The sequence below is a fragment of the Chiroxiphia lanceolata genome, chromosome 4, assembly GCF_009829145.1.
Source record: "Chiroxiphia lanceolata isolate bChiLan1 chromosome 4, bChiLan1.pri, whole genome shotgun sequence".
Taxonomy (NCBI): Eukaryota; Metazoa; Chordata; class Aves; order Passeriformes; family Pipridae; genus Chiroxiphia; species Chiroxiphia lanceolata.
Genome location: NC_045640.1, coordinates 37,827,543 through 37,899,631, shown reverse-complemented (window position 1 = coordinate 37,899,631; position 72,089 = coordinate 37,827,543). Strand labels below are relative to the sequence as shown.

The 72,089-nt window shown below is 36.7% G+C and overlaps 2 protein-coding genes and 1 long non-coding RNA gene across 11 annotated transcripts in view; 2 read left to right on the top strand and 1 right to left on the bottom strand.

The window, feature by feature from the left end:
• Nucleotides 1-23,300: 23,300 nt before the first annotated feature.
• Nucleotides 23,301-39,448, bottom strand: FBXO8 (F-box protein 8). Of its 4 annotated transcripts, none has more exons than XM_032685034.1 (6): nt 39,232-39,448; nt 37,175-37,511; nt 35,018-35,144; nt 28,056-28,174; nt 26,256-26,452; nt 23,301-25,460 (listed from the first exon to the last, which is right to left on the bottom strand). In XM_032685034.1, exons 2-6 carry the CDS (start codon nt 37,498-37,500, stop codon nt 25,273-25,275), a joined length of 957 nt encoding a protein of 318 aa, XP_032540925.1. In that variant the 5' UTR covers nt 37,501-37,511; nt 39,232-39,448; the 3' UTR covers nt 23,301-25,272. The 4 variants fall into 4 exon arrangements, with proteins under 4 accessions (XP_032540925.1, XP_032540926.1, XP_032540928.1 ...); XM_032685035.1 differs by having other exon boundaries at nt 37,175-37,508; XM_032685037.1 differs by lacking the exon at nt 39,232-39,448 and adding an exon at nt 38,819-39,001.
• On the top strand, nt 39,362-53,474 carry CEP44 (centrosomal protein 44). Of its 6 annotated transcripts, XM_032685029.1 has the most exons (12): nt 39,363-39,601; nt 40,470-40,571; nt 42,537-42,680; nt 43,283-43,430; nt 44,424-44,570; nt 45,431-45,538; nt 46,994-47,125; nt 47,514-47,723; nt 50,354-50,423; nt 52,057-52,184; nt 52,443-52,480; nt 53,272-53,474. In XM_032685029.1, exons 3-12 carry the CDS (start codon nt 42,592-42,594, stop codon nt 53,378-53,380), a joined length of 1,179 nt encoding a protein of 392 aa, XP_032540920.1. In that variant the 5' UTR covers nt 39,363-39,601; nt 40,470-40,571; nt 42,537-42,591; the 3' UTR covers nt 53,381-53,474. The 6 variants fall into 6 exon arrangements, with proteins under 6 accessions (XP_032540921.1, XP_032540923.1, XP_032540920.1 ...); XM_032685030.1 differs by lacking the exon at nt 40,470-40,571 and having other exon boundaries at nt 39,362-39,601; nt 46,997-47,125; XM_032685027.1 differs by lacking the exon at nt 40,470-40,571 and having other exon boundaries at nt 39,364-39,601.
• A 9,400-nt stretch (nt 53,475-62,874) lies between these two features.
• LOC116786467 overlaps nt 62,875-72,089 on the top strand; it is a 20,728-nt gene continuing 11,513 nt past the window's right edge. The window contains exons 1-2 of the long non-coding RNA XR_004356949.1: nt 62,875-62,995; nt 67,097-67,162. This is a non-coding gene — a long non-coding RNA (uncharacterized LOC116786467). The remainder of the gene's footprint in view (nt 62,996-67,096; nt 67,163-72,089) is intronic.

Below are 72,089 nucleotides of genomic sequence, written 5' to 3'. Positions count from 1 at the left end.
CTTTCTCAAGGACACAACATAGAACAAGAGCAGCTCTTCATAATGAAGCGGGAAAGAGTCTGTTGTTTTGATTTCCCCATGCAGTGATGGATTATGAATGTAAACTGTTATGTAAGGTCATTTTGAACATTGCCCTGAAGGCAGTATGTCAAGGAAAGCACAGCAAACAAGTCAAAGATTCTCTTTCTTGGAATTGCAGTGGATTTAAATGAAGAAGGCTCTTTTCTGCCCTCGGATTCTAAGGGCACAATATGTGACTGGGAAAACACAGATCTATACCTAGAGCCCTAGAAGCTGCCTTGAGAAGAAGTTTAATTTTAGCTCTCCTACTTACTCCCTTGACTGTGGTAAATGGCAGACTCTCTGTGCTTTCAGGTTCACCTTTTGTAAAGCACAGGTGATAAATGACAGCTAGCATAGTACTAAATGTGTGAGGCTTGTGCTTTGTTTGGTTTGGGGCTGCTATGAATAAATGAATAGTAAAAAAACATGACAGAAAGTGTGCGCTATGGCAAAATGTAAAAGAGAGATCAAAACTCTCCCTTCAGATTTGTGCAGGGGTAAATTAACCCTGTCCCTGGTGATTCATGGTGTCTTTTAGTAGTGTGTGCATGCTGGAGTGCCTTATAATTTGTATACCCTGACAATTACTAAGGATCAAGTTGGCCGGCATGTTTGTCTTACTCACAACTCCTGTTGGCAAAAGAGGGGCTTGTCTGCAAACTTGCTTCCCATATACCTCAGCTGCCAGCACTCCAGAGTCAGCTTGCTAAGCCAGTGAACAAGGGAAAAGTGAGATACTGAAAATGTATTTGTTCTCTTTCTTCATCAGAGCAGCACAATGTTTCAGAAAAGCATAATGTTTCTCCCTGAAAAAAATAAAAAAGAGGGAAAGATACAGTAACTGGGCTCCTGTACAAATACATGTTCTATAGTTGCTTTGTTTTCTTAATATTTTAATAAGCCAAAACTTGTTGCTAGTGCAACATCAAATATTACAAATTTCTATGGATTTTCTAGCTTGATAGAAACTTAACAAACAGCAGATAAACAGATGCTTCTTTAACATGGAACCACTGAAGGAAGACTCAAGGGATACCTACATACTTCCATTTCATTGTCAGTTCAGTCATGAATTTGGTCATTGCTCTGATTTGGGTCTTTGAAGAATCTTTTTTGTCCTGAGACTTGAAAGAAAGCAAATATTTTTTTCCTTTTTCAGGGTCATAAAAGGGAATCAGAAAAGCATACACTTAATTTTCTATGTAAGTCTTCATGTTCTACATCTTTGTGTATGTATGTGCATCTGTCTAGGTGTTTGCATAAATGATTCAGATGATAACCTGAAAGCCATTCAGTGGAAGACTAACAGAAAAAAATTAAAGCCTTAAGTGGCACTTAAACTTTGTTCAAAATTCCCAGTGTGTCTGGATCTGCCCGAGACAAAGTCTGAAAAGGTCTTCAAGACCTGTTTTCTTCAATAAGCCAAACCCAAAACACCTTAAGTCAATAGGAGACTCTCCCTTTGCATTTGTCTGGTTTGGAATGGGCCCAATGGATCCAGCAGGTTGATGTAAGGAGAAGCTAAGTGATTGTATATGCAATAAATAAAATCCTACTGTCTTACATGTCTAAATTATGCTAATTTGAATCCCCAGAATGCATCTGAGTGCTCAACAGTTATTAATTCCTTTTCCACCATAATGAGCTTAAATTGTGAGCTGAGGTCCCTGGAAGATTTATGCAAGTTTCTTCTTTTCCTTAATTGGAAGAATTTGGCTTTTTTTTTAAGAGTAAAAATAAAACAAATCTTTCTGATTTAGTCATGATTTGTTTTCTTGTAGTTACATCCAAGATGTTAACACTAAAGTGTACAGCCCAGACACTGAAGTCTCATGAGGCAAATATGGTAATGGTTTATAGATTACAATAGTTATTACCCCATTTACTCTGGGAACAAGCTATGAGATCCAAAAAATGAACAACATAATGAATAAATATACTGTAACCTAGACCAAAAGTTGTTTTCTAAAGATGAAAAGTGGAAGGTCATGGGACTTCAGGCTGGCACTATTTTAATAATTTGTGATGACAATTGTGTCAGTTTGCTATAATCCTTAGACTATACTACACATTATCGTACAAATTGCTGTAAATTGAAATAAACAATGGTGCTCAGGGGGGCTGGCTCAGCCTACGCAGAGTAAAATAACCCACTGACAGTGCAAGAGAAGATCATAACTTTTTTCCTTCAGTTAAATGCTTTAAAGTGTGTGTATACTACTAAGTCTATGAAAAAAAATTGAAATGTATTCTCCATTGGATATATGGGTGCACACACAGAAATGGGATGGATAAATGCCCTCAAGCACTAAGACCAGAAATCCATGATTGTTGTGATTTTGAATGGTAAATGGTCCACTGCTATAATTCTAGGAGCTGAGAACCAACAGCATATTTAGAGAACGTTTACCAAGAAGTGACATTTCACTGCTTCTTTGATATTTGGAAGTCAGCAGGAGGGAGAAAATGCTACCTTGAGAGAAATTAAATCCTGCTCATCTGCAAGTTGGTGACATCTTTATTCCTTGAATCACAGGAACTCTTGAATCCTGGTTGGCTTATGATTTTAGTTTAAAAAATGTAATAAATACAACATTCAATACCACCCTTAAAAGCCAAAGCATTTTCATCCTGTGCACAGCACACAGCTGAAGCCAAGTGCCACCTCTGCTCGCCCTACTGTGTGCTCTAGCTGTAACACACGTTAGTCTGGCTCTGGGCTGCTACTTTGCTTTCGCAGGATTAGATTAAGTGTATGATTTAGAGGCTGATTTGCTTTGCCCTGCTATCTTACAAACTAAAACACTTTTTTTGGTGTACTGGCAAAATTCCTGATACAGGTATGTTATGGATACAAAGGAAAGCAAACTGTGAATAAAGATGTTTTGTTTTCAAAACAAAATAAAAATACGAATCTTGATGCTAGTGGTTTAGGGATGAGGATGTTTACAGGGTAATTTGAGTGGGGACTAAAACAAAAGGAATGTTTTCATCCTTTTTGATTAATAGATGTTTGTACAGCGCCATGAAGATGAGAGGCATGTTAAGTGTTATTAATTAATATTATTTCAGTATATTTATAAAATATTGATAATATTTATGTATTTATGACAACAAAAACGTTTCAATATCAAAGTGAATTATCCCAGAAAAAATGCCAAGCTTTTGATCTGCTTATACATCAGGTCACTGCAAACCTTTTCCTTTCAACCTAGAGTTACATTCAAAAGCAGAAAGATATACAGCTGACGTTTCAAACTGAACGACACTACGATAAACTAGGGTTTCTCTAGAAGATAAAATACATCATAAATCGGCGTAACACTTACCTCATTTTAAATATTACTGTCTCCTTTTATCAGGTAACACTATATAACCTCCCTTTACCTCCTTTCTTCCCATATTTTATTTGGTATATTAATTCTGAACGATGATCACAACCAGAATTTTTTTTTAATTAAAATCAAATATATGGCTTTGGAGGCTTAGGTTATCTGATAAAAATATTTTAATTAAAAAGATACCAATTCTTTTGGCTCCCTGATGAATTGATAATAATTGAAATGTACAGTGTTAATTTTAATCTGCAGCCAGTTGTTCAAAGAAATAATTCTTACCCTTTTTCAAAGTCAAAAATAAATAAGTAAAAAGAAATCCCTTAAGGGGAAGAGGAAACTCTTGGTCTTTTTATTGCAGATTGTCAAAAAATTACCCATCATTGGATAGAGCTTATTACATTTACTTATAAAGTTATTTTATTTTATTTTATTTTATTTAGTTATTTAGTTATTTATTTTATTTTTCTAAGGATAAAGAAATAGTTATCTGACTACAGTTACCGAGTTGTTTCTACTTTCATTTCACTCTACATCTAGAGGAGCTTTATATGTCTTGCAAATATACTTTCTTTACAAAATGATGATTCCATCATGATCAATTCATGATAGAAAGATACTTCACTGAAGTGAAAATTCACCCTTGGGCCTTGCCCCAAGGAGTATACATGTAGCAAGGACAAATTTCAAACTGAGAAAACTATCTGTATGTCAGGAACGCGGGCATTGTGTAGCAGCTCTGCAATATCCAATTAGAGAAATGTGCTTTGACGATAGGAAATAGCATTCTAACACTTAAAGAAAAAATCAAGGTCATATAAAAAACAAGACAGAGAAAGGAAATATTGATTTTAAAATATTTTTATTTATTTATTTATACTGTAAACTGCTATCAGAACAACTTTTTTCAGGTATTTTTGGGAACTTCTGGGTCAAAATTCCATATGAAAATTGATTATAGTACAAGCTTTTTAAGGTGGACCAGAAGTTTAGGGGTGGTTAATTATTATTTTAAATGGACATACAGTGCAACATGAATACGAAAGCTGGGACTAAAGCAAAAATATAGATCTTGATTGGCAGCTACTATATAAGAGTTTCTATATAAGAAAAGTTGGAAAGGACAGATACATGTGCATAAGTAGCTAAAGTTTTTTTTTCCTTTTGAGATTGTTGAACTTAATTAGATACTAATTCCAGGTGGGATGTTTTCTGGAATTCTTTCATTTACAATGATTGATTTTTAAGATCTAATCCATTTTTATAAATCACTGTATGAGCATGACTCCATTCAGAACAGTGATTTAATTCTGTTATGACTGTTCTGACCTTAAATATTAAGCTAATATGGGATAGTCAGTAAAAGCTATTATGAAATACTCTTTTAAATAAACAAATAAAATAATTTAAATTTTTACGGAAATTTTGAGTGTCTTTGTTTTCTAAGGCTGCTGCTGATTACTCAAAATCAACTAACCACAATCAAAGTCAACTGAATCCAAATAAGCTATCATGTTTAGTTTAGGTTTCTAATGTATCAACTTAGGTTGATGTACACATTAAAATGAAACAATAATAATAAAAGTCTCGGAAACAGAGAGAATCTGTGTATGCCACTCAATACCACAGAAGAATGAAAACTGTTATGGGGTTACCCACAGAAATAATAGCATCAACTATTCACAGTAGCAGACCAAGTACACTGAAAGTGTGTGTGCAAATATCAGGATATGGGGGGTTACTTTCTCCCTTTATTGTGCCTTCTGCCTAACCAAACACCTTATTTAGGCAGTTTAATAAGTATTGCAATTTTCAGAAGTGCGGGACACTTTCCACTAATATTAGTGGGAGTTGTTGACCAGACTTCATTAGGGGGCAAAATAAGATCCTGAGGATCCAATTGTGGGCATATATCTAACAATTTTTTTCTGCAGCTTTAACTTTTAAAATTTAGTCATCTCTGTGTAGTTGATTACTGTCATTCTTTCCAGGTCTTGCAAATATCCCTGGAGTCAAGCTTATTCATGTGAGTTCAGTAGATAGCAGTTAAATATTTTCTCATGTATCAGTTTTCACTTTGCACATGTTTTGCCATGATCCTGTAGTAGGGAAAGGAGGAAGATTTTTTTTATGCATTCTATGGCTTATTTATATGGTATTTCTGCAAAAGTTTCATATGTTTTAATAAGATTTGTAATTTTTTAATATTTCCTGAACATGTAAGAGTAGTGTATGAGAGAGGATGAAACTTGAGTTGGTAAATCAATGAAATCAGAAAAGAGAATTTTAAAAACAGGTAACTAACTGATTTTAATTCCTTGATATTAAACTAAAAACTCTAGGTTTCTGAAGTGGTTGTGTTGTTTTCTCATCATTTAATGCTACAGCTTGACACTTTTGCCTTCCTTACATATACCTAATTACTATTAGGTAACCATAATAATGGAATTAAGGAGGCATTCTGCATAGATCTTTTAAATCAACACTAATCCTTGGTGAATGGTATTCTTTCTTTGGGGTAAAATGCATTTGCTATCGGCTCTTCAAAAAGCATATTCAGTTGGTGCTTTTTAGTCCTTTTTAGCTCTGTAGTAGGAACAAATAAATGCAAATCAGTGTAGAAAGCTTGCCTCCGCTAGGTCAAAGGCATGATTTAGAAACAGGTTTGTGGTAACCAGATATCAAATGGCTTTTACTTGTTTTTCGTCTCATGTCTATACTGTTTCCTCCATAAGACAACAGTAACAGACAGTATGAAGAAACTTGGGCAGCTTAAATGTTATGTCAGCCTGTGCTTTTCTTGAGTAACTTAAAACAACATATTTTTTCTCTCCTCTGTTTCTTTTTTTTTTTCCTTTTTAAAGAATCAATCTTTTATTATCTTCCTTCACAGAAGGGTAACATTTGTTTCTTTATTTTTGTATATGAATTTACTACAACAGATAACAGGATATTGCAGTCTTTGTGATGATTTAGAAGCAAGGGGGGGGGTTCTTTCTTTTTCCTTTTTTTTATGTGCTGTTTCTTTACCTCCTTTGCTTTTGGTTTTGCTCATGTTGGGTTGACCTGCACATGTGCTGTAGACAGTCTTCTGGCTTGCATGCATGCACGCACATGTGGTGCATATACCAACAGGACCCACCATGAGAGTCTGCATGTATTCCTGCAATTATAACTGCTCTCTTTTGAAAAGAGGGCTTATTGACACGTGTCACTACAAACAAACAAAAAAACCACCAACCTCAAATTCAGCATATCCTGAGAGAGGAATGCTCAAAAGCGATGCTAATATCTGGGAGAGAGGTCTGGTTTTGTGACTGCTTTTCACTTCCTGTTTCTCTACAGGAGAAATCCTAGTACTGTGTGGGATAGTCTTTCAGCTTTGAAAAACACAGTGCTTGCACCCTGAATACGTGCTTACTGCATATTTTGATGATGATTCAATACGTGTTGTTAAGACCTTTTTTGGTTTTCCGATATAGAAGCAGAAATAACCATATGGATCAGAGAAAAACAAAATATTTCTAAAAATTTACATATTCACCAGTTAAAATGGCAGTGGAATAGTCTGCTAAATGAGTACATTGGACCGTTTCTTCTTAATTTCTGTAAATTCTTTTATTGTATTGGAAAAAAAGTCTTAAAAAATTTCAAAGGAAAATCATATGAATTTTTTTGAGATAACATTGATCTTATGTAGGTTATATGTAGAAAAAAATGAAAACTCATTAAGTTATGCCTGAGTAAATATTTTGTTCAGAAATTAGTTGAACTAATGAAATAGTCTTTTTCTTAAGCAGGAAAAAAAGAACTCTTAAATGCTACAAATATTGCCACCAAGCTTTGCATTCTATAAGTCTCTATCTTTCTTTACATAATTTTACTCCCTCATCAAAAAACAAAAAAAAGATCCACTTCTAACTGTGCTTTACTCCTAAAGGTATGAATTTTTTTAAAAAAAGAAGTATAGCATCAATTTACTGTTAAATATATTACAGAAGCAAAATGTTAAAATGATGCAATGGTATGTTGGAAGCATTTAATTTTGATGGGCATGATGTATAGCTAGGGAAGTAAATGTACTCAAATAATTATGTTGTCTTTGAAAGACTAGGTAATTTAAAAGTAGATTATCCAATGAGACTGAAGTAGTAGTTTTCAAATTTTCAGGAAGTAATTAAACAAGCAGAGGGTCTCTCTTTTTTACTGGCCGTTTCTGGATTACATAGGGATTATGAAGAGAGACAAGAAAAATGACAGAGCAGGCTAAATAGCACATCAAACTTCCCTTGAAGAAAGCTTTTTTTTTTTTCCCTTAGTGGCTTTCTGAATCACAAATAAGCTAGGTAATGCTTTGTGATATTTTTGATGCAGGTATCTGAGAAAACATGCCCTTTAGAAAAGCAGGAGACACCATAGGCAACTTACTTTTTTAATACCTCTCAGAGAAACATGTTACCTCAAAAGACTACTTCCCTGTTTAGAGTTTAGGCTTTTTTTTTTTTCCCCCTTTTTGTTGTTGTTGGTGGTGGTGGTTTGATTTGGTTTACTATAAGGTTTTTGTTAAGACCTCAGTTCCTCTGGTTGGCTGCCACCTGGCACTCTGCCTTTTCTTTCCAAAAGTAGGGCCATGATTGCTTCTCCAGGTGCTGTTGATGCTGCCTGAGACTTCAGACAGCTCCACACCCCTCACAGAGCACCTCAGTCTTTCTCTAATGAACCCCATTTCATAATGCTCTGTTTTTTTCAATTTGCATACTGCAACATGAAATAGCTACCTCTGAGTTTCTCAGCAAGATTATGTCAGGCAATGAGCTTGGGTCTCAGTTTCCCTGGCTAAGATATTTCAGTGTCTGCCTTTTGGAGCAGAAAGAAAGAGTCCAGAGTGGGGATGCAGTTAAATGACCAAAAAACACCCACGGGACAGTGGAAACAGGGAGGGCAGGGTTCTGTCTTTTTGTTTTGTAAATTCTTATGTAGCCATCTTAGGAATCAGCCCTCTAGTATCTAGGTAATAAGTGCTGTATCAAATCAAGAGGTTTTCTGACTTCAGGAAGATGAGAAAAATGAGTGTCCAACCATTAAAATGGCTTTCATGCTTATTCTCAAATTTTCTTCCGTCTTTATGTATTTCAGTAGAACAAATGCAAGAGGAGAAATCACAACAGTAGCATCCCAGAAGGTGAGGAAGTAGATCAGATCACTGCTGCAGGTTTCTTGGAGAAATAGGCAATAAAAACCACTCCTGCCTGACCTTGCATGAGACTTTGGGAAACCTCCCGTAGTGCCCTGTGTCCAGATTCACCATTGCACCACACAAAGCAGTAAGGGACCACCTGGGACCACTTGAGGTCAATCTGACTGGCTCTCAGAAAAATGGGAGAGAAATCTAAGTATTTTGCATAGCCAGACTGACACTACAATTGCCTACAAGTAGTCACTTCTCTCTTGACTTTTTCCTGAGGCATGAAATTTCTCCTGTGAGCGTTCTACTGACCTTGCCCTTTTCAGTTACCTAAAGAGTTAATTCGCATCCACACCAATCAGTGTTTCAGCCACTGTTTCCCCTAGTGCTAGGGCTAGTGTGGAAAATTTCCATATTGACAAGAGTCATAATGCAAGATTTCTCTCTAAGACATAAGGATTTATATGTGTTTACCTTCCCCGTTCACTGCTTTAAACTGCGGGATGTAGACTCCTGATTAATGTTGCTAATTACTGAACAACTGCTGCTGTGCTCCCTTAGGAGGACTGAAAGTCACTGTTGGGATCTATCAGAGTCTACAGTTGCCTGTGCAGCAAATAATCTGATAACATTTCCATAACTAAACTTTATAAGTTAACTGTAAATTAAATTTACACTTTCATTTTAAAAGTGGGAATTTGAGAAATTGAGTAAGAATAATATTTTTTCAGGTTTTTTTAACAGTCACCTTAAATATTTTTGGCTCCACACCTCATGAATGGTTACATTTTTATTTAAATTACCTTTTTATTATTATTTTATCAGCTTTGTATTTCTACATGAAAACCGCATTTTCGAAACACTCTATCTGGAGCTGGAAAATGGAGATAATAGGAAATTATGACAGTAGATGAATGTGATAGTTATTTTTCTTATGGCTCTACAGTCACAGATGCAATGGCCTGGAGTAATCTGAGAGGCCATTGCTTTTCTGCAGTTGCTCCGTCTGATTAGCAGGGTATGCATGACACTAAATAGTGTTGATGACACTAAACAGGGCCTTTTCAATCTCTCCATTCCTGGTAAAACCAGATATGCACCTGCACATCAAGAATATTGCACACCAGTTTTTAGACACTTCTGACTGCATCCATAATGTACAGGACAGATATTAGAAAAAGTACTGATATTTGGTAGATATGTGCATATATGTGCACATTAATTGAGTTTTAGGACAGATCTGTTATAACAGACTGCTTTTTTTTATTAACTGAAACAGTTGAATGGAAATGATTGTACTCTCTTTGGAGTTATCAGACAGATGGTTTTTGGGGAAATGATGCCGGAATCAGTGTCCGGTGAGAGGTTGACTTGTGAAGAGGCTGAATTGTTGCAAACGAGTTTGGGACCAGTGGGGAAAGTATCCTCTTGATATCCTGGAGAGGGGTACCTGAAAGGTCATGTTTGAAAAAAGAAACGGTTGAGAGTTGTTCTGCATATGGTAGTAACACTGAAAACTGCATACTGTAGATCATCAGTACACTTTCATGTGGAGAGCACTATAAGACATTAAATTGAAGTTGTTAATCGCAGTTGTTATTAATTACTGTGGGTGAACAAAGAATAAGGTTGATTTGCAGTCTGAAAGCATGTGTCCAGAGTGTCCTTCGGTACTATGCACCTTCTCAACTAAAAAAGACCTAAATTCTTCAAACAAGTGCAGTGTGAGTAAGTTCACAGTTCCAAGATGCATTATCCTCTACATTTGGGGAATTATTGGGCACGATTATAAAGGCAGGGAAAAAAGTTTGCGGGTGTATGTGAGACACCAAAAAGCCTTCTCTTGAGATTTGTTTTCAGTTCATTCTCATAGTAGGTCAGAATCACAAAGAATCAGATTTGTCCCCAAATAATTAAATATAACTGATTTTGGAGACTCCATTCGATCCTTTGGCTTCTAGGCAGAGAAACGTGTACGAATACTCTTGCCAAGTCACTTAGTTTAACAAAAAAAAAATCCAAAACGCAAAACCCCGTCAAACCATTTTTTTAGCCCGCTAAAAAGCTGTATTCCTTCGTTAGTCCCGTTACATTCCTGGAGCAGCACAGACTATTTGCAGATGGGAGGGGGCGTCGAAAAGTGTTATTTCTTTTCATTGTGTTTTATTTGCACCTTTCCAGCCTTGTTGCCCGTTTGCCACTGGTGCTGCAGGAGTGGCCCGCTCCCAAGCCTCCTCACCGCCACAGGTAATCCCCAACTTCACTCCCCGCAGCGGGGACAACTCTCCGTGTCGCTCAGCTTGTCGCCCCTGTTACTGGGCTTCTCTCTTTTTTTTTTTTCTTTTTTTTTTCCCCAGAGGAGACGGCCGGGTAAAGGTAAATCTCCCGTCACCAGCAGGGGCAAGAGGAGCCCCTGAGCTCCCCCCGTGTTCTGGCTTTCCTCTCCGTGAAGCCCTGTGTACACAAAGGGTTCGCTTCTGCCTTTCAATTAGGTAACCGAGATTTATTTACTTTTACTCTTTCTCCCATCCCTACATGTATTTAGTGTCTGTAACTCCTGTCAGCTTCAGGATTGGGTGTTCTTTTAAATTTTTTTCCCCTCCTCCCGATTAAGTTATTTATTTGCATTTCCCCGGAGGCAGATTTAAATCAAACGTCCGTGTGAGGGAGGACTCCATCCAGCCTGAATCCTACAACCAGGAGACAGACGGGGTCGGCCGCAGTGTGCGGGCGGCGGGCAGCTGAGCGCTCCGGCTGAGCGCCTCATCTCGCCTCACGGGGCTGGGGCTCCCGCGGCTCTGGAGGTTCCCGAGGAGCCCCAGCTGGGTGGGAGGCTTCTTCTCAGCACGTCTGAGGGGCTCGCTGAGATCAACCTCAGCGCATACCCTCAGGGAAAAAAAAACAACAACCAAAAAACCCCAACACCACAGAACACAAAAACCCACTAGGGTGTTGCTGGAGAAGGAGGGTTTCCCCGTGCTTAAGGACGAAACCGGCCGGGACATCGCTTGGCACTGGCGGGTCCTGCGGAGTTTTCCCGAAGCGCCTTATATGGCGGGGGGAGGGGGGCGCCCCGGGCACGGCTGCGAGCGCCGATCCCAAACCCAGGGGAGCGTATGCGTGGGGGGTCGCTTTGTGTTACACACGCTTGTGTCATTCTAGGGAACAGAGGGAGAGGCCGCCGGAGAAGACGGGGGATCTCCCAGGATAGACAGTCCCGCCAGAAGGAAGAGCGATAGCATCCTTCCCGGCCACAACAGGTAAATCGTATTTGGCCACTACAGGCTGAAGTTGTGTTGTTTGAGCTTTTTGTTTGGATTTATGGTTTGAGCTTTTTGTTTGGATTTATGGTTTGTTTTGGGGTGGGGTTTTTTTGTGTCTTTGTGGGAGGTTTTAGTACAATTTTTTTTCATTCTCCCTCTTTTTCCCTCCTCTCGGCGTTTTCTGAATGGCATGGACCTGACCAAGGGGAGGCGGCTATTGGCAGCCCGGGGAGCGCCGCCGCCCTGTCCCCAAGCCAGCTGTCTGTCCCACAACGGGGGGACGGAGATAACCCGGAGACGCGGAGTGCGCGTCCCGCCCGCTGCCCCTCCCTCGTCCTTCGCGCAGCTCTGCCGCAGCCCCGCGGAACTCTGCGGGCCCTTCGCTGCCAGCCACCGCGGGAAATGCCACGGGAGAAGACACTTCCCCTCTGAAGCTCTATGCGCGACTTCCATGAAGAAATGGAAGGGAGTAAAGCCGAGGGTTTGTCTATTTGGCATTAAAACGGGGGAAAAAAACCCGCGCGGTTCGGTCACCTGCTCCGCGCCCGGACCGCATGAGAGCTGAGCCCGGCCCGGCCCTGGGGCGCGGTGGAGCGGCCCCGAGCGAGGCCTGCGGGAGCTTTTATTGCTCATAAAGGGTACTGGGGGAACGGCCAGTAATGCGATCAGGAAGGGAGGTATTAGGCAGAACGGCGCTCAGGCACTAAAAGCGCCCAGAAGCGTGCTCTCAAAGGACACTTCGGGCCGAGCAGCAGTAAAGGTTTTATTGGTAACTGAGAAGCGCCTCGCAGCCGCAGGTCTGCCATTAATGACCGCTTCGGTGGGTAAGAATTACACTGCCGGGCTGATGGCGAGACCCAGCGGGCAAAGGGCACTACGCGGTAATAGCAAGTATTTACTAAAGGAGTTACTGCCAAATGAATGCCGGGATTCAGGCTTCGATTTGCCGGATAAACTTTTTAGTAACTATGAAAGCAGGCCAATAACATTTATAAGGGAAAGAAAAATATTTGAAGTCAGAAACTTCTCTAGTAGCTGAAAATTAACTTCCGACAACAAGCTGGATTCCCCTCCTCGTTAAATCTAAGAAACTCTATCCTTAAATTTCTTCCTAAAAGATCTACTATTTTAAAAATAACAGCACCCCGCAAGGCAATTTTCCAGCTGTAGAAGAACTTTTAAAACCAAACCAAGTATTGCCTGTGGGCAGACGTGTACACTTAGAGCAGTGAGAGCCGAGCACCCACAATATTTTTGTTAGGATTTTCAGGTATGCAGGGAGCACACAAATGTTATATTTTCTTTTTGATCTGCTTGTTGTCAAGTAATTAGTAAAAGGAATTACCCGCTCTGGCGCTGTGCCTTCGGGTAGTAAAGGCATTAAAATTTTATACTTCGCATTTTCTGAAAGTCTCTGGCTAGACTGCCTCCTCCCTCAGCACCAGTCCTTTCAGGGGGGGTTAAAATTTTAATTCAGTTCGTTGTGGTTATGAAGGGGTGGGTTATGTCGCCGTCTCTGCCCATTTGAAATTAATAGACTGATTCCAGTGACTTTGCTTCTCCGGGCAAAGGCGGGGGGGTCTTTGTGGAGAAGTGCCTGCTCTGCCCCCTCAGCTGCCTCCTGGCCAACTCTGCGGCAGTGCTGGCACGCATCGCGACACAGGTAGATAAATCAGATGGGGCGACAATCAGCGCAGCTTCCACTGTCTTTGGGAAGGCTCTCTTCTTTTGTCTTCGAAAATCTGCCACGCGAACTTCCCCAGTGGACTCCTGTATTTTAATACGCTCTGTAATGTTAACCCTACCTTAAAAAAAAAAAAACCAAACAACAAAAACACCAAAAAACCAACCCAAAACAAACAAAAAACAAAGGGAGAAAGAAGACGGCGAAGGCGCTTGAAATTAACTAATCCTTTTACCTTTTCTCAAACACGGATTTAAGCTGTAAATTTTATCCGTGCAAACTAAAACAGTAAATATTGAGGTACAGGTTCATAAAGATACCTAAATGAACACATAGCTTTAGTGTGTGTGCATATGTATATAAGCAATTTTGTAATTTGTTCAGTGCACTTTCATTGAAAAAGAAGAGAGGCTGATGAAATGATTATCCTTTCATCAGATTAAAGTCCGTCCGTTATTTTTAAGCCTTTAAATCCTTTCGTCAGGACTATGGCTTTATTCGAAATTATGAAATAGAGGATTTTTGCTTGTAACAGGAAAAAAAACAAACAAAGAAACAAACTACCCCATCCCCAAAAGATTTTCTCCACCTTCCCACCTCCAAAACAACAACAAAACACCAGAGCATCCGAGAATTTTTTAGTTTTATTTTGCTTGTATATTCAACGCAGAGACTTAACAATTACAGGTTAGAAAACCCATTTGAAAACAGTAGGGCCACGTTACGACAAAGGTCTGGCCAGCATTAATTTAGTGTTTGGAAAACAGTTGACAGCTGCGAAGGTTTTCCCCTTTCCCTCCTTTCCTTTAAAAATAAACTCCTTCAAATCCCAGACCCCATCTCGTTTTCTCTGGGTAGAGTCCCTTCTCTCTCTTTCCAGTTGCATGAAGGGGTGAATTGAAAAATCATTTAATTATTTTCATTCTAATCGCCTTAATCCCCCTTATACTAGGAGCAAATGATGATAATGGGATCCACATGGAAAAAACCCTCGGGAGAGGGGGATTAGCGCAGAATATTCTCCTGGCCCTGCACCCCGGCAGGTGGAGACCGGCGGGGCGGGGCTCGCTTCGGCACGGCACGGCACGGCACGGCACGGCACGGCACGGCACGGCACGGCACGGCACGGCACGGCACAGCTCAGCTCGGCTCTGCTCGACTCCGGCGGGGTTGGGGGTTTTAACATGCAAAAAAATATTGGAGTAAGCCTCCTCAATCTGTGGGTAGCTTGTTTTTTATTATTTCATTTTTGCTCCAGGTGACGTAGCTGTAAAGTGACCCGGTTGTCATCCTGGGGGGACAGGGGACTCTCCTGAAACAGGGGAAAAAAACCCAAGACACCGCTCCTCCCCCCCTCCCGCGATCCCCCCGCCTCTTCGGAGCCTGAGCAACGACAAGCTGATTAATCTTCCCGGGTCGCCCTCCCAATCCCCGAGGGCCGCTCCGTTTAGCCGGTCCGCGAACGTGCAAATCCCCCGGCTGCGGGGGCTCCGCTGTAGCCCGGGGAGGAGGAGGAAGGGCAGCTCGCCGGCGGCACTATTTAGAACCACCGCCGCAACACTACTCCCATTTGAGGCTGCAGGAACAGAGCCAAGAGGGAGATCACCGGGCGCTTGGTTTTCTTTGGGTGTTTTCAGATCTGTACAAACACTGGGCCTGCCGGTTTTTATAAACAACTTTTGGGACGCAGTCAATCAATCATACTGGCAAGCAAACAGACCAGGAGCCTAGGATATATACGAGGCATAAACATATACATATAAACTTTGTCTTCTTTGGAGTAGTTAGATTTTTTTTTCTATAAGCCTTTCTAAGAGAAACCCTACCTATAAAGATTCTGACCAAGTCAGGAAATCACAGGGAAAAACTAGGAGGTATTGTTAGGCAGTTATGTTACATTGTATGCTTTAATACCAGCAAGGAAAATATTGAAAAAGAGAAAGAAAAAAGCATCTAACCAACTTGAAAACTTAAAAAAAAAATATTATGCTTACAGTCAGAGAGACAATATCAAGAGTATGTGGCTGAAAAACATGAAACGTGGTCATTTTAAAATACAACGCAATAGATATATCTGGAAAAGACATGAGTTTACCAGATTTGCTAGTCAGCAAAGTATTCTTTATGTTGCAGTCATTTCTAGCCTTACTTTTTAATTTGAAACATATTTGTATCCAGGGATAGGTCCTTGGGAATGCACTGTGTTGTTTTGGTTTGGTTTTTTAAATGATCTTTTGATAATAAGAGCCCTGCACAGCATGCAGTTTGTGCCCTCTCTTTCTGACACCGAGTCTTTCACTTGCAAAAGGATACGAGCGAATGAGGAGTCCACAACACAAAGAGTGCAACAGATCTGAACATCCCAGTAATGCAGAAAGAATAGTTAGGGTAGGAAAAGCTGATCAAGTGTCAGGAGTTAAAAGAGAAGAGCTTATTCTGTGCTGGTGTAAATTAGGAGATTCACAGATATAGAGGACTGGTTGGTGCTGCAGAAACGGTGTGTTGTTCTTAATCTGCCCTGCCATGATCTGAAACTGTGGCCCTTTCTGGATAGTGAGATTGAGGAAAGCCTGGGGAATGATGGTCAGAGAGGAGAAGCTGTGCTCTGGCAGAGAGCATCAAGAGAAGCTTCTCCCAACTGGTGAAACCTTCCAAACAAGCTTGTATAATTGAGGATCAGTGTTGGATTTGCTCAGGAACAACCTTGTTACTGCATTGCTTCTATGGAACCATTGAAAAGAATAATTTTCTCTTTTTGAACTTATTGCATTTGTTGTGCAGGTTTTCCTACCAAGAATAAACTTGGTATTTGGTAATTTCACTCCATGGTTGTCATCTGTTAAAACAAATCCTTTAAGGAGCCTAAGCCAAATACTACTCATGTCAGGAAAGTGGGTTTTGGTGCTGCCCTTCCAAGCTGACTGGGTCTTAGAGACATAAATAGTAGGGAAGTTGTTTCATTGGCTTCTCAGAAAGATGTGTATGGTCAGCAAAATAGGGACTGGGCTTACATCTAAGACCCCCCTTTTAAGGACCTGTTTCTAAAACGGATTGGATTACTTGCTTGCTTAAAGGCAGTTCCATTTTCATATAATAATTTATACTTATCATCATGTAAGTGAAAGCTTTAGCAATCAAAGCTTTATTCTTGCGGACCTGAGGTATCATTTTCCACAGAAATGTATTATGGAGTCCTTTGACAGAAACTCGCCTTGATTTCTGATGTATAAGACTGACACAATGAGTGATAAATGTATTAAATGACAATTTCCAGTTAAAATAGTACATGAAGTACATAGTCATTAAAATAGTATCTGAAGACTCTGCAAATACCTAATAATTTTGATGTAAGTGATTTTAATGTTATGGAAAAACTGTGAAAGCTCACATACTTTTTTATCCTTGAAGATTCAGTCTTTCCCCCTCTTCCCCCAAGAGAAATTATTATTAAGACTGATATAAGCAAGCTTTTCTGGAAAGAAAGAAAATGAAAAAGGAGGAAAGGGGAGAGAATGATACAATACACATACCTAACAGTATAAACAACTTCACCCCTCATCCTCCAACCCGGCTTTCTTCAGCCTTTTGAGCATTTTTTTCTAAAATTTGTGATATGGCAAGTGACAACTGTCTTTCTGGAAGATCTGACAATGCTACTGACTCACCAAAGACTGTTTGTGAGAAGTGCTGGCCAGAGCAGACAGGTTACTATTCATCAGCCTCTTAAAACACAAGTTCTTCTTTGTTACATTATGTGGTACATCTATACACTGAAAACTGGCTATGAAGGGAGTGAAACGGACACTTCAATCATTGCTTGAGAAGATTAGATGTTACTGAGACACCTTTTCTTTTACATCAATATTATGCCATACCTGTACAGGTGGGACTCTGTTTTTTGTTTCACAGATCTCCTATGCATCACGGGCATTGAATTTTACAATTTCTCTTTTCTCCGAGGTTAAATGCTTTCTGGTACTACTTGTATTAAGCATGACTTACACTACTTGTAGTAAGCATAAAGACTCCAAAGAGTCAACCTGCTTTTGCTTCTCTTCTTTATTGAGAATAGATTATCCTAAAAGATTTGAGAATACTGCTATGTTTCAATTGATAACACAGTGACATTTATCAGCTTAAACAGTGTGTTGAGACAATGGATCTGTGAGGTGAGGTATTAAAGATACTTCTAAGCTTTTGCTTCTTCCAAATCTCAACAACATCCTGACTCTACTCCTTTGAGTTACTGATTTGCTTTTGACAGCAGTGGGACAACAATTTTACTAGGGTGTAACTTGTTAGCTGTCTTGTAAGGATAATGCAGATAAGCTTCTCCAAGTATTATCTCATATTCTGTATAAAATTCTTCTTAGTTCAAGTATGTAGTGAACAACTTCTAAAATAGACTAAAGATCATCAATCAGCATTCATTAAATTAATTTGAGGATGATTGTGGAATGGATTGACATAAAACTGTATGATTGGCAACATGGGCTTCCTTTTCTGTTCCTTTAGTATAACAGAACAACTGTCTGTTCTTAGAAAATATTGATACTGAGAGTACATTTTAACTGCTAATTTCTCTTTTATCCGTTATTTAACCACTGTTAAGGAATTACAGAGAACACTTTACATTTTAAAAATAACAAAACTACATGCAGTCTATTTACTAATTTGGTGGAAGAGTAGACTGCAATGGAAGACTGCTCAGCCTCCCTGTGGACAGCTGTGGAGAGGTGCAGAGGTGTTGGGCAGGGCAGGAAGGCTGTTATGTTACTGCAGGAAAGAGGGAGGATGAGGTCTGAACAAGTCTGGGACCAGGTATCCTCTTACAAACCCCACTAATATCACCTCTTTAAAACGTCTGTCTTCATCTGCATTAAAACCAACAAAATTTTAGTTTTAATGAAAAATCTTATCAAAGAACATTTCTTCCCTTGGCTCTTTCTGTTTTACTAACTTCAGTCTTCAGACTCAGATCATAAATCTTGATTTATGTTCGACAATTTATAATTTTAAATTAAATCTATCTTATATAGGAAATCAGAATGTCAGTCTATGTACCATTTAAAACTCCAAATTAGGCTTGTAAGTGCTGTGATTTTCAGTATATGTCATGCAGCACCATGTACACTGTGAACACTTAATAGCAAGAAAAGGAAATCATATACTAATATATTTACTTTTAAAAAGTTGAAAAAGAATTTAACAAAAGCTGATTACTAATCATGTGACTTCCATATTTTATTACATACCTAAACCTTATACATAGGGAAAAAAGATTCAAGCATTTTTTATTATATTTTTGCAGTGATAAATGAATGTTGAGCATTTATTCTAAATTTCTCTGCTATGCCAAGGGAAAAACCAAACCAAATCAAAAAAAGTCCAGCTTTTGCTAGTATAAAATCAGAAATGGCACTGTCAGACTTGACAGCATGGAGCAGTAGCAAATACATTTATTGATATAAATTCCTAAGTGGAATATAGAAACAAGAATTACACTTAATGTAAAAAAATACATCATCTTGGTTTTGACTAAGAAGCACACTGAGAGATGCACTTCTCCAGCACTGCTAATGCAGTTCTGTGATTTTCTTGCTTGTTTTGTTATGCAGGTGATTTATGCTGCCTGAAGGCAAGTAAACTTCAGAAGTTCTCCAGTTATAAAAATATATTTCAATTCAATTGTGTTGCATGTAATGAAGACAATTAGTCTGAATTCTGGATAGGAAGATGGAGAAACTGCAGTTGTGAAAATAGTTTTTTTAACACGCAAGAAATAGCTAAGATAAAAGTCATGCAAAGAATAAGTGTGCCATTGTGGCTCATAAGGAGTATGTTCTGCCTAGTGTAGTAGAGCAGTACTAAGTCTTTTTCACCATCTACATCACTTTGAAGCCTCACAGGATTTTTGGCCTGCTGAGTTAATTGATAGAACTGGTGTATAAAGAGGTCCACAGGAGTGAATGCAAGGTCAGTTTGTTGATACAGCGTTATGTGACTGCAGAAAGACTTTTGCAGCACAGGCAGGAATGTGTTTCCTTGGAAGGGGAAGGCTGCTTTTGAAATTAAAATAGTCTTTTCAGTTTTTGTGTATTTCATGTGTTAAGGAGAACATAATGCTCAAGCTGTAGACCAACAGAACAAATTTCCACAAGGAAAGCAAAAAAGGCAAATTGTAAATAATTTTCAATATCTACTTTACATTTCAAAAGAATTACTCATTTTCTCATGTTACGGTCCTGTATGAAAAGTATTGTGAACTTTTCAGATTCTGGCACACATGTGAACACAAATGCATTTGCCTTGAGTCCAACAGAGCATTCCTAGCAACCTATTGGCGTGTGTAGCGCTCAAAGGATGAGATCCTCCTAACGAAATGTAGATGGTCTTTCTCCAGAAAAACTTCGCTGAACAAGTTTTGATATATATTTTTCCCTGTTAAAGAATTTCTCCTCTGCATGGATTATAGTATTTTCCATAAGATTAATAATAAAGGCTGTGCTTGCTCTGAAAACTTCAGTTTACACTGGTATCCACTGTCAAAAACAGACTATTGAAGTAAGGAATGAGGTTCACTTCCTCAGAATGTGTAAATGTCCCAACTTACAGTTAAACTTTCAACAGCTGAAAGACAATACCATTGACATGTATCTGGCACTAGTTACTCAGGTTTATTTTTTCCTGGAAAGCAGTTTAGGGCGACAGAGTGGCGTCCGGGTTTCCCAGGTTGTTGTGCTGACAAACTGCAGTGGTGGTAAAGGCAGGGAGTCTGACAAAATCTCATTAATCATTTTAAATTAAATCCAACATTCCTCTCTAACACTGCCAAGAAGAAAGCTAACTTTTACAAATGAATACTCTCTCTGAAAAGAACTGTTATCCTGACCATGTTGCTTTCACATAAATAAGCTTGATTTTTTTTTAGGTACACACTCTATTAATAAGCAGCATTTTTAAGCTTAAAAATAATGCATTTGTTGCATTATTAGGAACGTGAAAAATATTTTTTGCTCATTTTCTGTATTAGATACTATGAGTGAACCACATAGCTGAAAATTAGAGCCTCTTCCTTCTTTTAATGAATTGCAGTTTTTTGCTTTTGTAAAATTGTAAATACAGAAAGTTCCTTTTTAATTTAAGTAAATTTCACATATGAAACAGAAATATTCTGTGTAAAGATTTTCTAATCCATCTTTTCTCTAAGCCTATTTATATGAATAAGAAAGGAAAACTGCAAATCTACTAACATTATGCCAGAAAAAACAGAGGTGATGAAGGAGCAATGTGATCTCTTTAAAGTTTTTTACATACACATTTCTGAAACCAGTCCTAGCTATTTGGGTATGATTTAATTGTGCATATTGTATTGCAAGTCTGAACTTTAACATCTGATAAAAAATATCAGAATATCATCTAAAACTTTATCCTATTAAAATCATTATTACATGTAGATTATAAAAGTTTGGATATTATTTCTCTTTAAGGCAAAATGAAACCATAACGTGCCTATGGGAGACACAGGAAATACTTTAAGTCTGTTCTTTTTCCATTTTAATAGTGCTTTTGAGCTTTGTTACTCAAAAGGGCAGATCTTACAATGGCAGAGAACAAGTCATCAGCCTTAATGTTTATGAGATCTGATACAACCATGAAATATTTGAAAAAAATCCCCATCCAATAGAAGTCAAGTAAATTCGACTTTTCTAAATACTTATTGTTATTTTGACATTTTAACATGATCAAGTAGGTATACCTCAATTTTGTTTAAGTACTTAAAATAATTTAATACTTGTTTTCCAAAAACAGAAATATAAACAAATAGTGAACAATGACATCTTTACACAGAGAACAAAATTATTACCACTTCAAAAAAGAGCAATTCCTGTTGGCAATTTTTATCTAAAGAACATTAATAAACTGCAGAATATTGAAGAGGAAACAGTAACATTTATTTGCCCAGTTAGTCAGTTTATTTTCCTAAAGCTGTATTTTTGAACTGTTTATAGTTTTTCTTTTTCCAGTGTGGGGGGTGAAAGGGAAAGGTTGAACAGAACAAACTGAAACTTTTTTCCTGAATGCGATATTCTTACTCACTTCAAAATTGACAAACATATCTCTAACTTACATTTGTTTGGGCTTTTGTATGTTGAAGTTTAAATTTAATTTAAATTTTAAAAAGTCAAAGCTGTATAAATATGTTGTTTAGAACTTGAATGGAAAGTATTCTAGACCCAAATAGAGTCTGAGAAAATGTATATCAGATACTGCCTATAACTACCATATGAATATGCAATATATGCCATACTGCTTCAATAAATGCAATGAGAGTCTGAGAATTTAATACATTCAACAGTGAGCTCTATTTGTGTGACACTTTACATGGACACAAGTAGACACATTTCCCCTACATGAACACAGAACAGTTGTCCTTCTGTCACATCTGTATATACTGAAGTTAGTAAAATTTCAGAAATGGTTATTCAGAACCATTCCAGTGTCTTTTAGGACCAGAATAGCCAGTGTTTGGAGGGCAATGGGCTGCAGGCTCATTTCTTCCTTCGGTGCTGTGTACAGTCTGTACACTCAGCGTTAAGGCAACACCACATGGTCAAAGTTTAAAGGACATGCAGTGGTGGAATCACAATAGCTTGGGAATCACTTTGCAGTTATAGGCTGATCGTGCTCATGTAATCAGGCTTGGAATCCTCTACCTAAGTCTTCTGAAGTGCTTGATCAAGGAGCTATTTCCACATCAAATCATTTAGTGACACCTGGATCAATTAAGTATCTATCATTTTCTTTTGCAATGTGCATTGAAGAAGACACTGCCCAAAACTCAAGTTTTGTAAAGGGTTTTTGGAGGATGACTAAGAGAATTTTTCTCACTTTGCAAGAGTACTATTACACCTGCTTATGACTATTTTTTCCTTTTAAGACAGAAAATTCCCTAATTTCACATAAGGTCCAGATTATTAAAATGCAAAAAATTACTTCTCAGCTGCTCCGGAAAAAAACTCGAACTGGAAAGAAAAAAAAAAAAGGACAGAAGAAATATCTGTATTCATTCTTTGTTTCTTGGTTGCCTCTGAGGGAATTCACACTTGGTATGTTGTTTGCTACTTCCTGTTCAGCTCTGAGCTAGAAACATAATGTACAACATGAGTTGGGCACTAATCATCTAACACTGTTCAAAATCCTATTGGGAAGATAGATGTGGTTATCTGTATGCCATTATGGTTTTGTTTCTTTTCCCTTGGACTTGTCCTATGGAAATTTTAATCATATCATCCTGTTTCTAATTTATCTTCTTGGCTGCTACACTGGCCTTGAAGCTTTCTAAACCTTGCTAATAGACGCATTCATCTACTCCAGAAAAAAAACATGTTCTGTCTACCTGGAGGCTTTGTTTTGTATCAGGGAAAATGGAAATTAAGAGAAATGCAGACTAACAATTCATGCTCTCTTATCAGTGCAAAATCAAAACCAGTATCACTAATGCCAACTTAAATACAAATCAGAAGAGAATTAAGCCTTCCTCTGCATTTATGGTTTGAGAAGAAAACATTTCCTAATAAGAATAGTTCTAACTTCAAAATTCACTGCATTCTTCTTATTACATGTATAACTTCTGAGGAGTGTTTTCTAGAAAACTGTATTCTGCAGTGTCCACTTAAGATCACTTTAACGAGCCCAGGAGACACTTGTCCTTTATTGTTAGCTTTACAGGTTATGTTAAAAGTTTTCCCACTTGTTTAGTTTTTTTAAATTTATTTTTCTAATACAGGAGCAGAAACCCATGCCTTAAACAAAGCTCCCCACCATACCACACACTCTTTATTTGTGTTTAAGATTAATTGACTGACCACTGCAGAACACATCCTTGGACTTTTTGAAATACATGAAAAAAACCAGGGTGAAGAGTAGTTATCCTGAGAGAGGCAAGTGATACTGTAAACCTGTCTGGAAGACAGCTGCTATACTGCTGGCTCCTGGCTTTGTGTGTGTATGCTACATAAATACAAATGGCATTTACACTTGATTAAAGGTAATATAATAAAAAAGTACAACATTTTCTGTGTGCATTTTTATATGTGGACCAGAGTTATAAACAAAATGTACCAAACACTTGAAATAGCAGCAATAGCTACATTTTTTCTTCCTGTCATTTAGGCAGCCCTTATGTGGACTGTCATGATTATTCTCACTTCTAAATAAAATATAACACTCCCTAGGTACCAAATGGAAAGCAGCAGCGTAGGCAAAGTGTGTGCCTATGAGGAGTATGACCTGCATTCAGTTCCTGGCTCTGCCATGGGCTTTCTACATAGAAGATCAGATTAATCTGAGTAATTAATTAACTAAGAATGCCTTCCCACCTCACCTCATGGTGTGGTAGGGAAAAAGAATAAATGTACTTGTTGCCATGATGAATCCAGATGCTACTGATAGCTGAATATTATGTAAACAAACCTAATAAAGAACAGCTCTTATTTTAACTATGTTATGTCAATTTAAGAAAAGCATTGCTCTGTGAGTTGTCTGAACAAACACCAGGCAAAACCTCATTCAATTCCTGCACATGCACAGCAGTTGCATTGCTAATATTCTACATACTTCAGACACAACCTGACCTAAGCAATTTTTGAAGTATTTCCATAAATCTAGAACTGTTTAAAAAGCTGGCTATATGACTGATTTTGAAAGTAACTCAGTATCTGACTCTGAAACGGCTCTCGAATCCTGCACAGTCACTGCTCTAATCTTGCACAGTCAGTTTTTAACAGCTTTAGCAATGAGTCATCTGGTATGTATTTGCCCAGGCATTTCCATCATTGACACTTCTAGACTGAGGGAACCAGCCGAAAGCCGCAACACGTTAGTAGCCCCCACTACTTTCCCTGTTTGGATTTTTCCTTGCTTACTGTGCTGAATAAGTGATTGTAGTTGCCCTGTTTCCCAAAAACTAGTGTCTGCAAAATAGGTTATATATGTAAATTATGTAAAACTCTCTGTACACTGCATTTATTTCCCTTGGCTATCCCCGTATGACATCAGGGTTCATCTAAAATAGAGCCTGTAATCTTTAAAACTGAGTGAATAGCAGATTGGCAATATGCTAATTCAAGTTAGTAAATATAGTATAAAATACCAGCCTAGATATTTTACAAGTGTTGTCATCTCCCAGAATAAACTTTATTGTAGTACTCAGACTAATGTTTCTCTAAGTTATGCATCTGAGGTAGTCAGCATTGTAAAAAAAATGCAAACAAAAGTACAACACTATTTTAAGAGATAAGAGGAGAAATTTTAGTTAAAATATTTCACAATAAAATAATTATGATTATAAATCTCTTCAGTTAAATATATACACATTACACAGTATTCTAAAAAGAATGAACTTATTAAAGTTTCAAGCAGATCTAACGCACAAATTCACCACTTTGTCAGCTTAGACTGTAATGTCAGTTTAACATTCGTAAATGGCTGTGTCAGACTAATGGCATTGTTTTGTGCAAAACTGAAAAAAATTATGAAAACCAAGTCCTTCCATTCCCATAGTAAATAGATAGAAAAGGTAGTTTACACATACACACACTTACGCACACAAACTTTGATTGCATACAGAGGTTAGAATGACCAGCACTAAAATAACCCCCATCTCTACAAAATAATTAATGTCTTGAATTGACGTAATATTTGAAAATTACAAATTTTAAGTGCTAGCAAATTGTGCTTTTAGGCAGCCACATGGCCAATAAGGTAGATGTTGTCATAAAGGTGCCCTACAAAATCTTCACTAATATTCTGTGCAGCTCGGCGCGTATTTCGGATGAATTCCCTCTTTGACATTTTGTTCTTCACGTGAGGGCTTGTTAGATCAATTGAAAGTAGAATCAAAGAGTAACACAGTACATAAACTGCATCTGGACAAGAGAGAATAAATAAAAAAAAGTTTAAAGAAGAAATTGTGATCATTAAAAATATTGTTCCCTCTCTAAGAACCTTATGGTCTTCATCACCTGGGCTCATAATTTTGTTTACATATATGTATGTATATATATATACATATATAACAACTCAAAGGGGTATCCCAGTGAAATGAAATTGAATACAGAAACTTTCAAAGTAATAATGCCAGCAGGTTGTCAAATGAGAATTCACAAATCTCTTAATATTTCTACATAATCCAAAAGTCACTAAGGGCTTTATGCATGTTCATTTAAACAGCTTCTTGAAGATTTTGTGAACTAAAGCCAATATCCTGCAAAAGCTTATCTTTAAAAAAGTAAGCAGTTCCACTGCTGAAAACTGCTTCCCCCCAACAAATTAGAAATGCTTGTTAACTTCGATGAGGCCCTTTCATTTCTGTGAGACTATCCACAAGGTAAAATGCTACGTGTGTAAGACTTTGCAAGAGGAAATTCAGAGACAGTAAAAAACTCAATTAAAAAGCTGAAGCACAGACAAAAGTGAAGGAAATAAACATGGAAATAAACTCTATTAATCAGCTAAAAAAAGAATCTGTATATTTGGGGTTTATTGTTTTTTGGTTTTTTTTTTTTTTTCTTAAACCCAACTGGAATTATAACTGTATACTGAACCATGTTTGTACTTTTAGAAATAGGTGTTTAGGTGCCGACTTTAAAGCTATCAGAAACAGTAGCATCATCCAGAAACAAAAAGACTAATCCACAAAATCAAAGCTCATTTTTGCTTACCAGGACTAAGGCCAAGTTCTCTCATCAAATCAGGATTACAAGCACAGAATCTGTGAGAGAATTTTGTTATGAGAGTTTCAAGGTACTCCCCACGCTCCTCAGGAGCATGAATGTGTCTGAAGAACTCTCTCAGTGCATTTGGCAAGAACTGATTTCTGAAGTTGTGCAGCGTCACAAGGTCGTCCAAAACATCTCGCCTGGTAGAATGAAAACTCACATTATTAGAGAAGTTTCTTTTAACTGTTGAAATATGAAAATGTAGGTTTTAAAAATAAAACTGAAAGCTTTAGAACAGTAGGATCTTTGTTTTCTGCTGAAAGGCAAAATGATCACTAACAGCACAAAGATAATATCAACACATGTTTTTCACTTATATAGTGGCCAAATACTATAAAAATACACATTAATCAGAATTCAAAGTTTCTTTATATGTATATTCAATCAGTCTACATGGAGGCTTTGCTTCCTTTAAACTGTGACAAAGCCATTAAAAAAAGACAGTAAAGGGAATAAATTCACGTGTCACACATTTGGATGCCTAAGTAGAAGCTGCTATAGGAGTGTCTTGTTAAAACCAGGCTTCAGCTAGACAAAATTTGTTCACTTAAGTCCATCAGGGTATGATGCTCTCAAGTATTTTCCACTGATCACAGAAACTAAACGAATCTAAAGGATTCATACCAGCCTACAGATGTGCAAAAGACATCTGAAGAATATATGGAAGCAAATTTGAAGTGAACCAAAGAATATTCTGCCATGTTTAACTTAACTTTTACCTTTCAGTACTAAGATGGGAGTTTCAACATTAGAAAACTGGTTTTTATTTTTAGTGTCTGAATACACTGTTTATGAAGGGAAGATGAATGGCAGTAGGGGTTGCTAATAATAACTTGCAACCTCATCCACTAAATGGGTTTGTGTATTTTCTATTGACTAAAAGATTGATAATCTGAAGTTTTACAGCACATGACTGTCAGCGGTGATAACAATGACATACAGAATGACTCCTTCTATTCCTTTAGTAGTACAAGTTGAAGAGGATGGCAAGCAGGAGGGGATTCCTGCTAGGAAGAACAGAAGGACAGCAGCATTTCTATTTAGGTGCCTTTATTGTTCTCCTTCTCTTTCAACTTCTGTTGAAAGTGCTGGTGCTCCTCTTTCCTCATACCGTCCCACCCCAACCTGATGGCATAAGAAAGCACTGCAGAGACAGAAGAGCACACTACAGCAGGGAGACTGTTCCTTACTGCAACTCATGATGCCTCTAAGAGGATGCACCATTGCATCTTAGGAGGTGTTTGCGACTTGCAGTTGAGAAATATCAGACAATCAAATAATGGTTAGGGGATTCAAAATTAGTTAAAAATCCATCAACCCTTGGTAAAGCGATAACTAATTTTTCTGATTAATATCCATACTAGATAGGGAAAAACCCCCTCAAGTCAAAAAAAGCAGCAAAATATCTATAAAATCTGAATGTTAAACAGTGCAAAGACTATCCTGCGCAGTTTAAATGCTCACCATAACTTCAAAACAATTTATGCCCAGAACTACAAAAATGCAGGAAAATCCCAGGATGTGAGACTAATTGTTATAGGTGGTATTTTTGAGGGTTCTTATAACATGTTACAGTCATATAAATACTTAAACTGAATAACTGTTCAGATTTAGCAGCATCATTTAGTTGCATCTTCTTGCCTTTTTACACCTTTAAAATTGCATCACTACAAACAAAATATTGTTGAATGGTGCTATACATTGAAAATTCATAGAAAATGTTTTAAGAGAAATTCAAATTACCTTTCATCAAGGTAGATTCTCAGCTTCTTCCAATTTAGTGTTCTCGTGCAAAAGATAAACTTAGCTATTTCTTTTGGTGAATCGTCTAATATGCCTTTGGACATAAAGTAGTTGACTCCCTGAGATAAAATACATGTACATATAAATTTGTTTAATCTTCATAATGTATTTGGGAACAAGTATTGTACTTCACAATGCAGGAATGTCATCCTACTAATTAGTTGGGTTGTTTTTCAGAATGATCCCTCCTCCTCTAAATCACATTTCAACATGCACAATACACTCTAAAATTATAAATCAAATGCAAAGAAACAATTTATTGTTATGGTTGAGATTTTACATTCAGTCTCAGTAGGAAATTTTAAATTATGAACCCTATAATGAGTATGATAGTTCTTTAATAATTTCTTTACAGTGTAGATGAGTATTTTTATTTTCATACTTTGTAATAGTGTTTAAAATGCTGCAGGGACCATAACTGTTAGTTTCATAACTTTTGTAAATAAGAAAATCTTAGCCATAATGTGTTTAGTCTTTAATATCTTTCATTAAAACAATAATGTTCTCACATGTATACAATGTATCACATTCAAATAGATGCATTAAATGCATTTGTTTAAATGTGTAATAATGCAAATAAACACAAGCACGCTGATTTCAAAGCATAGGTAAATATCAACATATATAAATATGCATACACATAAATAAGAACACTATGCCTAACATAAAAATAGTTTAAAAACACAGAATTGTTTATACTTCATATTCATATTATGATTTCCACAATTTTACACTTTTACAAGCACACATTTCTTGCAGAATAAACATGCCAAATTTAATTTTAAAGTATTTCAGTGATATTCAGGACTCTTTCTGGTCATTGAAATATCCCAAAACATAAAAATATTTCCCTTATGATCTCAGAAACCAAAACCCAATTAATGGATTTAAAAAACGTTCACATTTTTCAATAACAAAAATCTAAACCTGAGAACAACTAACCAACTTGTTCCAATTCAGTTTGGTAGGGGCTGAGAGTGGTTCTGAGCATTTGTTACAAGACTTAAGTACAATATATCTTGACTGTAGAATAACATTGAAATGCAGAACATGTAGGACAGCGCATTTCTGCACAGAACAATGTACCAAGGGCACAACCTAAATCACCTTTAAAATACTTCTGAAATATTTTTTCATAAATCCGCTGATATCAGGCTTCCAAATGCTTTGCAAGTTTGCCCTTTTAGTTTACATTACATCTATAAAGACATAGGGGCAACCTGTCATTCAGCGCGTAAGCTAAACTTCCCAGTACTCTTCAATTTTGTGTGAAAAAGAAATAAAGGACTGAGTGCAGGTTTGGAGCATTTTAAGAAGCAGATTAGTAAAGCAAAGCCTCAGTTGCATCAAGCAAAAAAAAAAAAAAGGTAATTAGAAAATATGTTTAAGAACAAAAGTGAAAAGCCAAGAAACACCTGTAATATTAACTAGCTATTTTTACCAGTCCATAATTTTTGCTTATATATTTATAGAAAATATCTCTTAATCAGTACATATTTATTTCATTTAAAAAATGGTTTCTAAAAATAAATCTTGCAATGTTAGGACCCAATTTTAAAAGAATCTGTATTTAGGACTGTAATGAAGCCTGTATTTCGCCATAAATTCACATTTCAGTCCAAATTAGATCATATTAGATCACATGTTTCTCTGTGACAGTAAATGCTGTAACTTCTTTCTTGTGCACTAGATTGCAACTCAACATCCAATCTTCACCTGATAGGCTACAAGGTGTTTGCACAGCATTTTTATTCCCTGTCTCTAATTCCCTCTTTCTCCCCCCACCATACTTAATTCTTGATAATATCTTTCTCTGTGAATGCAGTCTCATTCATTTTCCTCAACTCCTTCACAAGTAAACAGAGTATAAATGATATTTACCACATGCCATCATTTTTAGTTGCTTTTTATTTCATTCTAAGCTATCAAAACCACTTTGCAACAGCAGAAACCTGATTTCTCTGTTAAGTTCTTAAATTTTGTCTCCCAGCAAATGAATTTCATTTACAAGATTTACAGTATGTCATCAAATCTGCTTTTTGTAGCACTGTAAATACTGCCTGGAAACTCTCTCAGAAATCACGTTTCAAACAGATCTCTTTTGGTAGCTATGGTGGTCACTTGTGGCACACATACTAGCTGAAATAAGTAGTTCTACACACTATTAAAACCTACGCTAAGATTATTTATCAGTCAGCTGGTGATTCCCTTAGGAAACATTTGACTGCAGTCAGGTAGGCAGATCTGTGCCACTCTCTGCCAGGTCTGAAGAGGCCTTTTTAACACTTGGGAGACATTGAGGGATGAGCACATACAGTATGTTCTTTTAATTCTGATTCAGAGCACTATAATGTTCTTAGCATTAGAGAATTAGGAGAGATGCCTCAAGGATACCTTGCCTCTGGGGCAAGAATATTATCACTGAATTTCAGACAGCTCTGGATAAAATATCAACCTATGGAAGTGTTGATTTAAATTACATGTGCAAATAACAATCATAACTATAGACCAATAGTAACAACAAAAGCCATTTGTTCTATTTCAGTATGTTATTTTTTACAGTTGCTCCTTTTTTTCCATGCACACAATGCTTGTTTTCCCAACCTATCCTACTACAGCACTGACTCTCCTTGCTTGCTTTTCTGCCTGTTTCCAAGAGCCTTTGCATTCGTTTATATCCATACAGGATACCTAAAATGGAAAACTTTTATTTTTCAGTATTGGTTTTATTTCTGCATTTATTTTCTTCACTGCTAGGAGTACTTTCAGAACACTTCAATACAGCAGTCAACATTAAAACTTCTGTAGTTGCTTTTGACGCCTCTGTTTACATATGCATACAAAACAAACCAGACATATTCTAAGTTAATGGCACAGGAATTTTGGAATCAGTGTTTTTCTACATATATAAATAATTTCTCCTTTTCATATTCAAATGGAATTGTTTGCAAAGTCAGAGTCGGGAAACAATGAAGCTTTTTATCTAATGCCTACTTAAAGGTAGTGCAGGAAAATATATGACAAATACATTTGTCAATAAAGACAAATTTCACTTAATATTTCAAATTTCACATAAATGGCTTTACACATGCTGTATTTGTTTAGCTTAAGAGTTTTTAAAGGTGACTAAAGAAAACACTAGTAGTATCTTTACATAAACATTTTTAGATGATTTATATTACTGCAAGTTATAAGTTTTTACATTTTGGTAGGATTACAGAAGTATCAACAAAGTGCTCATTTCTTTCTAGTGTGTACTGTATTTAAAAAAGGTGATTTTGATCACCAACAAAATTAAAACATTTTTAAAGAAAAGCTGACAAAATATATGAATTCAAGTTTAAATAATAGCTTAATTATTTAGTTAAATTCTTTGGAGATAGTGACTGTCATTTTATTCTGTATATAGAGTATCTAGCTAGCATAGTAGGGTGCCAATTTCTTATTGGGGATTCTAGGTAACACTAACATTATTAGCAAATAATAATTAGACATGTATGGTATTATTGCTCCCATTCTTTATATAGTTCATGGTGCATCTTCTAGAAAAAATGCACAGTACAGATGAGATATTTTCTACTAGAAATTTTTAAGATTCTTTTACTAAGTAATGAATCAAGTAATTTGGTGACAAATGTGGACACAATATATAACATACATTTAGTGTCACTTTCACTGTACCTCTTTAAAATACAGTTTCAGTGATACAAACTTATGATGGCAGAAATTGCAAGTAGAACACAGAAATATTTTCCACATTACACAGAATCCATAACTAATAATTTACAAGATTAAACCCCTCTGACGTTAATGTAGAGTTTTCAAAAGGTTTGAGCTGTATGTTACTTTCCAACTTTTTTGATAAATCACACAAAAGAACTTCTTCCCCCTATAGCATACACATAATTCTGGTAGTCTTCAGACAGATAAATCAATGCATCTAAAAATTGGCTTGCTTAGTAAATGATAATGAAATAGGATAAGTTTCAAAAAAAACTGCTTAGAAATATACAGCATTGTAAACATTCCACCATCTACACACTATCTAAAATTAAAGTCAGGTAAGGCAGCTGACTTTATACACAAGTGGCAAATCATTTAAAATCAGGAAAAGGTCAGAAAAAACTGACTTCCCTGACAAAAACTAAGGGCACTTGATAGTGAAGAAGACAATCAGAAGAGTGGAAAGCCAGGCTTAGTATAAGCACTGTCTTACTGAACTTTATTATTATGCTATATAAAGGAAATCACAACCTCATTAAAGACTGACAGGATGAAAAAAAAAATACATCTTTCCTGATCAAAAGATTTTATTTTGTACCTTCAGTTTCAATCTTAACTACCTAGCATAGCTCCACATACTAAACTTGACAATATATTTTGTAGGGAGTTAGAAACTGGATACAAAACAGTGGGAAATAACTTCTGGTTGCTTACAAATTCTGAGTCATAAGCACATGAGATGAAATGAGCACTGCATGAGAAATATTTCACATACACCATACAATCCCCTTAAAATAAAATACAGCAGAGATCATGTAGGCAGATTAAACAACATAATATTCATACTCATGTGTTAATACTGACACTAAATTCCCCCCTCTCCAAAGAAACAATAAAAAAACAGGTTCCAAAATCTTGGCTACAATGGTGGCGCCATATGAAAAAAACCCCAACAAAACCAATCAACCAAACAACCAAAAAAAAAACCCCAACCCAAACATGCACTGGAGGGGTTTTTTATGTGTAATGTGATTAGGCACATCCTTTCAGCTGAATGTGAGCACTTGCTATGAATTATGCAAGCTCATGCACACAATCAACACACTAAATTACAGCAGATATCACAACACCATGCACACAACAATGGCTAACCAGAGAATCCTACCACAAAGTGTGTAGATGCTCTTCCCTACCCCGTGAGCCACCGCTAGCTCTGGAGCTGTTGCTGTGGAGCCTGGTTACCCACTTTCATGACATGGGCGGTGTCCTTTGGAGAATCTTGCTCCTGTGGCTGTAAGTATTCCTATTTTTATAGTAATTTGATCAGGTCTGTTATCAAATGTAAAGCAGAGTTTGGCAGGAAATTGGGAGACACAATTTGTAATAGTGGAACCTCATATCATATAGTCCAGTCACAGTGTCCTCATAATAATAATTCTGCCAATATCACAGTTGTAAACAATAAAAGCAATTGTTGAAACTCAGGCCCTGAATGATTCCTACCAGGCTATGGTGCTCCACAGGGAGAGAGGAACAGAGCCCTTAGGAGATACCCCGAGGTTCTCATCTCTCATTGAAGCAGACTGTTTGTACTACTATTGTACAATAAAACCATAATGAACCCATAAGAAGCAAGAGGAGCATAATAAAGTTAATACCTAACTTAGGTATACTATAAATTAGCTCTAATCTGCAGATCTTAATTTCCTTTAAAAATAATGGATTTTTTTATTAAGTGCCTTTTGTGAAGGCTCCAAATGCTTTAAACATATGAAGATTACTTTATATAGGGTTGAAATATAACAACACATTATAAACTCACATAGTTAAGTGAAAAATTGTGTTAAACTGAAATACAAAGAAAAATTTGGATGGGCAAAGTTGCTACCAATTAAAACTTGATATATTATTGAAAACATTTAAGTCACCTAAATACTGCATTTCATTTGAAAACCTTTATATTTTTTACTAAATTTATGAAAATTCTGCTGAAAATCAATATTAATCACTCAAGTGGCAAGGTGCTGATATCTCAACACTGTGTATCAGAATTCAAGGCAGAGTTCTACGATAGAAATTACAAAATACTCCAATTTTTGATAAAAGTAGTGGCCTCTTGATCAAGTAGAATATGAGATAAAGCAAGAACTTAAGCAAAATCACATTATTGTAATGATTTATACCACTGCTTTATTTATTTCACCCTGTGGTAACAAGTTCACGTTTTCTGTATCATATCTGCAGAGTGCAATTTGCTTCTAGAAGTATATCTTTTCATATCTCTTAGTCCTTTTCCTACTTTGGATTTATTCAATTACCACTTCCTTGAGTATGCATAATTATATGCAGGAAGTTAATGCTACTTTTGTTCAGTATTGCATTGTGTACACTCCATTCCTACAAAACATTAAGCAGGAGTCTGGCTTTGTCACTTGGGCACTAATTGCATATCTTCCAGGCAAAAGTTGTCTACTTTCATACTCTTTTCTTCTTTGAAAGGTGACGGACTGAAAGAAGAAACTGACTGTTCCAGCTAGTTACATGAATTAATAAATGCAAACCTTTCAATTTGACATGGGGTATGTTTTTTGAAGATAAATTTATGTTTTTCTATACTATAAAGATTATGCAATACAAACATCCACAGAAATCAAATCAAACTGAACTTCAGAATAGTTCAGCAGTATATCTTTCCCATAATACTTCAAGATTTGCCCCTTGATAGTGGAAATTAAGTAAAAGTCGCTTACAACAAAACATAATTGTCATAGAAGTAGTCAGACTTAATACCTCATTCTACTTTACCTGAAGTGGAACCAAACTCATACTCTGTAGAAGCATTTTAGTATTTTAATTTATGGAAGTGTATTATTATCCTTTAAAAATTCACTGCTGTCTCTTCAGTTAGGATATGTGCCTCGTTCCTAAGTCAATACGTGGTTATGGATTTCTGGCATCCATAGGTCAGACTGGTGTACAGAGTACTTAAGAGGCAAGTCATGTAAGTGGTGTGCACAGCTACAATACTCAAAAAAAGACCAGAATAAGGCTGTAGATTACTATTAAACCACCCCTACAGTAAAACAAACACTTATTAAAACTTTTTATATAGCTATAGTTATAAAACAACAATCACAATTATTTTAACTGTGTATTACTGTCATCAACAGTTCACTTACCTCATCAGGGTTGGCATTAAAGGTGAGACTTCCCTCATCTAGCTGCATATACAATTTTCTAAAAGAAAATCCTAGAGGTGGATTCTTATTGTATATAGAACAGTGACCCCAAGTGGATTTGCACAACCTACGAAAACAGAATTAGTCTATTATAAAAATTCTTTTCTGAATTTCATATATTTTACAGAAGCAAAATGTAATCAACGCTGCAAAGCTAAATACTCAAACTATAGGAAAAGTTAGAAATAGGTTATTAATTCTTTCAGTTATTAATTCTTTTGCATGTGTGTTGCTACAATCTTCAATTATATGATCATTGTTTTCTTCTCACAGGGGTTTTGGTGTATTTGAGTGCAAACTCGAAACATATCCCAGTAGGTGGCATCATAACAAAATCCACACAGTGGAGACCTCTGGCCCTGGCAGTATCTGATGAGAACTGTGAGGAGTTGTTATGACAAATAAAACACTGTGTTTCTTTTCTTGTGCAGTGAATGGGACACCACATCTGCACAAAATGATGCCATTAACTCACCACTTTCCCCACCTTTTCCACCAGAATCTTCTTTTTCATGTCTTGGCCAGTCCTAATTACTAGATCTAGCCCCATCCGTCCGTATCTTCTATAACTTCTCAGTTTCTTTCCCTTCCATCCCAGCTTGACTCTGTATCTCAGTTTCATTGGTTTCTGTCCTTCATCTCAGTCTCCTTGATGACACCATCTGAAACTCCCTTTAACTTTCATTTTCTATGCTCTCTAGATTCCTTATTGAACTGGTAGTTTTGCTTCAACACACCTGCTTTGTAACTAATTAGGCACAATGTTTAGGACCAGCAAGGAGGACATGGTACAGACTTTGTTTTCAGTTCAGACCTGGGACTTATTTGGACTGAGTTTGGAACCGCAGCCACAGGACTTGCCAAAGCTTAAATGCATCCAATACATGTGGAACGCTGAAGATCTGTAGATGTCTACAGAGATTATGCAAATTGAGATTCTTATTAATCTGCTAAATCAGGGCACATTTTCATTACCAAAGTGCATACTTTGAATGTGACCATTATTTGGAAAGATTTCACTAGAAATGATCAAACTATTTCCCAGAATGAACTTTGAGGAAAATACATTGGAGTTTTTTTTGCCCCTGTACGTTAAGAATATATACTGCATACAACAAAGAAGCTCTAGTATCTTCAAGCTTTAGCCTAGGGAATTTATCTGTATTTAGGGTGGGTTCGGTACCAAGAAGTGAGCACAGTACAATGTGTACTGATAAACTTAGAAGGTTACTGGTATCCTTCATTGGAATTTCTATTTCCTGTCAATACAACAATCCCCAATGGCAGAACAATTGTGACTAAGAAGTTATATTGCATTATCCTAATGAAAGCAAAAGAAACAACCTGAACAAACCCCTAACTATTACAGACATAGTACCGTTGGTTAAGGGGTAAGAAAATGGGAAAGAAGTTACAAGTTTTGCTAACCATCGACTCTGAAGATAAGTATGACTTCATGAGTCTTTCCTAGTGTTGTAAAACATAAAATACCAAAGAAAATATTGTTAATTACATTTTGATATTACAGTATTTTGTATGAAAGAATGTTCCTAGACATACAAGCTCTGCACATGTTTTACATAAGACATTTCACTTGAGAAAAACCAGCCTTTTTTTTTCCCACCTCCATAACTGTCTTCTAAAAAAACATACACCTAAGTTGCTCTAAGACAAATATAGTAGATGAGTTATCCTGTCTTTTCATTTGGAAGTTTATCTGAACAGCATTCCTTGCTCAAGCTAGACACTGGTTTGAAGTTCAGAGAAATAATACAAACATTTGAGATGTGCTTTGAGCTAATATCAAAGTGAAAACAAGTCCCGTTTTTTTTCCCCATAATATGCCAAACAATAGGTGTGTAATAATACAGTTGTGCCAAATACACTTTTGTATGTAGTAATCTCCAATAATACCCAATAGTAATTAGAAATCCAGAATAACACATTTTTAAACTATATATGCTTCCTCTATGTCAAAACTCATTTAACTTAAGAATCCTTTGCTAAGGTCAGAGTGCCAAAAAGCACTTACTGAGACAAATTTAAAATCTAATTATTTTTATAATGTCCAGGTCACACTTTTTTGTTCATGCTTACCCTTGCCAGAGGAGCTCATCATTAGCAAGATCCTGCCAGACACATGAAGCTAGACAGAGGTCAGTTGCATTCAGGTATGACAAAATGGTAAAACTAAGCTCTGGTGGCAGCATTTCCAGGTTAATGAATCCTTCTTGTTCTTTAGATTTTCTTGTCTTCAACAGGTGGTAGATGTCAATGCCTCCTTGGGCTTGTTTGCGATGACTTGTATTGGAAACGTTAGCAGCTACCCTCCTACCATGCTCTCTGGTAAGATAGCCTGGTCCACTGTATCCTTGCTGTTGCAATTGCTGGTTCCTAGCAACTCTCCAGAGTCCCTGACCCATCTGCGAGCCTGCTGGACATAAAATCCAAATTAAATGTTGACGGCTATTAATAAACATTTGTAAGACAGACTCAGCACACACTGCAAAATAAAACTGTAGGACTGATCTGAATAGATAAGAAGTGAGTTTTGTCAAAATTATGGTGACCATGTCACCTGTCTTCATAAAACAATCGAAAAAATACTGCAAACAAAACCCATAAGACAGCCTAGATTTTTTCGAAAATTTCCATGCTTGAAGAGTTACAAAATTAACAATAAGCTTCTGCAAAGAGTACCAAATATTATCTATATCCTATTCAAGTTAAGAAGCCTCAAGCTTTAGAACATTTGGAATCTTTAGACTTCCTTTAAAATTTAATAAAAATATCCCATTTAGCGTCAGTGAAGCACTATAAAATACAAAGAAAAACAAAAATGCCCTGAGTATTGGGTAGCACACAAGATGAGGTTGTGACTGACACTGAAACAAAGTTTCATGACTTCAACGATAATGCAGTAAGGATTTTGGGCGCTTAGAAACAAGAGAATGAGTATCTTTACAAGCTTGCTTGCCTAGTGTCCTAACATAAATCCTTCAGAATAATGTACTCACATACTTAAAAAGAGGACATCACTGCAGAAATAGTATAAAACCCCTTTTCGTAACAAAAAAAAGGACTAAAAAATACATTCGCTACTTTAAGGACCAACTGAAGAAATTTTAGAGAAGAAACAAAGTGAGACACAATTTAAACCATTCTAGAACCAGCTGCTGGAAATCCACAAGGCTCCAATATCCGTGTAGCTATTCAGCAGCTTATATGCTAGTTGTTAGAACACAAATCTTCCTCATCATGTAATTACTTTCAGCTTTGTAGTAATTCAGGAAAAACGCTTTCAGAACTCACTCGTAACACAAGATGAGCAATTCCATTGTTATAATAAAGTCTTTTAAGTAATGGTATCCAGAAATACATTTTTAAATTATTTTGAACATACACTTTCAATCTCAAGATTCAACAGGCCACTCAAATGTATGTTTTCAAACTTCCAATAATGTAACTTTATCTCGGAATTGAAACCTTGATAGCATGGCTGTAAAAACTATCACAGTAAAAATACCCAAGCTTGTTTCTAAATTGCTGATCTTTTCCGGCTCTGTCTGGTATCTGTCAAAGGCTGATTTAAATTCTAATTGCGTCTTTTTCATGTTACTTTGCTACTACATAATAAATTCTTTAGCAGTGTTGACAAGCACGATAGGATACTAAAAGCAATCTTGATTAATGATGCATTAGCACCGGTTTCTACTTCGTTAAATAAAAAGCAACACGCACTCTTGATCTAAATGCTCTCCGCTTTATGGCAACCGAGCCCTGTGGCTGCCGTTTTGCAGCCACAATCATCCCCACAGGAGAACGTTCCTTCCTTCGTAACCGCGGCCCGTAACCGTGCGAGTCCTTCAATCCTAAAGGGCTTCAGACTGACTCCGGGCAACCAGGCTGGCGGGCGGAGGCACCGCCCGTCCCGCAGGCCCAAAGCCGCTCCGCGTCTCGAGGAGCTCCGCAGCCGCGCCCCTCCCCACACAGGGGCTCCGGGAGCCCGGCCGGGCAGGGCAGGGCGGGCAGGCAAAGGCCGCTCCGCTCCCGGCGATGCCGCGCCCGGGCCCCATTGGGCCGCTCCCAAGGCCCCGCTCCCCATTGGCCAGGTCGCCCTCCCGCCCGCCCTCCCGGGGCACCGCGGGCCGTACCTGAGCCAGCCCGGGTCCCACCGCCGCCGCGACGAGCCCGGCCCGCGTCCGTGCGAGAGCCGCGCCGGGCGGGAAGGGGCTGCGCGGCCCCGGGGAAAGTCGGGGGCAGCCGGAGGGACGCAGGGAGGGAGCCTGGGCTGGGAGGGAGCCTCGGTAGGAGGACGCGCCCGCCGCCCCGCGTCCCCACTGGGCCGCTCTGACGGCTGCTGTTGTTGCTGGAAGTGACGTTACCGCGGAGGGCGCGGGAAGCGGAAGTGGCCGTTGGGCTCGCGGCGGCAGATTCAGAGTGTGCCCGGCTCGGCTCCCAGGGGGAACAGCGGCGCTCCCGGCGGGAACTGCGGGGTTCCCGCGGGGGGTGCGCCTGGCGCGGGTGAGCGTCAGGATCCCTCGCGGGGAAGGGGTTTGTCCCAGCCGTGCGGGCCGGCTCCAAGCGCAGGGTTCTGCCTCTCCCCGGGGCCGGCGAGCCCCAGGCGGGGAAGGCCCGGCCTCCGGCCTGTCCAAGAGTGAGGGAGGGCGGATGTGGAGCCGGCCCCAGTCCCACTCTGGCGAGTTCGCCTTGCCGTGACCTGGTGGGGACACGCGTTTTTCCCGCTGGAGTTGCAGTGGCGCCCAGGGCAGCCAGCCAGTGACACGCAATTCCTTGTGCGGTTCGCTCCTGTGCGAGTTGCCTGTGTGCTCCAAGTGCGACGGTGGTGTCTGGCACGATAGCGAAATCCACTGTTTGTCGGTGACGTTTTTGCGTCTCTGCGTAATGGTGCTATTTCCCCTCAGTTCCCCATCCCTTGCAAGAGGACCGTCTAGATACAATTAGAAGAAATCAGAAACCTATTTTGTTAGGCATTTCAGAGACAATGCTTACAGTGTTCAGATACTTGGTAACCTTCATGGGGTAGCTATTTTTGGTTTTTTTGGGGGGATTTGGTGGGGTTTTTTTGTTTGTTTGTTTGTTTTTTGTTTTGTTTTACATTAATTCTTTGAATACCATGCGCAGTTTTCAAGAATTGTTGTTTGATCCACTTGCAGTTCTGTGTTATCATATCTTAAAACTTTGTTGTACCGATTTTATTCTGGACAGCCAATGTTATGTAGATGTTCTGTCATGAGTTTCTACAGGCATAAGCTATGTGCCACTTTTTACTGTGTCGAAAGATTTTCTACCAACTTCACTGTTATTTTCATGACCTCAAGATATTTTGTTTTGTAGTAGTAATAGTAGTTTTTTTGTTTTATCGTAACAGTAGTTGCTGGTTTTACATCCAGAGGTCCAGTGTAAAAAGGATTGTAAATACTTTTGGGAAATGGCCTGTATGATTAGACAAATTCCTGTGAGAGTATCTTCTGTGAGTATTTGCATTGCAGGTTAGAGCTCCATTTTTATATCAGACTCTTTGAGACTTGTCTTAAGATGTAGTTAAACTGTCAAAACCATAGAATGGATCACTTTGTAAGGTAATGCAGGAAGAATAGCTGCCTCAGTTTCCAAACAAATTGGTTAAATTGTCCCAAACGTTCAGCAGCAAGTGTTGTGTACTTACATTTAGCACAACTAATAACTGAGAACCTAATGATTAAATTGAAGGAACCCCATAATTAAATAGGAAGAAAATACTTTAAGAAGGGAAGAACACATGCAAAGAGCTTGATCTAGAGGATTGCTGATTAAACACCATAGAAGCCCAAGAAGAAAAACACCCTCAACAAACCCAGACCATTAATACAAGCCTTAACTGTCTCTTGAGACCTTTGCTTCGTTTACAGGTTGTCTGTCAGTGGCCCTTCACTGCTTGGACTGGTGGTCAATGGCCCTTCACTGCTTCAAAGTACTTGTTTTCTGGCAAGAAAAGAAATTCAGTGGAGACAGTGGCAAGCAATTATCTCCCAGGTTCTAGCAGGAAGTTGAACAGTGATTTTCTATTCTAAGGTTCTAAGGCTTAATAACTGAAGTCATTACTCTTTAACTGAGGCTTTTGTGGCAAGTACTGTAGGGGATTAAGCCAGTCACAAGCAGATCTTGAGGATGTGAGGAAGAATGTTCTTTGAGAGGTGTCAGCTTTCCAATTTCAAATTTTAGGCTTTTTTTGATCTCTAAAGGATTCAAAAAACACTGACTTTGATAGTTTGCTGATAGACTTTCTCAAGTTCTGTCAGTCTGTCCAGGTTGTTAAGATGCAAGCATTTGTTTTCAGCTGTGACCTTAGAGCTGGGCTATGATCCAGTCTGTGCTCTTAAAGTTTTGTATTGGAGAAGAGCTAATATTGGTTACATAAAAACAAATGGTTGCAAGGTACAGTACTTTTAGACTGTCTCTAAATATAAATTTATTTTCAAGGATAATTATTAGTACTGATATTTCAAGGTACTGCTTCAGGTGTTTCATTTTACTATCTGCCAGCCAGGCAGAATTGCCAGTACTTTTAGATCTCTTATGGCAATTTTTAATTTCTTTTTTTTTTTTCTTGTTTTCTCCCCAGTCTTCTCTTCTTTCATTTGACAGTTTACTAATCAGTTCTGTTTGGTACATACTAAAAGTGGATGCTTCCTGTATTTAATTATGCCTTTGATAGATCTAAAAACTGATTTGGATGTTGATGGTTTCACGCTTTGCTGATTCTCTTTTTTATTTTTTTTTTTCAGTCTTCAGTTTCCTTGTGGGATAGTTCTCCAGGAAGAGAGCTTTTTGTAGTTAAAAGTGGATTCTTAAATTGTACATTACAATGTAGAAGTTAAACAAGGACTTTTTGGTTATTATCCCAATAAACTGTTTTTCCTAAATATCTAAGCACTCTGTTACCCCCTGCCCCTTAACAATTTTAAGTGTATTTAATGAATTGTCTAAATAGAGAAGTATTATCTGTGATGAGTTGCTAGTCCTGTCTTCTGATGTCTACAAAGCCAAACATTGCTCTTTTGGCCAGTGAGCTTAGGGCCAGGTGAAGAAAAGAAGCATTCTAAACTGAAGAATGCAGAAGCTTTTCACTACTTGTGGAACTTCTGCTCCTTTGAAACAGCCAAGAAACTTGTTTTCATTCAGTTTTAGTGGATTTAACCAACACAAAATTCTTTATTCTTATATTTTCAGATATCTTTAAAACTCTTTGGTAGTTGATCACACTGAGGATTACTGCTTGATCCTCTTTCAAATGAATGAAGATGATGCCTGGTATTAATTGGTATTGAGCTGTAGTTCTGTGCTGTATTGTAATGCTTTGGAAATAGTAGTGTTTAGAAATGGGAGCAAAACTCTTTGAATTTCAGTGGTAATTCTATTGCATTTTGTAATTTTTGTGTATATAATTTTTTTAAAGGGGATGTACTTTTTTACATTTATTCCATACTGAAAGAAGAATAGCATTCAGAATAATGGCAACAGGAGACCTAAATGGAAGTTTAAGAAAACTAGAACAAGGACTTCGCTTGTTAAGTTATCCCAGAGATGTGGATTATACAGTGTAAGTGGCAGTGTGAAAATTTGAGCTAATACACGATGACAGTAAGATGTGTAAACAAGCTATGTATAAATATTAGCATTACACATAGTGATGAGTAAGCAGAGCAAATGTCTGCGGGAAGCTGGGGTTTGGTGAATGAGAAGTGCAAAGTACAAAAGGGTGCAATTTTCCTCCTCTGAGCAATCCTTAGAATAATCCTAAGTATATTACTGTCTTGCTCTTCTCCTGTTCTCTTTTCTTCAGTTAATCTCTGACCTTTGTAATTTCTTTGTAAGTGCTTGCAAAACTTCATTCAGGAAGTTTCATCCTGTAAAGATTAAAAAAAGGTGTTGAATGTTGAGCTGAAAATGCTGGTGGGCTTTAGACCTGTCAATGTTTAAATTATATGAAGATCACAAGAACTTTTTTTTTTTTGGGCATTATACAGATAACAGTAAAAACTGCTGAATGAGATATGCCTGAACAAAAATCCTTAAAATGAAAGAGATACTTGGATATAACTTGCTGGCTATATTAATGCCTTTAAAGTGAAATGTTTGAATTCATGTAATGAAAGGCTTTTGTTATCTTCTGCTGTGTAAAATACTTTTGTTTCTTAATAGGTTAGTAAAGGGTGATCCAGCTGCATTTTTACCTATCATCAACTATTGTTTTACTTCTTTTTCAACCTGCATAGCAGAGCTTTTGGTAAAGTGTGATGTGGAACTGACAGCAAAGAGTGACTTGCGTTTTATTGAAGCTGTTTATAAGGTATCTGTCTTTGTGTTCTTTGCAGAAGAAGCACAGTTTTGAGTATAGCCTCACAAAAATTAAACATCTACTATGAGTTTTATTAGTGAAAATGTTTGGCAACAAACGTGAACTGTAGCTCTGTTAGGATTTAATATGAGTAATAAGTCACTGTGTGGCAAGGGTTTAGGTTTTCATGAAAATAAGGATGGGTGGTGTTAGCCAGTGGTCTCTCTATTTTGAGATAGTTGCAGAAACAGTAATATGGTTTTTTGTTTTAAAGAATACCAACATATTTATTACCTAACAAAGTTTATAGAAGTGACCTTGGAAGAAATCATACCACCAAAAAAACCCCCACATAAAACTTAAAAAATTGTAATGAAAGCACAATTAAGAAATATGGCTATTTTAAAACGCTCTGCCATTTTAATCTATGAACTCGAATACTTAACACTGTATAAGTTGGAATCAAGTTCTTAACTGATTGCAAATAACTTTAAACTATCCTTAAAATATCCATAAGCATGTTTTTAGAAAAGGTGGCTTGATGTATTAACAAATGCTGGCTAATTCAGACTAGTTTTCCATCTGAGGAGGACAGAGACTGCTTTACAGAAAGGTTCTGGGGCAGCTTTACGTAGCCCTCTGATGCATTTGCTGAGATTGAAACAACTTTTTGTTGCACATTCACTTTGGAAAATCTTTGTTTTAAATTTTTTAGTATTAATTACTACAGTCACTTATTTCATGAATCTTAAGACTGTGGGTTAAACTTTAGAAGAGTGATGCAAATGAAATGTTTCTGGAAGAGGAGGTATGTTTAAAGCCTAGTTAAAAGAAACAGCTATATATGCATTTATATATTTATAAATAATGGAATGAGAAAAGGTTTAACTGTTGAAGTGCAGAATGAAAGAAAAGATTGTAGTAAAACAAGAATATGACCATGCCAGTTCTACAGCAAATCGTGTGGTGATTTTGAAAGTGAAGTAAACTCCTGTTTTGTTGCAGTTTCTTCGAGATCAGTTTCAGTATAAACCAATTTTAACAAAAGAGCAATTTCTTCAGTTTGGCTTTGCGGAAAGAAAAATGCAAATTGTTTGTGACATTATCAACTCTGTGGTGAAAAAACATAAGGAATTGAGTAACTCTAATAAGGTACTGATTAAAAGGTTACCTTTATTATAAGTTTCTTTTGACATGCTTGATGTTGCAGGTAGAAGCCGAAGACCAGTTTATTTAAGATGCAGCATCGCTGATGGACAAAACAATGGATAATTAGTATGAATTTCCATTGTTAGATGCTTGAATGCTATCATTCAAGACATGAAGCTGCCAATTCTTTGAAGTATAAATAGAAAAAATATTAGAATGAAGATATATCTAGTACTTGGTGTCTTTACGGTGATATATTTTCCTTTGCACTTCTTGACATCGTGAACATGTGAATCATTAAACTTTGCACATGGATATAAAGGCAAAGTAAAACCATCTGATATACTGAAGTTCTGTAACACTTGTATTCACTTCTCAAATCTGAGTATTTTCATCAATGATACTTGTTTACATTGTTAAGGCATTATTTTTATCAGTGTGTTGTCTATCAGTCTGTGCTTTAATGTAAAGAATTTTCAGTCTTCCTATTTTACAGGATTTTGTTTCCTTTGAGTTTATAACAGTCTTCAGGGCTTCTGTATACTTAATTTGCTACTTTTGGGAACATTTTATATTTGTTCGCATTTCAACTCTGGTGCAAGTTGTCTTTTCTATTTTACAACCTCCTTTGATGCAACTTTGCATAGACATTAATGAGCATATAAATATGGCATGCACTTGTGCATCTGTGTTCTCTGTAAATTTGGATAATTTTTTTTTTTTAGACATTATTGTACTAGAGAGGTTTAAATGTGTTTGTGTGTGTGCGCCATGAAATATTTCTGACTATTAGTGATGGTAAAAAGTGGGGTGTGTAATCCTGGAAAATTTTCCTATCTTATTTTCTTCTGTTCACTTTGGAGGTTAAATCCCAAACAAGGAAAAAACTCAGACCTTTTAAATATGAAATATGGTCAAATTGTGGTAAAGGCCTTGCTGATCCTAGTGGCAGCGCTCCGAATTCCAAACAGGTATGAAAATAACTTTTATGTTTTATGTCTAAAGGTTAATCTCATTTGTAACATTTCACACTCTTGATGGAATTTGTGCTTTTATTTAGATTTTAACACTTAATCAAACCAGTTTTGAGGTGGCCTGGAGTTTGTTTGTTTGTTTTTCCCCGAAGTGTGGTTGACTGAAATAATGGCTGAAATACAGAGGATGTTGCCTCTTTTCCTGAGTAGCTGATCTCAAAGTCTTGGTGGTAATAAAATAGTGCTGTTGTTTGTCATTTGAATTGTATCAAATGGAGGGACAGCAATGAAAAAAAGGTAAAATCAGAAAAAGAAGCTACATTGTGTTTGGAGAATGAAGTGTACTTGGCCTAATGCATGTGTTGTCAACTCAGCTTTCAGACCACTTTTTGCTTTTTGTTTTAATCTGTTCAGCAAAGATTTCTTAATGTCTCCTGGCTTTGGTTTTACAAGAGTAAAATGATAATGCTTTGAGTAAAAATGATTCTGCATTATGCTGCTCTTGACACGTGGAGGAGGCAACTTTCTTAATATTTTCTGCTAAAGGGGTGCAAAATAAAGTTTTACAAAACTTTTAGGACTATGACTGCCCAAAGTTGGTGATTTCTATTTAGAAGGAAAATACTGCTTTTTTTATCAGTGTGGAAAACTTCACAAAGAAAGTATTTGAAATGGTTTGTCTTCTCTTCTGGTTGTTTAATGGTAGAAATGAATGGGGATATATAGTGCTTATTAAGAATTCCCTAGAAGAGGAGCGTTTCAGCTTCACTAAAACATCTAGGAATCTGTATGTGTGAAGATGCTGCACAAAACTAGTACTTGTGCATTCTTAATGATTAAGAATTTTATTTTGTTTTGTGGCAGGATCAAAGGACTTAATCCACCTAGAAGGAATTGCAAAATGTTTCTCTTACTTTGTTTTCTCTAAGGGAAGCCTTCAAAGGAAACTAAATTTGTAGCTTATAGGGCTATTTTGGTGACAGTTGTCAAGAAAGAGAGAATTCTGAGCTTCCTAGTTAAACTTTTGTTTTTTCTGAATCTTTTAGTCCTGGTTTTGATGTTGGAACTGTCTATGAATCTCGCTAGATGTATTAACATACCTCCCAATCCACACTTAGAAATCTAACAACCCTTACATTATGAAAGGAGATTGCATTTCATTCATTACTGTTTGTGGAAGGGAAACAAGGTACACAGTACATATGATAAAGTGTGTGCATATTTGTTTTACAATTCTTTCAAGTCTGTATGATTTTTTTTAAATCAAACTGCTTGCTCTTGCTTTCTGTATTTTGTAACCTGTTGGGAGAAGATTGCTATATTTAAATAAATACTAAAATGATAGATCTTATGTGTCATTAGTTGGCTAATAAATTGAAATGTTCTTGTAATGAATAATGCCAGCAGTTTGTTGGGGTTTTTTCTTTGTTTGTTTTTTAACATACTCAAAAGAAGCCTCTAGTAGAGCGACACTCAGGAAATGAAGTTAGTGGTGACGTTCATCCGCTACCCCTTCCAGCACAGAGGGGTAACGAGGAGGAATTGTGCCTAGATCATGATATTGTGGAAGTTAAATGTGAACAAGTAAGAACTTTTATTTTAAGATGCTCTCTGCATGTATTCTTAATTTTTTTTACAGAGTTTTTCTGAAGTGATAAAGGTTTTTACATTATAGCTGGATGCTCCTTAAGTATAACTAATAGTTCTACAATAAATATATTGAAAAAATTGGAAAAAAGAAAAGTAATTTAAATTGTACTGACCTTTCAAGAGACAGTTCTGTCAACAGTTTCTTTTAAAAGCTGAGTTCCATGGATAGGACATTATGACAATTCTTAAAGGAAAATATTTTTCTAGTGTAGCAGGATGCAGTTACTGAACTTGAGGAAGATTGCACTTAATTTGATTGATTAAATGATGAATTATGTATGTTTTGAAATTAGAAATTAGATGTTCTTATCCATACTTTCAGGTCATAGAAGATAATTCTGAGATTGAGTTTTTAAAGAGTCAGCTTGCTGATTGCCAGGAAAAGCTTCATAAGCTAGATTGGATAGAAGATAAACTACAAGTTTTAGAAGAGAAACTGCAAGGAAAGGTGATAATAGATGAGAAGGACTGGAATAACTTGTTGAATCGAGTTTTGCTTCTTGAAACAGAACTGTTGTTACAATCCAAAAAGGTATGTTAACTTCTATTTTAATGCTATAACAAAAATTGCCCGGACTCCACGTTGTTGGTCTGTTTCTGCTCTTTCTGCCTCCTGTATGTGCCTCTTACTGGTTTTAAAGACATAATTTGAATGGAAGTGCTGTTTATGGAGTTGGTGGTGATTTTTTTTTTTTAATTGTTAAGTTCTGTTGTGCTATCATGCTCTATGAACAAAGCTCTCCATTGGGAATTGGTTTTTTGCAGGAATAGCTAAGCCTGTATTCATTAGTTATGCTTCGGTGTGTTTTTATTTACCAGTGGAGTTATAGAAGGAAGTTTTTGAAGACTTTTGAATATGAAGTCTTCATTCTATACAACTGACATTGACAAAAATAGATGGCATGTGCAATGGAAAATGTGCGGTTAATTAATTCTTATTTTAGTCTTTTTTTTTTTTAATTTATGGCTCCTTGAAGTTTCTAGCCTAATTGATGGGTTTTTTCTCCTGTTTACACCCTCTTCCCCCACTTCCTATTTCTTGTCTATGATGTTTGTTGCAGTTTTAATGTGTGAAAGTGCTACAGTTGTGATGTAGCTACATTTGGCATAGCAAATCAAGTCTTATGTTAAATTAAGACTCTGGGTTATTTTTCATGCTGTTGAAAGGTCCTTGTGTGCACATTATATAATTTCATTTAAATACACATGTAAGTATTTTGAGATGCAGTGAGCCATAGCATAAATTTTTTGATCACGTGCTTAAATTCAAAGTGTATTTGCATATGCATCTCATGTGTATCCTTCACATACTGTCAGATGCTGTCCAGAAGTTGAAAACTCTTGTGGAAAATAGTTGGATTTTTCTCCACAGATGTAAAAATGATGAATTTCTTCGTAACCAGGAGCTTTGTGTGTGTTGGTGAACCCGCAGATTTGAAAATGTTGCTAATATTTGTATACAAGATTTTTTACTGTGTGCCTTGAGAGTGTGCTAGTTATGCAAAGTCTTGAAATGGATAAGTGTTCAGACTGATCACAAGATTATTGCTAAAGGCTGTAGCTCAAATAGACAGAATCGATGTTCTCAGTCACATTTTTAAACAGTTTCATGTCAGCAATGGCTCAAGTGGTTTACCATCTGAAATTAGTTTCTTATGGATATTGGAATTTAATTATCAGTAGACATATGCCCAAATAACACACCAATGGCAGTGTTTTCTTTTGCTAGCAGTCTCAGGAGGCCTTCAGGTGAGCAGCCATAGACGGTTTTGGTCCTGTTTCAAATATATTCTTTTCAAGAGATTGTTGTAGCAGCCCAGGAAAGTTTGTGTTTCAGACTAGACTTGTTCTTTTTTTTCTGTAAATTTGGTTTATTATTACTTAAGTGACATGTTTATTGCAGTTGTTCCCAGGGTTGGAATAGTGTTTGGGAAATACTCTCAAAAATATCACTGAAAAATTTTTGAGTGAGGTAATTATATTTCTATACTACATATTACTGAAAGAATTCACCCTCAGGAACAAATTCAAATGTAGTTACTGTGTGACATTGTTACCGGTCTTTTTTCAAAGCAAAATAAGCTAATTCTATATATATATGTAAGACCACATACATATATATACATGTGTATGTATATATATATATGTATGTATGTATATCTATATTTATATAGTCTTCAAAACCCTGTTTCCCAGTAGACTTTTGAAAACTACCAAGAAATAATCCTTTGGGTCACAGAATTGCTGCTTCCTTGTTTGATGAAATTGCATCCAAACTGTACTTCACATACACAGAAACAATTCAGAATTACTTCTTTAGTCTTACTCTTGCACTTTTTGGGGAATTTTTGGAATCTAGCCAACACAACAGAAACACTCTAAGATCTGTCTCTTGCTGTTGCCAAAGTAGCAGCAGCTGTGCATTTAGCTCTGGGAAAGTGTGAAAGATACCAAATCCATTTCAATGAAAGGAATTAAACGTAGACAGTGGAGATAACTATTTTTGTATTTTTTAAGAGATATCCATTATTACAGGTTTTTCCAGCATCTTCCCACACCATATGTACTATTTCTCACTCATTCACTTATTTGGGTATAATATTCCCCTGTTAACTGGTTAGATTGACTTAAACTGAGAACCTTTCTTAAAAGAGCACTCTCTCATCTAGGAGCCTGGGAAACTAGCTTAGAATAGACTTCTGAGTTCTAAGCATTTAAGTGGAAAGAGGTTCAGTTAATCTAGAGGCTATTTTTTTAGTACTGAGAACTGCATTTCTGAATATCAATCAGCAGTGGAAGGTACACTTGCTTTGTTAAGTTAATGGCAGCCAATGTCAAGATAAAATGATTAGCATGCTAAGAGCTAAGGTTATTTGTTCTACTCATACCTAAGTTATATGAACTATGTTTTAGCCTGGTTTTGACCTGTTTACAAACAGCAATATTGATATTAAAAAAACCTCCATGAAATAGACTACTTTTTAAATGAAGTGTATGTATGGAAATGTTGGATTTTTTTAATCCTGTAAAGACATTTGTGTAGTGCCAACTTGACTGGATGGTGCAAATGCATACATAGTTAGTACTTAAATATAATTTTGTTCAGTCAAAAGATGATTTAAACAGGGTGTATGGCTAAAATGCAGTAAACTTGTATTTCAGAGAGACTTACCTACAGAACCCAGCAATGTAAGTTGGACGTGTACTTCTAGTAGCATTCCAGTTTCTCCTGGTGAGTATTAATGATTTTCCTTTTAATTAACATAAATATGCTAAACACTTCTTGCTGACCTTGACTAAAATACTGCTTTTAAGTAGATAATTGCAATTTAGTGACCTCTGAATTTAAATCCGTACTGCAGATTAGAATTTAACCTCCTCATCACTTCCTGTCTGTAATTGGTTCTTTCGAAGATTTATCTACTCTAGCTTAGTAATTAATAGTTACAAATAGCTACTCAAAATATTAAAGATATAAATTTATTTGAGATGCTGTTGCTAAGGTAGTGAAAGACAATGTTATCTGGACTTTAAAGCAGTTATTGTGTTTTGAAAATACACTATTCATACGCACAGAAAGAATTATTTTTGCTATCACTGGTTTTATGGTGCTGGTTTCTAGTTTTATAATGGGATTCAAGATAAATCGGAGCCTTTTTATTCGTAATCTGTGTTCTTTTTCAAACCACTGCTGAATGTTGTCTATATTTCATCCCTTTGAACCAGTTAGCAGCCATCTAACTGGCATTTTTGCTAAGCTCTCATTTTGAAGAGGAAGACAAAATATTTTTCTTCCATTTTCAACTTAATTTTGATAACATACAAGAAGTAAATGAAAAAGCCTTAAGTGGGAAAGAAATTAAAAACATTGCCCAGGCCATAAGTAATTTTTCTGTCTTCCTCAATGATAGCTCTTTATCCCTTAGCTTGCATCATTCACTTCATTGATTTGACCGTTTTCCCCTGTGGCAGCTGTTATTCCTGCCACCAGTGTTAAGGAGGAGATGCTGTTTTCCATTTTTTTTCGTGTTGGGCTGTTGCATTGTCATTAAAAGGGAATCTCAGAAATTTCCGTGGAAATTAGGAAGGCAGTTTCTTGGTTATGTCAAGGTTTGTTTTTATTTTAATTTTTAATTTTAATTGCTTAAAATTAGTTGATATGATTTTTAGACACAGTAGTGTAGCTAAGCATGTTCCAAAGGTATGATGCATTGATGGTGACCTTACTAAAAATAAGGACATGGCAACACTTTTTTTCCTAGATACTAAGTTCTCTTCCCTCATGAACTTCAGTAATCTGAAATTACAAAGAATAACACAGCTTTCCCAATATAACAGAAAAAAAAAAGTCTGTTTCTGCTGAATGGTTGCTACAGTTGTCCCAAGGGGAGGAAAGCCAGAAAACGGCAAGAGCTTAATACAAATTTTAAGCTAAGCAAGAAGGTGATAATTTTCTATAATGTTTCTGCTACTTATAAGACAGGTTACTTAGCACAAATTAAAGATGTGTTTGAACAGGCAGTTAACAATAAAAATAACGTAAACTATATGGAATTACTATTAAAAGTTGACACTGTAATCAGATATTCAAAGTTTTGATTTTACTAGAATCAGGATAAAGTAATCTTCCTAGTAATCTTTTTGGAATTTGCTTTGTGTATATTATACATAGTAATACTGTATTTATCTTGTTTTAAAAAAATTAGAAACCTATTTTGGACTCTTAAAGTAGCTTTTCCTTTTCCCGCTCTAAACAATGCATTCTCTTCTGTTATTACATACTGTAAATCAAGTTTTTTGATAGCTGACCTTGCAAAAGGGAGCAAAAAGGCAAAGGTGACACAAAACCGAGTATTTCTCTATAGATACAGAGAGGAATGAGGAGATGCCAGAGAGTCATCTTCAGTCCTCTGGATGCAGTTCACTATTATCCACAAACCCATCTCCCAAAGCCATGACCATTAATTCTCATGATCTGACAGACATTTCAAAGGTAAGTAAAACTGGGGAATGCTCGGTTGATTTCCTTTCTGAGGTCAAGAGAACAAGTAAGCATTGGTTTTGGTTGTATATACTACTAGTGAAAAACAAGGAAACTAAGCAAAACTACATCTAGGTCTGTCTCATAAAAATACTTTTGATATGTAAACAGTGCTTAAAGTCACATTTTCTCTGAATCTTTAAGTTGAAAGTCCATCTGAAGAATGTCAGCTTTGAAGAGTTCACTAACTTTGTTGCTTTTAAATTGTAGGAGACAATAAGACAAAGAATGGAAAAGATAAGTAAAATGTAAGTAATAGGAAAGGGCAGCAGGAATTTATTTCCCAGGAGGGATTTGTACTGGACTAAGGCATATAGAGAATGTACATGTGTGTTCCAAACCTCAAAGGTCTCTACATCAGGTGTGGCATTTCCTTATGACTCCACTGGATAATAAATCCACTTACAGTTCTGTATTTGTGGGATGAGTCACTGTTTTGGTTTCTAAAAAGCAATAGAAAGCATTCTTAGTAGTATTAAATAGAGATTAAAGAGTGTTTAGAATTTGGTTGACAAAAATTAGGAATACTATTTATCTTCTGATAAGAATTCCCTGGTACTTGCAACTTTTCTTCCTGAAAAATCACTACATAACTCTGCTTTTTATTATTTAAGGAAAAGTAAAACCAATCTCATCTTAAGAATTATGATAACTTATTAACATGTATTTGATACTGATCCTGAGATCTGTAATAAAATTGTTTGGTGAGAAATATTTTTATTATACTTGGAGAGAAATGCATTTTTGTATAATGTTTCTTTAGCAAGAGATTTCTGTAAGTGGCTGGCCTGTAAAAATGTCTAGCCTTTTCTGTGATTTTGATTGTGTTTTTTGGGTTGCCTCTTTCTTTATGTAAGGTTTATGATATGTGGTAGGCATTTAAAATACAAACCAATTGCAGAGGAAAAGGGGGGATGAGAGAAAAATTTTGGTTTCATGCTGCTTATTACTATTTTGGATAATTAAAAATTAAAGGCAAGACAGTAATTTCTTACCTGAAATTATATAATAAGCATATGTAAACAAAATTTATTTTCAGAATTGAAGAAACCTTCAAATTGTTGAAAACATCAAGCCCACCTCTGAGAATACCTGAAAGCACAGGTCGTGAGATCTGGTCTCTGCAGACTTATGGATACCAGGAGTAATATGTATGTTTATACAGCATTAAATTTTTAAAATATCGAGTTTGTAATGATCACTACTGCTTTTATTGCTTTGAATAAATATTGTTCTGATGTATCTGTGTATTGATTTCCCTTCCCCTGACCCCAATTTTTTGTTTTAAAAACGGCTCAAATAGCTTCTCCCACCCTCCCTGCACTTCTGTAAATTGAAGTCATTACAGCAGTGTATTCTTGTGTTGACATTTGTTAGCAGTGTGCTAAGTAATATGTTTTTTAAAGTGCAAGCTTGAGGACCGTGGTTTACATCCTGTTGGAAACATTCCAGCTGGAACTTGCACGTTACACCCAAGAGGCATTCTTACATACCATCTTACCATCTGTATGATTGAATAAATCTTAATAAAAAACTTATATACACAGTTTCAAATAGGTACCTTTTCTGCTGGTTTTTTTTTTAAATATAAGTTTTCATGCTGAGCTGGAGAGCACCAACACTTTATGACTTACATTAACACTGACAAAGTGGGGTTCAGTTTGATCCTAAACACTAAAATGTGCAAGTAAGTCCACAGACTTTGACTGCAAGAGATGTGCTGAGTGTTTTAGTGCTTTTACCCAACACATTTTAAGACCAGCAGCACAGATGGAGACCAGCCAGTGTACAAAGAAACACATTTTCGTTATTTGAAACCATACTAAGATTTCTGTTTAGAGACATAAGTAGATGTAAGACTTCCATAAACATAATCAGACCAAAGATGTGTGAGGTTTGGTAAGATTTTTTTATTTGTTTATTACTCTTTGTAAATTAGTAGCCTATCATATCAAGGTTTCTTTGTACTTTAATACTTCACTTGAAAAGATTTTTGGAGTTTTATATTACAAAGCCACAAATACTTTTTTTTTTTGCAGAGTTTTCAGATAAAGACAGAAGCAGCTGTTTGACATGCTGTAAAAAGTGATTTGTATGTTTTAACAATGATTATTATTTTTTTCTATAACCATTAGGAATATAAATTGACTTTATTTTATATACAGACAGAATAACTTAGTGATCCATTATGTTATATAAAATGTAGTTCTGCCACTTTTTCAGTTGTTTAAAAAAGAAGAAATAAAAAAGATTGGAAATTAGATGATATGAATGTGTTTTGCTCCTTATGTGAAAACAGACCTTGTAAATCACTCTTCATTATTCTAAAATGAAATTAAATGAAATTTTCTAAATGTTAGAACAGTTCATGTTTTTAAAATAGGACTACAGCACCACCTTGTGGAAGTCTTTATACAAAGTAATTAGCAAAGGAGTAAAAATTAATATTCCTACGGTAGTAATCAAATATTTTGAATTATTCTCTCTCTCTTACTTTTCCTTTTTGCCTTGAAGTCAAAGGGGCTTTTATGTTAAGTAAGATATTTATTCTCTATGAAATTTGACAATATTTCTGGCAAGAACCAGAGGAATGAATCTGTTGTTTGTTGATGTCATGGCGAAAATGAGAAGTGATAGTCGGTAAAATTGATTCAAGTTACAGTGATTTATTACTGAATGCTTCTGGGGAATGCAGCAAGTGCTAGGTCTTTCTGTATGTGTGCAATTCAATATCATCTCTGTTTAGTGCTACAAAATTGAAAATCCAGAGCTTCTTCCAGCAGCTTAAATGCTTAAACAGTAATGAAAAGCTGAAATCAAGAATATGGACAAACTGAAGTTTGAGAAGTACATTATCGTCTTGTAAAGATTAATTTTTCTGGAAAAAGAAAAGATGGTAAAAATATGTGAGAAGCTACTGGTATTTGTGGAATTTATATAGTAACTTTTTATTAGAGATGCTTAAAATTCATTACTAATCATTAGTGAACAGGGTTTTAAAACAGCTTTTTCTATCAGCTGCTTGTTTTGACACAGGAAGTTAGCCACGATTTTGAACAGTCGCAGTTGTAATATATTCTACCTCAAAATTATTTATTTGTGAATTATTTACAGTTATCTTTCCAAACACTTTATGCCACCTGTAGTTCCTGTTCAGTTTTTTTCTAGGATCTTTAACTCTGTGGTGAAAATATCTTGGTTCAGTTATAACAGTCAGACAGCAAACTATGTTTCTTCAGGAGAGGTCTTATATCTGCAAAAATTGTTTAATGATAGTATGTGGCTTCTGTGTTATCTAGGCAGATTTCTGTGTGATAGAGGTCTGTGTTGTGGTCTTTATAGGGTACTTAGGATGATGCACTCTGCAGTGATGTCAGATGAGCAGTTAATACAAGGGTACTAACTAAAACACTTCTAACTTGAGTGTTCCAAGTGGGGAAAAGGAGTCATACCAAAACTATGATATGCCTTCACCTGAGCATCCTACATCTTGTTTAATGAGGTGTAGTAAACTTAGTAGCTCTGTTTAGGCAATGTGACCTTATCTGAGAGAAAGATACTGTATTGGTCATTGCAAGACTTATTCTTTATAGATTATCAAGAGTAGATGCTTGATTTGGAGGTAGTGAGGCTTTTTACTCTCTGGGAGCAAACTGCTCTAGTTACAGTTTAACAGCAATTAGCAGTAGTGTAGAGCACTGATGCTCTAATACAGCACTGTGTGTTGGGTTTCCCTTCACCTTTCCTTTTACAGTTATTGTAAAGAAAACTTACACTGTAAAGCAAAATCACTTGATAATAGGCTCCAGAATCAACAGAAATATAATTTTGCTAATGTTAGGTTTATAATTATTAATTTTTAGCATAAGCAATGTCAAGAATATCATGCCTCAGGGTATTTGAATAGAAGATGCAATTATATTTGTAAAACATACTGCAAGGTTTTCATAAAGTTTCACGTTTGCCTGTCCTCTTCTTACCTAGTGTTGCTTCACTGCAGTGCATGTTGAAATATGAACTGGGATTAAGAAAACTGCATTTAGAGAGCCTTGAATACTTTCCGTGAATGCTGAGAATAGTTTCACAAAGCTGAAGTTTTTGGCAGCTTAGGGGATTTCCTCCCAGTGCTGCTCATTCCTGTCTGTCTGTGTTATGAACTGTGTTTTGTAACTGACATGACTTAAGTATACACTTCTGAAAATACATAGCAAAGGGTATTGGTTTTTTTTTTTTGGGGTGGTCTTGGGGTTTTTTGGTTTTCATTTTTTTTTTTCTGATTCACATCAGTTCCATGTTCCAGGTTATGACATTGCATACAAACATTTGTGCCTGAACTTTCAGTTGGAGCAGCACACTGTGCTGTCAGCAAGTAACGGGGCAGCAGAAGAAAGAATGGGTCAAGTTGGTGTTTTACTGCTGAAGGGTTTTTTCTCTGAGCCTGTAGTGAGCTAGAAGTTAAGTTTTATGCAAACTCCCAGTGTACGTATTCATGAAAACTTGTTTATGTTTGAATTGACTAAATGAAAGGGCAAACGTGTGTCTGAGAAAAATGTGGAAAATAGGATTAAAGGGAATGTAAATCTACAATTTGGGATTGGGTCAGTTTTCAGGTGTTAAAATAGCTCTTTTTATTACATGTGCTTGTGATTTTTATTTCTTTTTTCCCCTGGCCAGTTTTTGTGGATTTAGTCATATCTTTCATATATTCAAAATAAGAACCCAAAAAACTTCTGTCCTGTTGCTGTGTAAAAGGACCATAAAATATACAGGCAAATGCAAATACAATTCTTGGGGAATATTTTTTGAAACCTTTCATATTGTGTAATAAACATGTATGAATGTTTAATGCATTTAAAATAATTTCACATAGACTATCACACTGTATTATAAAAATATGAAACAGTTATTTTTAGCTCTGCATGTTGGTTTGCTTCATAGGTGATCAAGTAGAACAAACTATGCCTTTCCTGTCATACTGACGTGGTCTGGGATTGCGTAACCTAGGTCATTGCATAAATAATTTGTAGTAATTTTGTTGTCTGCTTTCTCTAACTGTAAAATTAAGTGATTCCCCTTGTTCTTCTCCTGAGAGTATTATGTGGTTTGGTTCATTGTTCATGCCCACTTTAAGAATTACTTAGGAAAAAAGCTAATGGAAAAAAAAGGTGGTCCGGTTTCAAGAGTTCTTTTAATTGAAACCATTCCATTGGAACCTATTGAAGGAACTAAGAGTAAATTCATGAACTTGAGCTTGTGTATTAGTGTTAACTTAAGCTCCAGCTTCTTGTAGTTATAAAAGTAGTTGACAGCTGTGACAATTTCAGATAAAGTAGTTGTGCTTTTGTGTGAACTACGGAAAATTTGGTGCTGATATGGTAGGAAATAACTAGCCTGAATATCAAATTCCATTTTAAGCTGAGATATAACAATTTAGGACCAGTGTCTCAAATTTTCTGTAGGTTTTTTTTCATATATCACTGTTGAAACATTTCTGTATTTTCTATATTACATATAGCCTTTTTCATGAAGACATAGCAGCAAACAATTTATTGCCGTAAGTGTGATGATCAAGGGCATAAGACAATCGAATGGCTCTTTTCATGACCCAGACAACATGATTAGATCTTAATCTCCGAATGTGATGTGCAGAAAGAGAGGAGATGGTTCAGACTCACGTATTTCTCAGAAGTTCAGCAAACTTTCCACCCAGGAATGCCTCTGAAACTAGGAGAGTGGGGAACAGTGATGTAAATAAGAATATGTTTGACATAATTCTGGTTTGCACATGAAGGAAAAAAATGAGACTCTATTCCTTTGGAGAGAGGTAATTGGACTTGGAATCTGAATTGGTGTTTGTTGTTGTTCTTCCAGGATTTAGGTAATCACCTCTGCATTCTCCATGTTTCCATCAGAACACTTTTAACTCTGTTAAAACAAAAATATCGAACTCTCATGCTTCAGAACGTGTCATTGAGGTGAAAGAGGAATTCATGTCCATGTATTTGGTGAGGTGTATACAGAGCTTGTGGAGAATAGAATAGGATTTTTGTTTGTCTAAAAGAAAAAATATGGTCCAATGTTAATTGCTTTATTATTATTACTTTATGCTAATATTTACAAATTTAATGCAAATTTTAATATAGATTCTGTATTGTTATGTTTATTGACAATCCTAAGCACAAATACAGGCTAGGGTTGTTCAGCCTGGAGAAGACTCCAGAGAGGCCTCAATAGCAGCCTTCCAGTACTTAAAGGGAGTTGGACGTCTTGCGAGGGCATGGAGTGAAGGGACAAGGGGGAATGGCTTCAAACTGAGAGTGTGGGTTTATATTAGATATTAGGAAGAAATTCTTCCTTGTGAGGATGGTGAGTCAACTGGAACAGGTTTCCCAGAGAAGCTGTGGATGCCCCATCCCTGGAAGTGTAGATTTTTTAGCATCTTCGTCTAGTGAAAGGTGTCCCTGCCCATGGCAGGGGCATTGGAACTGGATGGTCTTTTAAGGTTCCTTCCAACCCAAAGCATGCTGTGATTCTGTGATAATGGCTTTATCTATGAGGAAACAGGGCACACATAACAGTGTGAAACTGGTCACTTCATCTGGGGAGAGACCAGATGCAAGAGAGGAGCAGATTTCAGTCAAACTGAATTGGCTTAATCCATAGTCAAGGCAACACCAGAAGGCAAGACAGGAATATGCAGCTGGGGCTACCCAGAAATGAGCTTGGGGTGGATATCCTCATTGGCAGTTACTGCCTGTGATATTGTTGCATTACAGTATTTATATCACATTACCTTCAGTTTTCTGGGGACTAAAAATCCCTTCACTACTAAGGATTTTATTGCTATTAGATTGCCTGCACAGGTCAATTTGACTCTTTTATGATTTATGCTGTGAGTGGATACTTTGGTACTTTGGTGTTATAGCACCTCCTCAGAAAGGCTCGTTCCAGCCTTCTTTAGATCTGCTGTGGTGATTTTTGAGTACTGTAACATTTTAGGATATATATGAGGTGGGGCCTAGTATCATAGGTATAAGAGTCACCTTGAATACAATGAAAACCAAGGCAGTAGTGGGGGGTTGGTTGGTTTGTTTGGGGAGATTTTCTTTGGGGCTTGTTTGGGTTGTTTTGGGATTTTTTTAAGGTGTTGCTGGCCAGCCAGAGTTTTATATGTCTATACTTTTCCTGTCTTAAAAAGACAGCCATGGCTGCATAGCTGTGTAAAAATAAAAAATTGTATAGTAACTGTAGCAACTGATATTGTTCCTAGCTCTTTAAAGCACACAAAACACTTTCCTTTGATCAGTGAATTAGTAACATTTGATGACTTTCATTAATCTTTACTTATCTTTCAATGCTTTCTATACTATTTCATTTTGTAATGATGTGCAAAAGAAGACATAAACAGATTGCTAAGGAAAACCAAACACTGGCACAGTAAGAGCCTCACTACTAAAATAGTGATTACATAAAATTAGTTATTTTCAAGCCTCTGAAATACAGCAAAAGGAATTCCAGCCACTCCTTGTTTAGGTGTTTGTGGTATGGTTGAACTGATATGTAACAGATTCATTCTGCTTAGAGAGCCTAGTTTTTTCCCTACTGTTGACTGCACTCTCCTAAACCTATTGTCACCTCAAGAGAACTGTTCCAGTGTTCCCTCTTTAAAACAAGTGTTTTTGTCCCTGCGGGGGAACCATTACAGCTGAACACCTATGCAGGAATGACAGGTGTTCCCTGAGAAAAGCAGCAGGACCAGGACTTGTTTGTCTTATCAGACAAACTAATCACTGCAGCTTCTCAGTGAACCCTTGTCTTCTCATTATCACATACTGTTGCCTGTGTCCTTTATTTTACTCGAACCTTATCTACTATGTAAGTCTCTTTCTGTATTTTGTTCCAGGTTTTAAAGTGCTACAGGTTATTTAACATATACTGTCCCAGTACTAGTACAGTGTTGTGGTTTAGAAATGGTACTCCCCAACTCAGTGTTCCCACCGACCAAAACCGCACTGCTGCTCTCTCTTGCTCCCTGCCCCCATTTTCCCCTTCCCCTTTCTGCCATGGTGGGATGCAGTTGAGAGTGGAAGGCACAAAAGGCAAAGATCACAGATTGAGATAAGAACAATTTATTGGAAACAGCAATAAGATAAGAAAACCAACAATAACAGCAACAATATTAATAACAAGAGTGTACAAAAGACAGCGATTGACACGCAAAATGCTCACTGAGCCCGGCCTGACCACAGCTGGCACCACCCTACCACTCTCTGGCTTGGTACTGGTGCCACGCTACCCTAACCACTCTCCACCGTGTTTTCTTGACTATAAGGAACCCCTTCTCCTCAGAAGAAAGAGTCCCTTTCCCCTGCCCCTGGCAAGGACATGAGGGGTATGGAATAACTGCTGTGTTCTAATCATGCCCCCCTCCCCACTACTGCAAAAAAATTAACCCTGTCCTGGCTGGAACCAGGACAGACAGCAGTATTGCTTCAGCAAATGATTTCATAGACCTTAGTCAAGGTGAAGATGGAATGTGAGAATATCTTGAATCTTGTACAAATCACAGACCTGTAAATGAGAAAACTTAATTTGACAGTTTATTTAAAATGGCATAGATGTCAGACAGGGTTTTTGAGCTTTAGGTAATAAAGCTTTCAGACTTGAACTGGCTGACCTCATCAGCACACTTCAGCACATAGCTAGCTAGCCTTAAAATATCCACTGAGGTTGTCTTGATTACGCATTTAGGTCTTCATTTGTAGTGTCTAAGTTATCAGTAAACTGAGTAGCTCAGGTCCTGACTTGTTACCAGGGCTGTAGTGTTGAGGTCAGTACAGGCTGCAGGACCCAGGAAGTGTGTGAGTCAGAACACGCCAGTCTCTGTTGCTGTAACTGCTCTTGCTGACAACCCAGCCAGTTTGGTAACTCTAGTCTTAAAGTCTTGGACAGCAGCATATACCTCAGTAACTGAATATAGGATCTAAAGTTAAATGGTGTTCTCGATAGTTCATGTTATGCAGTTGCAACATCCCATGTATCCCACAATGATTGTTGTATATGTATTTTTTGTGGGAACAAAAGGGAAGAATATGTTTAAAAATATCTATAAAACATTCAAAACCTAATTAGTACTAGTTTTTAACATGAATGGTAAAACCAAGGAATATCTGAACTCAAGATTTCTGTTTTAAAATGGACACAATGCTTTCATGTTAAAAATTGAAGTTGTATTTGGAGTGATTTAAGAAATAACATCCATGTAAAGTAAGCCCATTATTCATGCAAAAATGATGATTTTAAATCTGAGTGTTGTCAGACAATTTGCTGAAGGATCATTCTTTTTTTGTTGCTCCGGTATTAGTCACTATACAAAATAAAAAGTTGACTCTTACTGACAAATAGTCCCCAAATAAGGCATATAAAATATCATACATGTTTTCTATTTCAGTGTAGTTTATTGGTAAATGTAGACAAACTTGTCTACTGTAATATAAACAGTTTTGTCCTTAAGTTACTTTTTTTTTCATGAAAGATTGACATTTTCTGGTTTTTCCAGATAACAGTAGCTAGTGTTGTTTTATCAGGGAAAAGGTTAGCTGCAGTTCTCTAAGTCGTGGAGAAGATAAGAACAACTTTGAGTAATGGAGCAATGGTGCAACAAGGCCTTTGTGTTTGAGAAAAGATTAAAGAATAAAGAACTTCCCAATATCCTATGACAATCAGCCCTTTTCTTCCCCACATAAAAATTTCACAATCACTTAGAAGTATGAAGATGTTGATCTATACAGGTTTTTTCAGATAAATATGTTAAGCTATACAGGTTGTTATAAAAAGCTCAAGTTTTTAAACTTTAAAGCTGTCTGCAATATAGAGAATACTTCAAAATAATGTGGGATTTTTTGTAAGAGAAATTAAATTTAATATTTACTTTTTATTCTTCATGTGGGGTCTTATTTGTGACTCTGAGCCTTTTTTGCAGATATAATCCCTCTAATTTAATTTTTTCAAATATCTAAGAAAAGATACCCAAGAATATGTGTTCAAATCTCTATAAAAATTGTTGAGTTGCATTTCTTGCACCTCTAAATGAGTATTTACCCCCATCTAAGACAGATTTTCCTGATGTCAGTGATGAATACGTTATTGCACATAATGGTGGATAGGCCCAGTTAATTCCAGCTCTCTTGCTATTATTATTAGCAAGTATGTCCCATAATCCTTATCATAAGTTCAGTTAGAGCTGCTTTTGTAGCTGAAAGGGAGTTTTACTCCCCTTTCATTTCCTTTCCTTATACCTGGCCTCCTTCTTTACAAACTGAAGCTATGTTTTTCTGCTTCAGAAACTGCTGCTTGAATTTAATGTCTGGACTACATATCTGGAGGAAGAGAGAAGAGCGAGTTCGTTGCTTCTGCTATCAGTACTAAAGCTGATTCTCCTTTCCAGTTTTATCTTCATATAATTTTTTTTGTTGTTGTTGAAAATGAAAAGCATCAATTCTGCTCTTATTTTAGGATAAGTAGAATTTACTGAGTTTACTCCGTGATTATGTGGATTAAAAAAAAAAAAAGAATCCAAAAGCAGGAGCTTTCAGAAATACTGTTTCTGACCATATTATTGTAATGCGGCTTTTAACATACCTGTTACTTTAAGTTCTTGCATTATCTTTTTTGAATAGCATTGCACTTAAGCTGATCTATTTTTCTTTCCTTCAGTAAAGAAGAAATTGTTAATGGTGTTTATTACTGTATCAGGTGAATATGTGAGTATTTTTCTTGCCAGTATTTTCTTTTATGCCTTGCATTTCAGAAAGAGACAGCTATTATTGTGATGGGTTTTGTGTACCAGTGAATCTAGGAGAAATGGAGGGAATAAATAAACAGGATTAGGCAAGTGCCATGGCAAAAGTGCTGTTCTTGTTACCTCATTCTATTCTATTGGTAGAGATTCTACATCACAGGATAATTTTTTGAAAATGTAGACCACTGGGGATTTTGTGCAGGCTCTTGCAGAAGAGGTCATGGTCTAGAAAAGGTAAATCTGGGAAATATCCCAGGGAAGTTGTTGATAAGTGTACTAGTGAAATTGTGACTGTATTTGTATAATTTGCATGATTGGAGAGAAACAATAGAGGCAAAATACATAGACAGTAAACTTCAAGTATGAGAACAATGCTTGCAGAACATAAACAGGTCAGCAGGAAACTAGCATGAGTTTTTCCAATGTTATTTGAAGAGGTAAGTGTTAGTTTAAGATTCTGTATAAATCACATTCTCATCTGTATAAATCACATTCTCATCTTCTGTTTTCTGTTTAAGACCTGAATTCTTTTTCATAACAAAATGTAAGATCTCTGCAATTTTCCCAAGGGGCTATTTTGCCTCCTGGACACATCTGTACAGCCACTATCTCATTTTTGCATAGGGGGAATCAACTCAGAATTCATCACTGCAAAGTTAGAGTTGTCATGTATCTTGTTTAATGTTTGTCAGCATTGAACTTCCTCAGCAATTTTTTTTTCACTCAGTATTGTCAGTAAATATTTTTTCAGCATTTCTCGTCTTATCAGTCTGAATGTTGTCAGCCAAAATTGTCATATCACAAGAAAACCACATCTTCTAGAACATTTATGAACAGATTTGCATTTGATGTTTCTACCTTCCTAGCAGTAGCTGCTCAGCTAAGTTTGTGAAAAGGGTAGCACAAATTAAATTTTTGTCCTAACAGCCTTCTTGCAAGTTTTCTTTAGCTTTTTGTTGTCTGACCCTTAACAAAATGTCATTCTACAAATTTCAGAGGATTGTCTGAAAGAAAAATTGCCAAAATTCAGGAATGTCAGGATCTTTGGAACCTTTTCCAAATTGTAGACTTGTATATCCATATGCTTCTCTGTCTTTACTTGTTCCTGATTTATCCAGGGAAACCAATTTTATCTTTTCACATCCTTTTTACCTTTCTTAGGTTAAACATTGGATTATTTTTGGCATTTTAGGTCTGTATGAAATGTGATCTCTAATGGACAATATTGGAAGCATAATATTAAACAAAAGTTCTCACCTAAAAATCCCTTTACAATGAAGATGCTGAAGAAAGGTTCTGCTGCTTCTTTTGAGTTCTTTGAGGCTACTATATATCTAATATTTACACTACTTGAAGAAAATTAGACATTTGTCACCGAAAAGTGCAGAAAGACAATATAGATAAACTTGATGGATTCTTGGGAATGAGCATACCTATCACTTAATAGCAGAAGCTGCAAATTTAAGCTGAGTGCAGCATCTTTCAAAGGGAATTGAATTTCATACTGCCAGCAGTGTAACATAACTGATTACTTGGTACTTAATAGCAGCTTTAACTTAGAGGTACTAATTTTACATTTAGACTCCCATTAAAAAGATAAACACCTTTAAACTGACCACTCAGCTCACTTAACCATGGTGTCTGTTTAGTATGAAAGACTTTAGGCATTTTTTTCCTCTTACTTTTGGGTTTCTGAGGCCCTGTCTGGTACTAAGCCTTAACAACTTGTCTGCTTGAGACCTTAGGGCCACACAGAAGTCTCTGATGAAATTCAGGAACATTCAAAGCTCCTTATATAGCTAAAATTGCATCAGATGACCCGTGAGAAACAGGTACCACTGCAAATTCAAGTTAATGTTAAGAATCCTGTCAGCATAGGCAATCATTTCAGCCCTTTCTTGTAAAGTAACCAAATGAAGTATTACTCAAATATCTGTCAGCAGAGACTTGAAGGTCTAACCCTCAGCTAAGCTAGAAACCTATAATGAAGGACAGCTGGTTCAAACTGCTTCTGCTTAGACAAGGCTTCAGCACTTCTTTGATATATTAGGAAGTCACATTTGTGACATTTGTGATATAATTTTCTAGAAACAATCTGTCCAACCTAATTTATGCAGTCTAACTCTTCTTCATTAGACTTTATTATTTATCTTTATATTATAAAAATTATCTGCATTCAAATGTGTTATGTCTTTCTTTAAAACAGCTCAAATTTGCTGTGCAAGTTTTCATTTGTAAAGAAATTAAGTTTTTAATAATTCCGAGATAAGCAGAAGCCTTCTGATCTGTTTTCCATATCCCTGTCCTGTACCAAGCCACTAGAACCCAATTCCTTCCTTTACTAAAATGGTAAATATTCTACTATTTATCCATAATATTCCCTGCGGCTTCTTCCTCTGCTTTAATGTGTGTGCTTTCTATTTCAACCTCTTATCAGAGGAATGGGCTTGATTCCCTTAGATTCTCCTTCTTTTTAGGTATTCCGATGCTTTCAGAAGTTTTTCAAAGCTCAGGTTCATCTGAAAGCTGAGAACTAAGAAAAAACAAGATTTCACATTGCATTTTCAAATGGGGTAAAAGAGGGAAGGTGAAGGGCTGTTTTTTAATAAAATGGTGGATAATCATTGTCACATTAATAGAAAGTTTTACTGCTCTTGAAATAGAGTAATTTACTAGATAGTTCATTTACTTGGAATAAGGGTAAAAAAGGCCACTAACAATGGTTTATAGTGCATTCCATCACATAATTGCTACTATTCTACTAGTAATAACCTGAAATTTAGAGTTGTCTTGAGAAACAAAAAGTCTGAATCCACAGGAATCAGGATTTTTATCTCCTCATTTTTTTTCTTCTGTTGAATGGTGCTACTGTTAAGAAGCTATAGAATAAGTACCTAATTGTCAAAACTATTGCTCAACCTGCAGGCTTTTTGTACTGCTGTTCATTTAGCTATTCAAGCTTGAATTTTCTGTATTTCTTACATTACAAAAAACCTGTGTTTTCTCTTGTAGTCTTTTTGTATGGATCCCTGATTCTTCCTTTCAAGCACTGTCTAGAAACTGTTGATGACAATTTAAATTGCCAATTGCTTGAGGAGTGAATATCTCTTGTGATATCACAGGGAAGGATATTTTTTGAAAAGTGATTATATACAACCAGAGTCCTTAATTTCTCAACCTTGTAGATGGAAATCCTGATGAAGCTAGAATTAGGGTTAGCTGTCTTAGACAAAACTGTCACTTTTCTCAAGAAAGTGTAGGAAGATTTTGTAGATGAAAAGAGGTTAGTTGACGTGAAAAATTTTTATAAAGCTAAGCAATTACTGACCATTTGAAGGATCTTTTTTAATACACACTGTAGGAAATTAATAAGACGGATTTTATTACAAGCAGGGGTTTCCAAGGTTGCCTCGTGCCGAGATACCTGGAGGTCATTTTATTTGGGGAGTTGGGGAGCCATTTTGTGGCCGAGGACTAGTGGGCTGCTCACTGTTCTACTTACGGTTACCTATTGCTGCTTACAGGGTTGCTCACAGTTACTTACTGTTACTTACAGTTAAGGTGTGTGTAAGGCAGTAAGACCAGTCTGAACTCACTGCCAAGGGACCATGCGGCCGGGGGGCAGGGAAACAATCTGACATGTTGGTTAAAACAACCAGTGGACTGCAAGAAGAAGACTATATCACCTGTTGAGAAAGAAAAGAGCCAGGCTTGGCATTGGAGGAGCGAGGGAGTGGCTATGTAAATCAAAGGGTCTTAAAAGGGCTTGTCCCTCCCATTCGGGCTGTACTCCGACGTGGTTGTGAGTCGGGTGCATCCAGCGTGCTGTCAATGAAGTTCTTTGTTTCACTTTATTTGGCCATCTCCAAAATTTTAATTAGAGATATTTCTCTCACACACTACGATGTTTCTTCCATGTTTGAAGGTAAGTTGGCTAGAGCAGGGCCATGTTCTTGGTTCTGAGGAAAAAGTGACCCTAAGAATTGTTGACTGACTGAATGTAGATAAATGATTTTTTTTTTTTTCAGTCTCTAACCCTACATTCATTTTCTCATATCTCCAGGTATAGTTTTATGCTGCCTTGACCCATCTTATCATGTGTGAATATGACTTTCCGTAGAAACCTGAGGTACAGTTTAAGATACAGCTGATTTTGAGATGGTTGTTTTTCTTGTTTTGTTTGCTTGTGGTTTTGTTTGTTTGGGTTTTTTTAACAAACTCTAAAAGTGTTTGTAAAACTTCTAAGGATTTTATGCAGACTTTTGGATTGACCGTATTTTAATTTAGAGTTTTTGTATGGCATTAGTGCTTGAAAGCTAAAAGATGTTTAAACTACTTGTGTATTGTACTTTTGTGTGCTAAGGGGCTTTGCAATGTTCTGCTGTTGATGAAATAGCTTGAACAAGAACAGCCCTTACTTTAAGTGACCTCTTCTTATATTGAGTTGTTCAAAACTTGGTAGCATTTACTGACTTGCTTCCTACTGACATAAGAGCTAGTCTCCCTTATATTCAGAAAAGAAAATACTTTGTCACTGTCATGTGTCTGGCAAACTTTTTTGGAGTGGTTGTTCCTGTAGATAGTTAATTCATATCTTTGCTGATGCAAAATAACTAAGTTAAGTAACCTGTAAGTTTTGTCATCTTCCTCAGACATGTTAATAAAAATATATTTTAGGCAATAGAAAAAGATGTCACTTTTCAACATAAAACACTTTTCTCACTAAAAATTTTCTAACTCTCCTAATATTTGAGGGGCGTGTAAATCCATTTCTAAATATAGTACTGATTGAAGACCCAAAATTGGTTACAATAAGCATGTTAATGTAATTTTTTTCCTATTCTAATGTACAATTTACAAACAAACCCTCCAAACCAACCAACCAAATCCCAATCAAAAATCCACAAAATCTTTATTCTGTTTTTCTCCCATTTTTCTCTTCAGAAAAACAACCAGATTGCCAACAGCCAATCTAATTATTGCTGCACAGTATTTCAACGTGTTTCTTCCTTCTAATGGTTAGTCCATCTAAGAAAGATGGGTTACTTCATGAAGGAGACATTACCACATTGTGTTATACATCTGTCATTGAATCATGGGAAGTACAGATATCAAGCATACTGCAGGTCTCAGTTTTGCTGACTAGTTTTCAGGATTGAGAAGGAAGAGAAAAATCCAGGAATATTGCTGCCTGTTCAAATTTGCATATGCACCACAGTCTGTTTTCTAGAGCTAGAAAACCTGAACTGATATAAAAATTTGAAATGCAGTAAGATGATTAAATTATTTGAACTCTAGACTTACAATTTGATATGTTAAATCAACATAGAACCAATGGTAATTGAGAGAAGTGCATTGGAAGATAAAATATAAATAGTATTTCATATAATTTAAAGGGAAAATAAGTCCAAATGAGTGTTTAAGTACTTAAGAAAAAGGAAAATTTGAAGAATCATTGTTTTTACTAAGGCAAATATCACTGGATACCTATTGAGACTAAATCACAATGATCAGAAAATAATCACTAAATTTGGGCTATTTTGATTTGATACGTTACCTAATAATGGATTTTTCACTGGTTCCAAATATTAAACTCACAGCCCTTATAGGTGAAATCTGCATTACTCATCTGTTGTTCTGAGATAAATACAAAAAGTAATATATGTCTCTAAATACACTAAGTCATGGAATGGTTTGGGTTGGAAGGGACCTTAAAGATCATCTAGATCCAGCCCACCTGGATAGGCAGGGACACCCTTTACTAGATTGGGTTGCTCAAAACCCCATCCAGCCTGACCTGGACACTTCCAGGGATGGGGTATCCACAGCTTCTCTGGGAAACCTGTTCCAGAGCATTACCACCTTCACAGCAAAGAATTTCTTCCTAATATCTAAACTAAACCTACTCTCAGTTTAAAGCCATCCCCCCTTGTCATATCATACCATGTCCTTGTAAAAAGTCCCTCTCCAGATCTCTTTCAGCCTCCCTTAGATACTGGAAGGCTACTGTAAGGTCTCCTTGGAGGCTTCTCTTCTCCAGGCTCAACAAACTCAACTCTCACTAACCTGTCTCTATAGGAGAGGTGCTCCAGCCCTGTAGTCAGCTTTGTGGCCTCCCATGGACTTGCTGCATCCTTCCACATCCTTCTTACATTGAGATCTCAGAGCAGGACTCAGTACTTAAGGTGGGGAGTCACATGGGTGGAATAGAGGGGCGGAATCACCTCCCTCGACCTGCTGGCCAGGCTGCTTTTGGTGCAGCCCAGGGTACACTTGGCTTTCAGGGCTGCCAGTGCACATTGCTGGCTCATGTTGAACTTCTTGTCAACCAGAGAAAGCCATCTGTGATCACAGAATATACCAAGTTGAAAGAGACCTACAAGGATCCCTCTTGGCCAACTTAGTCCGACTCTTAGCCCTGCAAAGGACCATCCCCAAGAGTCACACCATGATCCTGAGAGTGTTGTCCAAACACTTCTTGAACTCTGTCAGGCTTGGTGCTGTGACCACTTCCCTGGGCAGCCTGTTCCAGTACTCGATGACCCTCTGGGTGAAGAACCTTTTTTCTAATATTTAAGCTAAACCTCTCCTGACACAACTTCAGGGTGTTCCCTTGTGTCCTGTCACTGATCACCACAGAGAAGAGATCAGTGCCTGCCCCTCTTCTTCCCCTCACGAGGAAATTGTAGACCACAATGAGGTCTTCCCTCAGTTTCTTTTCTCCAGGCTGAACAGACCAAGTGACCTCAGCCACTCTTAATACGGCTTCCCCTCAAGGCCCTTCACCATCTTCATTGCCCTCCTTTGGATGCTCTCTAGTAGCTTAATTTCTTTCCTGTATTGCAGTGCCCAAAACTGCCCACAATATTCAAGGGGAGGCTGCACCAGTGCAGAGCAGAGTGGGACAATCCCCTCCCTTGCCCAGCTGGCGATGCTTTGCCTGATGCCCCCCAGGACATGATTGGCAAGGAAGGCCTTGGCTGGTGCAAAGTTTGTAAGCATTAGTCAGGCAGTCTAATCCAGTATTGTGTCTTTAGAACATTTAAGTTAATTTTCCTTCTAATTAAGTAAACCTGAAGTATATCAGTGAACCTTTACCTTCCTGGAATTGAAACATAGAACATAATGTGAGTTGACTGAATTGCTCGCTAATTGAAGCAATCAGTCAAGATAATGAGGGAGGATTTTCTAGTTAGTGGTGGTGGTTGGGGGATAGAAGAGACATTCAGAAACTCATTGAAAGTAGAAACATGATTAGGGGTACAGACTCGGGAGGATTTGTGTTAGGGCTGGCAGTGAAGAAGTTGTGCACTCTTCACTCAGGAATGAAATTCGAAAAGATCGTTGTTTATGTCTGTTGTACTGAGCTGTTTTATGCTCTTACTAAGCAAGTTTTTCTGATATATGGCAACCATAGGATTACTATTGACTTAAATTAGAAAAGTAACTGCAAGTTCTAATTTAAATTGAATTGTCACTTCAGGGTGAAATTTTTACTAGCTTGGTGTAGTTCTTACAAGTATGTGATCTGGATGGTGTTCAGCACTCATTAATCACTTTTGCATACCCATTTACAGCTGGATTTTCAGATCTGGTTTTAAAGTTCATTTGACATGCCTTCCAAAAAGTAAATATGTCAGTAAGTTTTGGTTTGTTTTACATACTCATTCTTCTGGTGGTTTAACTTAGTACAAGTCTATACTGCATTCAAACTTTATTCAGAGTTGGTCAGGACTAGTTCAATTTCAGATTACGGAAAGTAATTCAGGAACACCTGGAGCTGAGATTTATATCCTTACCTAAATTTTGAAAGCACTGTGTTTTTATAGCTCTTCAGAGGAAAGACAGGAACTGCATTAACACTTGTTAGAGCAACAGTTAATGCAATGCTGACTAGAACTTAAAGCTCTCAAATATTAATATTAAAATGTCAAAAAAATAAAGGGAGGGAGACTAAGTTTAAATATTTGTTCTTTAATGAAGGAAATTGCTTTTTCTCCTTTAAGAAAAAAACAGTCAAGTTATTTGAGAGACATTATAGTAACGTGAACAAGGCTTGCTTCTTTATTTTCTTCTGATCTGGTATTGAAAGTAAAGACTCAAGTCCTCCTGGAAGTTATTTCACTAGAATAAGTATGTGCAGATTTTAAATCCTCACAGGTTATGTACACCAGTCGTGAACTTGGAAACTGGTTTATTTCTCAATTGAAATATTGCATTGAAAGTTACCTTGTGCTTAGCTTTTTCTTGTGGTAGATTCAGACCCAGTATGTTGGAAACCTAGATTTCAAGTTGCAAGGATTTGAAAACATCTAAGTTTGGTTTTAGTGGTTTTGTGTAGTAATGTTTTATAATTTAGAAAATTTGTGTCTGCGTAAAGTTGTACTCATATTTAAATCCTCCTCCAGACATGGTGAAAATTACACTCTCTGTGGTCTCAGATCCCATAATCTACATGATATAATTCCCTTGCTTAAAGTAGATAGTAGAAGGCCACTAATTATAAAAATTCTGGCAGATTTCAGCACTCCAGGCTGCTTTTCCAAACTACAAAATAGTGAAATGATTCCATCTTTTACTTTCTTTAGAAAAGTTCAATTGGCTGGAATTGTCATTCGTCACTGACAGCACTCCATTCAGTATCATTTTACTGGAGTTAGGGTGATAAATCTTATTCTGCCATTTCTCTGAAGAGTATAAAACCATTCCAACACTACATCTGTTAAGGATATAGTGCTAGTCTTTCCATGCAGCAGAATTTTGAAGATTTAATCATAACAGCACCATTTAGAGGTGTCTATTCATGTATTTGAATCTTTTGACTAAGAAAGATTGGTTACTTCATAAATGAGAAAGAAATATGTCTTGGGATAATCTCTTTATCCAAGCTCTTTTCTCTATAAAATGGGATTTTGAGATATACTTGTTTAAAATACCTTCAGGAACTTGAAAGCAACATGCGTTTCCAGTATTTCTGCAGCTGTGTGAAATGTTTTGCATGTAAAAATGAAGGTGATCAATTATGATTGCACAAAAGGGGCAAGCAAATTCTATTA

Bases quoted from the DNA above. Each gene is read 5' to 3' on its own strand.
- CEP44 (XM_032685029.1), top strand. From the start codon at position 42,592: ATGGCAACAGGAGACCTAAATGGAAGTTTAAGAAAACTAGAACAAGGA. The intron at 44,571-45,430 runs GTACTGATTAAA...TTCACTTTGGAG, and splicing joins AATTGAGTAACTCTAATAAG to GTTAAATCCCAAACAAGGAA. The intron at 47,126-47,513 runs GTAAGAACTTTT...CCATACTTTCAG, and splicing joins TGGAAGTTAAATGTGAACAA to GTCATAGAAGATAATTCTGA.
- FBXO8 (XM_032685034.1), bottom strand. From the start codon at position 37,500: ATGGGTCAGGGACTCTGGAGAGTTGCTAGGAACCAGCAATTGCAACAG. The intron at 28,175-35,017 runs GTAAGTGAACTG...ATTTTATCTCAG, and splicing joins TTAATGCCAACCCTGATGAG to GGAGTCAACTACTTTATGTC. The intron at 26,453-28,055 runs GTAATTTGAATT...TCATTCTACCAG, and splicing joins AGAATCTACCTTGATGAAAG to GCGAGATGTTTTGGACGACC.